This window comes from Solanum stenotomum, chromosome 3, assembly GCF_019186545.1.
Source record: "Solanum stenotomum isolate F172 chromosome 3, ASM1918654v1, whole genome shotgun sequence".
NCBI lineage: Eukaryota > Viridiplantae > Streptophyta > Magnoliopsida > Solanales > Solanaceae > Solanum > Solanum stenotomum.
Genome location: NC_064284.1, coordinates 2,286,909 through 2,355,681, shown reverse-complemented (window position 1 = coordinate 2,355,681; position 68,773 = coordinate 2,286,909). Strand labels below are relative to the sequence as shown.

Genomic DNA, 68,773 nt, shown 5'->3' with positions numbered 1-68,773 from the left:
AACTTTATGAGTTGAGAGTTGGAACTTTTCCAATATCAATACAGAGGAGACAGGTACTCGCAAGTCGCACAACAACTGAAGGTACACTTTTGCTTTTTGACAACGTTTGAAATCAGCTTGCTTCAGCTCTTTAATGACAATTTTTTACTATGCCTTTCATTATTTTTCTCGCACTTGGCCAAACTTGTCCTTCTTTGTTAACAGCTGGTAATACTGTCACGCCAATTTAAATGCTGAAAGTTGAGATGACTACTTTCTCAGCTCGAGTAAGAAATTTTATTAAGTACGAAGGATGGATGCACAAAGATAGTACAAATGATGGAATAAATAATTTCCAAATTAACTAAATCTTTATTCCTTGTATTAATAAATGACCCTTGTGAGAACTCTAGGTAAAAAAAAAGCTAATGAAATTCAATATCTACTTATAAATATTATAAAATTATTAGTTTTAGTCTTATATCAACATTAAAAGAAATTACTTTTTAAAATTTGGATAAACTTCTTGCGTCCTACCTTCACCCTCCTCTCTCTCTCTTCGTTTTCCTCAAAAGTTTTTTTAATTTATTGAGCCTTTTCATTGCTACAACCTACAGACGTAAACTAAGATATAGAAACTCGTGGTACTGAAATTATTGAGTTTATTCTTAATTATCATTTGGCACTTGACCAACCAATAAGCATCTCCTCACATAGAGAAGTAGTCAATTTCAAAGTAATAGTACTCAAATAATTTTGAATATAAATGTAGGGTTGGCTTAGCAATGATTTAGGTATATGTTAGATAAGATGATGGGACATAGTGTAGCAATGAAAAGTCCTTCCTCGTACATTTATGTAACGTCATCACTAATTACTACCATTAACTAAGATTTATTTGTATCTGTAATGTAATGTAATGTAATGTTGCTCATTGGAGAAAAATAAAAATAAAAAATTCAACAGTACATTAGATACACTATTAAATAGAGCAACTTTCACATATAGCAAACACAAAATTCATATTTGTATGTTATAGCAAAGTTTGTATAATTACGCTCCATAACAAATATACATATGTATAATTCGCTATACATATACAAAAAAAATAGTTGTATAATTCGCTATATATATACAAAAGAAAGCAGTTGTATACAAAAGATCAATTGTATAATATGTGTATGTATAAAACGAGAAAGAAAGAAAGACAAAAGAAAACTGGGCAGAGAAATATTTGTATTGTATAATTATAAGTGTATAGGACGAAGATATATATATTTACATGTGTATATATAATTTTCTGTCGCTTTATACAAAACAAAAGCGTAATTTATACATTTTGTTTCTGTTTGTATAAGCGAGAGAGGCGAGGGTGGCGAGCGAAATTTGGGAGAGTGGCGACTGGCGACTGGCGAGTGAGATCTGGGAGAGGAGAACGAAAATATATGTATATATACAATTTCCTCTCACTTTATACAAACACAAACACATTTTATACATTTGTGTTTGTATAAAAGCGAGAGAGGGCGAGCTAGACTGCCACCAAACGAGAGTGACGAGCGAGATTCCACCAGGGAGAGTGGCGAAAATAGCAATAGTTTGCTACAATTAAATCAAAGTATATTTATAACATTTAGTTTAAATTATTACTATTATATACAATTTTCCCTATTAAATAAGATGCTATATATAGAATTTATGAAGTTGAGAATTGGGGCATAGGCCCCTACGGTCCCAGTTGTACGTTTAAGTGGCGATATAAAGTCAACAATTTCTATCAGCTAAATCCAACTCATCATGGCCCATCTTCACTAGTGGAGTATTTAATTTCCATGTGTGAGTTGATATCTTACTGAACTGCTATTTATTAATACTGATGACGATGAATTGTGTGTTTGCAAGACATATGAGTTGAGTCACTATAATACTTAAATTGAATAAAACAAAAAAGACTATGTATCGTAAACGTGTTCCATCATTTTCGTACTTCATTGGACAAACAAGAATTGACACTCTATTACATGACTATGGTAGATTAAATTTAATAATCAGAGTAACCTTAGCTTAAGTTAGTGTTTGTGATTGAAAAGATGCATATGGGTGTTACAATAGTTGAAATTGTGCTATATTTTCAAAATACTGTACTTTTCAACTGATCATTATATTTATACCCTCGCGCAGAAGCAAAATTCATGCACAAGTTGTTCATCTTCCCGTTGGGACCAATTTAAGCATAGATAATACGGTATTCATATTTTAGATCAAAATGAAGTAAATATTCCTGGTACGAATGGCTATGACAACTTTTTTTTTTTTTTTGGATGTTCGTTTGAATATGCTATCGAAGTCTCATTTATATAATGACCAATTTGGTGTGGTGTGATAGTTTTGCCTCATTGTTGGTACTAGTAAACATTAAAAAGGCATCAACATCTAACACCTAAACCAAGCCCAACAAACTGAATCATGGCATCTGCACGACCTTCAACTCCAAATTCAATTTAAAGAAACGAGTTCATTTATTTAATGTCTCAGCTACCACATTTTAGTGGAAATAAATTCGATGTAAAAATCTGCAAATTGAACAGAAAAAAAATGATATTTCTAAATAATTTAGGTGTAAAAATCAAAATATCTTGAAAAAAGAACATACAACTAAAAATATGATTCCATCAGTTAAACTTCAAATAGAAAATGTTTTAGTACATGTCTAATACTAGTACTACAATTATTCAAAGAAATTTACAAGATATGCAGCAAAATTAGAATTATATCTTACGATGATTATATGCTCATACAAAACCTTCAACTAGAGTTGGCTTCTCACTTTCTTCCTCTTCCTTTTTCTTAATTTTCCCCCTTTTGTCTCCTATCTCCAAACCCTGCAGTCCATCCACACAAGATTGACCTCCTTCCGGAAGAGATGATCCACCCACCAAGTCACCGCCCTCTTCCGGATCCTCATTGCCAGCCACCACGTCGCTCGTTACTTCCGGCACTTCACCGCCGCTGCCCTTCTCCGTAATACATCTTCCGGGAATGTTGTCAATACCCTCCGTGATTCCTACAAGAGCATCCTTAGTAGAATCCTCGATTGACGATGGAGTTTTCACACACTGGCCTTCGAATTCGCCTTCGTCGTCCGATACCGAAATCATAGATCGTACGGCGGTGGCAGCTTTGAAGAATGCCTCCTTGATTAATTCCGGTGGTAGAGCACAATCTTCGAGGCCTGCATCTTCGAGAAGCGGTGGCCGAATGTTGTCGAGCAAACTTTCCGATTCCTTTGTTAACTCCATTGTTTCAGCTGGTAATAATAATTCACTAGAGGAAAAAGCCCTAATTTGCTTGAATTGGGAACCCTAAAGAGAGAATCGATTGTGATTTGTGAGGCAAAAGATATATGGACCACTTACTCATTTGAATATAGCGAATCGGTACACTTTCAAACCGACATAATTTTGTCGGTTTAGAGTCCGAGAAAGATCCGAATATCTCGTGAAACCCGCCGCCTGAATAGAAGTAATATTTCGATGAAAAGATATTGGGGACCGAATTTGATTTATCACCATATAATTATTAACTTTCGCATGATTGTCCTTTATTTCGATTGTTTGCTTACTTGTGATTTGCTAAGAAATACGTTAGAGGGTCTAATATTTGTCTAAAATGATTAGTTTTAGGCCTTTGGCAATTCCATTTTTTTAACTTTTGGCAAGGAATAGTTTGTGTCTAGAAAGTTCATGGATAACGTTTTGCAAAATTATTGATTGGGACAACGTTTCAAGACAGGATTATTGATTAAACAAAAAATATGGAAGTCACTTTTTGCACTTCGCATAACAAATCAGTTTTAAATAATACGTATGTGCTTATCATCAATAGTTTCCTGAACAACTTTTTTAGACAAGGTAAATTATGTAAGACTCTTATGAAACAACACATTACACATCCAAAAAGAACTTCAACAAAAAAATACCAGGCTCATCATTTATCAATATAAGCAAAAATTAATATAGTTGGGTAAGCTTCATGACTTTGGAAACTACTAGTGTTCGTTTAAGTAGCCAGGAAGACAACAGGACAATACGTCGGTGTTCAAAAGTTAATTTACAAGCCCATTCATACAGCATACAGTCTGAAATGAGCGAGTCAAAAATGAGTCAGGTGAAAATAGGTCAAACATGTAGTCAAGTGAATGGATCATGAATAGTACATTATCATGTATCATTATAGAGTCTGAAACATCAATAAGTATACCAGGAGGAAAAAAATTAAGGTGCAACATCATAATTACACTTCCGAAGAGAGGAGTCCGGAATCTAAAATCAAATACAGAGAATTGAACCGTCTTGTAGTAAATAAATCATTAGATCAAGGGAACTTGCACTAGCAGTCTATGGAATAATGCAACCAAAGGAAATCTTCAACATTCACATCCTGTTGATCTTGGTTGATTTCCTCCAGCAACATCAATAGTATCGGGAAGGTATCTACAAGGTTAAGATGAAAAGAGCAATTAACTTCAACAAAAATCTTTAAGGGGATCCTAAATGTTTTGACATACACAAATTGGCAATTTCATTGTGCCTCTCAAATGATTTTCAAACTTCTAAGTTAAAAATATAAAGGCAATGTTAAGGTATTTCAAACTTCACACCTAATTTCGTCAAATTACCCTCTAGATGTGAACTAGAACAATCAAATCGGAACAGCAGAAATAATTTTCAAGATCCTTGATTTAACTTATCTTCATCAAAATATACCTATCAAGATCAAGGCTAATCAGTTCTCTGAGATCATCCCTCACCTAGAAGACAGTTTTTTCATAACTACGACATTGACTGACTCCGTCAAAATAGTTCTTCAGACACTTCTACTTCTAAAACAACAAGCTATTTCTCTTTTTCCCAGTCATAAGCACAGGCCTTTAGGAACCAACTAAGGTTCAAAATATAGATACTATCCTGTTTGGAAGAGGTACTCACATTTCTTCTTCAGGTTCATTTTTCAGAGCATTTTTAGCTATACACTGGAAAGCTGCATCCACATTGAATCCCTCTTTTGCGGAGGTCTCAAAGTAAGGTATCCCCTTGGAAGCACACCATGCCTTGGCTTTCTTCTCAGACACCTGCAATCCACAGAAACCAATCTTATGAAACCAATGATCCATCCATTTACATCCATCCAAAGATACCAAATTCAGTAAGAGCATCACTCATGTGAGGAAGAATAATCAAGAGAGATTAATTTACCACTCGACTATTGCCACCATCAACATCTATCTTATTCCCCAATACAACAAATGGAAAGTTCTCAGGATCAGATGGGCTGGCCTGAACATTAAGGAAAAAATTCTCAGAAATCACTTCTACACGTCAAAGCTTGCAAGCAAATTATGAATCTATAACTCTATACTACCTGGATCAGAAATTCTTCTCTCCAGTTGTTAAGGTTCTCGAATGACTTCATGACATTCACATCATACACTAGAACACAACAATCTGCTCCACGGTAGAAAGCCACGCCAAGGCTTTGGAACCTTTCCTGCCCAGCTGTATCCCATATCTAAGGCAAACACAATAAGTCCAGTAGATTAGAAGTAATTAGGTCAGCAACTCTGGAGAAGTATCCAGGATTTCTGGCCATATCCTAAAGCACCATATTTCAATATCTTACAGGCCATTAATTCAAATTAACCTAAAAACCATGAAGTTAGAATGCTAATTCCCATTATACTTGAAGAAATCATTAATTGGAGACAGCTATAATTTCCACTAGACTACAAGAGAAAAAGAAACATTTTTTTGAGAAAGCTAAAAGGAGTACAGGACTGCAAGAAAATTATATCGGCTTTGACGAATATGTGCATTAAACTTGTCTACGATTGCAGCTTCCAGATCAAATACACAGCTAGATTTCAGACTCACCTATGACATTGGATGCGGTAAAAAGACAAATAGGTGCACCAAGAACAGAAGGTTGGTTTTATTTTTGACCTAATGCATCTATCTTGACTCAATGATTTTACAGCAAAGCCTCTGCTACTAGTGTAATATGTGTGTGAAGAGAAAGGTGGGATAAAATAAAAAGAACTCAAGAGTAGTTTACACTGTATATGATGGTGGTGTCAAAGAAAGGATGTTGTAAGAACCCCAGCTATTCATATGCCACTTTACTAGTACATTAACTAGCCAACAGCCTCCAAAATCCTGTTATGACCTTAGTTGCGCGGACTCTTCACTTATGATGTTTCACCCGTCTCGGATTCTCCAAAAATACACTACTTTTGGCGAATCCGACACGCACCCGTTGGCACTTTTGAAGAGTCCGAGCAACATAGGACTTATGACTTATGAGATTAAAAGTTTTGCTCAATTTTGAGAGGCATTTCATTCTGAGTCTAAAACTCCCCAATTCAGGATGAGGATAAGATAGAAGACCCTTTACCATCCCCTGGAAACAGTTAACAAGTCCTGAAATATGAAACTAAGAAAGGCAAAACGTAGAATTTGGACGTAAGAAGCTACGGAAAATGTGGCAAGAACATTCAAGGATATTTTATCAAACTCGTAAAATAAAATTATCGAACATCGTGTATGCAAACAACAATATCCTATAACAATAATAACTACACCCCATTTAGAAGTAAGAAGCTACGGAAAATGTGGCAAGAACATTTAAGGATATCGAATCAAACTCGTCAAATAAAATTAGTGGACATCGCATATGCAAACAACAATATCCTATAACAATAATAACTACCCCCAAACCTCAAAACAAGTTGGGGTCGGCTATATGAATCCTTACTGACCATGTTTCCACGTTTGAGCTCAATTCATGTTATCATCATACCAAATACTTAAAAATGAAAGTGAAGCATAAGTTAAATATATATAAATAATTTAATGATAATATTAAAAGATCAATATATTTTTACTGGCATATAAATCTATGACTAGAAAAGCAATAGGTGCAGACTCCACTTATTAGCAAGACAAACCTATCCCAAACTATCTATATGAATCTTTTACTTCCATTATGCCTTATCTTTAGACTGGAGATTGGTTCCAAGAAATTGTAGGTCTATCGAGATAATTGCCTTTCATACATGCGACTTTAGGTCTACCTCATCCCCTTTCTAATACCTTCATTCACCACAGTTTTACATCTACAGACTGATGCACCTGTAGGTCAATGCATGGCATGATCAAACCGTCTCAAACAACTCTCTCTCATTTCATCCACAATAGCAGTATCCTATGAGCAAATAGACCATGTAATCAATTATTACAGAAAAGTCTAAGGTGGGCTTAAATGGAGCAACATGGTCAATGAGGATTCATATGGCCGACCACAACTTTCTTGGGATTTAAGCATACTTGTTTTCTTGTTCATACACAAAACGGATATCTAACTGGCAAGCAAAAAGATACTCTGTTGCAAACTACTTCTTAGAAGTAAAAAGCTTACTAAGAAGAACCTCCACATTGTTGCTTGATAGTAAAAATAGTAAATTGCAGAAGAAATGGTCAGTCTAGAAGGGAGCTAGAGAAAGTATGTGACTGAACATGTCAAAACCATGCCTATTTTGGAGAAAGCTTTCTGCAATAGACTTAACCCTCAGGGGTTGGCCTGCTGGCAATTGACTTGAGCCTTGGGGTTTGCTCCCTTTCAAGGTCTCAAGTTCGAAACCCACTAGGTGCAAACAATTTCTGAGGGCCATCGGATTGGGTAAAACCTGAATTAACCGTGGTGCACTTGCGGGAAACTCCTTGCCGAGGGCCTGTGCACCCCGGGATTAGTCGGGGCTCAAAGAGACTCGGACACCCGGTGCAAATCAAAAAAGAAAGCTTTCTGCAATAGACCCTACAGAAACTTCTCATAGGCACTACTCTACTGAAATGTCATTACATCTTGACACATGATTGATGTTAGAAATGAAAGTCGTGTTAATTACATTTGTTATCTGAAATTATTGTTAAGGGGCAAGCAACAATGGACAGAGCAATTTCACGGAACAAAAGAGGACTGACAATAACTTTCGCTGTATCTTCTGAGTCTTGAAACTAACCTGTAATGTGTACAACCTATCCTCAAACTGAACTTCTTTTGTCAAGAAATCAGCTCCAATTGTGGCCTTGTATTGGTTGCTAAACTTGCGATTCACATACCTAAAGTAAGTATGGAAGAAGAGTATACAGTAAGAAGGAGCCCAAAATGGAGAAGAAAAATATCTACTTTAAATTTAACAGAGAGGAAATTTGAAAGTACTGGTTCATCAGAGATGTCTTCCCCACCCTACAAACGGATCAAAAGGTGAGTTAGTCACACACATTACGCAATAAAGCGGTGTAAAACAACACATAGACATTTAAAAATGAAGACACAGGATCCATCAGAATCAACTCATGAATTTACAGAACACAAATAATTTATGGCTCCATCAAGAGGTATACTAAGAAAGTTCAAACAGGAATAAAAATTAAAGAAAAAACTTACAAAGGCAAAATGCCATTATATCAAAATTGTTCTTTTTTAATATAAAATTACAACTTAAAACAAACAATTTTCAACCAACCCCCTTTCTATATATGAAACCAAAACGAATCACTATTTCACCATATATTTTCCTTAGATTCACCTTGACGCTCATACTACAGTCAAGTCGTTTCAATTTCTCATCGGTCAAAGAATCAATAGGGAATAGAAAGACTAAAAAAGCAAATTCAGCTGCTATACAACGTTAACAACAATCTGATGCTCTCAGATTTGGGACGAAATTGAATGAAACCGAATCAAACAATATAACTTAGATTACGGAAACCAAAACAACAAAATTGCATGAAACAATCATTACATTGGCAAAGAAACCGATGAGATCGGAATAATTAGATGAGAATTTAGGAAATACTGACCCACTATCGCCGAGGATAATGACCTTGAGAAGCATCCGCCTTCGAGAAGCCATAATTTTTTTTTTTGAAACCAAAAAAGCTTAAAAATTCAAAGAGCAGTGATATTGAATTGGATTTCGTTTTGGTACGATCAACTTTCGAGAAAGAGAGAGGGAGGGGTGGGGTGGGGTTGGGTGGACACAAATTATTTTGCTTGCGTAATTAGTTAAGAAAAAAATGCAAATTTTACCAGTGCTAAAATGCCCAACTTAATAATTAATTTTATATTTTAAAAATTAATTAAGTATAAGTAAGAAACTAGAGAATTGTTTGAAATGGGAATGAGATGCACAAAAATTATTCCATGGATTGTGATTAGCTAGCTATCTTATCGATAATTTATTTATACAAATGGTGGATAAATAATTTTAGAATTAATTAATATTCATAATTATAAGCAGCCTAATATAATGCTATATACCTAATGATTTCTAATAATAAGTTATTTTTTGAGTTTTAAATAAGGATAAGTAATGGAACAATAGATAAATAAAAATGAACGGAGGGATTATAATTCAAAAATTCAATATTCACATCTTTATTACAGCGAAGATTGTGCTTGTAAATAGGATATTCCTCTTTATTCGTATTTTGTACTTACCCAAAACTTCCACCCAAGGCTAATTAGACCCCATTTTTTTTCCTTTTCTTAATCAGACCCATCAAATTTCCTTCCAGGGTCTTTTTGATCCCCTGATGGCTCACTAGTCACTTCTGATTTGGGGTGTGTATATAAAGGAGCAAATGACATAAATGGTCCCTAAACTATCCTAGTAGGTCTAAAATGGTCCTTTAACTATACATTTGACGGATATGGTCCTTTAACTATCCACCCTTTTGTCAAGTTTGGTTTTCATCCACTTTTTAAAAAAACTGTTAGTTAACACCATTAATCTGTTAAGTCAATCTGTATTGACTTTCTTTTTCGTCATTTCTTTTGTCCATTATCTCACTATTTCCTCACTTTTTTTCTCAATTCTTTTCTTTATTGTGTTATTGCAATTAAGTCGTTGGTCTTTATTTCATGCGAGTTAAAGCAAAATGCAAAGTAGCGAACACAATTGAGAAAATATTGTGAGCAAAAATACAATTCTATTTTCATGTTAATAATCGGTCATTACATCAATGAAATTACATAAAATTACAGAAAAATTCAAAATCAGCAACTAAATTGAACTATAGTGCTCTGTTTTCAACAATTGTTGTGCAGAAAATAACTTAAACTACAACAAAAAATAGCAGCTATCAAACTTTGATAGAATTGCAGCACCAGAACACCCAAAAAAAAACAGCTCCTGAAACGTCACCAAACTGCTGCACATACAGCTCCAAAAATGTCACCAAACTGCTGCACAAACAGCAGCACCAACCACCAAAAATCAGCACCAAACTGCACAAAACACAGCTCCAAAAACGTCATTAAACTGCACAAAAACAGCTCCAAATTGAGAGAGAGATTGTACTGAACGACGTTTGTTGACGGTATTCATAAAAAGTGGATGGAAACCAAATTTGACAAAAAAGTGAATAGTTAAAGGACCATATCCGTCAACTGTATAGTTAAGGGACCATTTTAGACCTACTAGGATAGTTTAGGGACCATTTATGTCATTTGCTCGTATATAAAGCATACTTCAGCTATTTTTAGTAAGCTAAATGGTCAAATGATATATATTGTTAATTTCAAAAAAGAATTGGGTGACATCATTGTGTCAACAAGATATCGACAATGATAATAACCATCACGTTATTTGAAATTTGATTACCTGTATTCCACTGTCACTCTAGCCATGAAGTTGAAGTCCAAATATTACTATTCGGACAATAATACATACGACAACCAAGATTTGGTCAAAACAACATGAAACAAAGCTAACTGTTTCATTTTATATTTCACCGTGAAATATTGTAAAAGCTGAGATCGTTGTGCTCTAATTGGCTCAGAGTAAAAATGTATTTACATCAAATCAATAGATGCAAGACATGTATCTTCACACAAACATATTAAACATGACCTGTCCATGCGGTGTGGGTAAGTATTAACCAGTTTCAAGGATAAAAAAAATACAGCCAACTTCATGGCTTTCATACAATGTTTTTGATAATCCTTTCTTTACATGTAACTTTTGAGGAACTAGATATGGGAACACTATAAAATCTGCAACAGCACCTAGATCAATTGATAATTACAAAGATGAGTGGCATATGAAAGGTATGCCAAATTTAACAATTCTCTAAACACACTACCAAATCCAACAATTTCTGAGAAGAGTTCATTACATTGCTCCCTTTCATTTGAAAAAATCACTCTTTTCTGCTTCCTAACTGCCTTCTAGTCTATTCTAATTTCTCGATGACCTTCAATACTAGAGCGTGTACCTTGAGTTGTTCTTAGGCCTTCACTACTTGAACCGGAAGGATGGGGGCCAAATTCGCTGGTAGGCCCGCTGCATTCACTAGAATTATGTGTCTGGCTTTCCAGTGCCATCTTTCTAAATTTCTTAAGGTCTTCTTTGTACTGAACAGCATCGAAATCCGAGCTCCCATAAGATTCATGTATACCACTATGTCCAGGTCTAAGTCCATCATTTAACTCATCCAACGGCAAATTTCCTTCTAAAGCTCTGACAATCTGCATAAGAAAAGTTCCAATACTGAATATTAAGCCAAGACAAGTCTTCTTTGACAGTAATAGAATTCTGGGGAAAAAAATAAAAAGTGGTAAGCATGAAATTTAAAAGGCTAAAGCCATTCAAGAAGAAAAGAGAGATTAGAGAGAGGGAGACAAGTTTCCAACTTGAGATCTCAAAAAACAAAGTAACAAGAAGAATTGGTATATTTCAGATGCTTCCTAAATCCTCAAATATAGTGTAACCATCTAGGGGTTGAGAAAGGTGATTATAGATCCAAGTTATTTCAAATTTTCAATTGTATAGTCCAGCTTCTGCTGAGCTAACGCAAGATGAAGCAGCACTCAACAAGTTGTTCTATTCCATTTGGAAGGACAGTTAAAAGGTGAGTATGCTACTAGAAGGGGGTATTTTGCTTTCTTTCCAAGTAGTTTCACGAGAAATGATACATTGCTTTCTTATTTTAACATCTGAAACTCAAGGAGACATTCTCAGGAAATCTCTTGTAGACTTGCTGTAATTGTTAGTACCCATAAAGAACACAATGTGACACAGTGTTGTCCCGAGAATTTATAAAGAACAAGGTTTGGGGAATTTGAGGAATATTCCTAAAGGACCTAGACTAGGGAAAAAAAGAAGGTAAAACTACAAATATGCGCTATAAACTCCTTGTAATAAGTAATCTACATTTTGAGATGCTAATTGTGCAAGGAAACAAATATTGGCACCTGGAACACGTAGTAGGAAGTAGGAACTGGTGAGTAAACATTTAATAGGACAAAAAATGTTCTTTAGGCGACAGGTATCAGACACCAGTTTAGGTGTCAGAGGGGTACAACTAATAACTATTTCGGGAAGAAAAGAAGCAAAAAGACTCAAATATAAATCATTACAACCTTTTGTCACAAGAGGAATTTAACCTTACTTTCTAAGTTCAGACAGTTCCTTTCCATGTGCAAATCTAAAGGTAATCATGCAGCTACAGTGTATGAATAAAATGGAGCTTTCACAAGTAGAAGGTACCTGACTCATACGAGGCCTGCGACGTGCTAGATGGCGCACACACACAGCAGCACAAGTGACCATTCTGGTCATTTCAGTCAAGTCATAATTCTTGTCCAATCTTGGATCGGCCAGAGTATCAAAGTTGCCATTATCCAGAGCCTGGGTAAGCAAAGGCCTCGCCTAATTTCATGAGAGAAGTGTTAGTTTTTTTGGGGGATATGTTATTTTGCTTTTATATTTAACTGGGGGGGGGGGGGGGGGGGGAGGGGGAGTAGAAGAAGATGGATAGATCATCTCAGAAGCTTAGCAATTACATACAAATAATAGAAGAAAGAATGCATAAACTCACAACTTGGAAACCACATAGTGTATTAACTTCCTGTCCTTATTCATGAGTATTGGGAAAATGATAATAATGCTACGCACATGCACATGAAAATCTGAACCACATCTAGTTGTCCCAGATTATTAAAACTTACCCAATCAACAATGTTATCGTCAAGGTAGTGTTGAGCTTTATCAATTGGTCGTCTACCAGTTATAATCTCCAAAAGCATGACTCCAAAAGAGAACACATCAGACTTTTCAGTCAGCTTCCCAGTAAGAGCATACTCAGGAGCTAAGTACCTGCAAAAGGTAAGAAGTTAGTGAAAGAAAAGATATGGAGAGCTCAAAGATAAACATAAACCGTAAATGTATAGGGATTAAATCTTGATTCAATGTGCTATAGCAACTGCAGAATAATACTGCATGAGGATGGAAATAGAAACGTCTTTAATAGATGATAAAAAGAGTATTACCCAAAAGTTCCCATTACTCGTGTGGAGACGTGAGTATCAGAGTCATAATTCAACCTCGCAAGCCCAAAATCAGCAACCTGGATCACATATAACAAATGCATCTAGCAATCAACTTATATGTAAAAGAAAAAAAAAAGGTGTTCATTCAGTCAGCACTAAACCACAGCAGTACCGAAATTCAGATCATATTTGATGGCCTGGGTTTTTGAAAATCATTACAACTTACTAAAAATAAATTCAGAGAATATAAGTCCAAAGAAAATATTTGAAGGAAAAAAGAGCAAGCACGCTTGTTTCTGTTTCTTACTTTAGATTGAGAAAACAAATCCATAGAAGATAGTCAGATACTTTCCACTTCATATCAGGTCCCACCAACTTTTTGTGTCAAATGCCGTAATTCTTACTTTAATAATGCACCCAATTAAAACGTTGAGGTTTCAAAAAGAGAACCATATGGCTTTCAGTACTACATAAGTACTGGTTTATAATACAAATCGTTATCTTCTCAAAAAAAAAAAGAGAACCATATGCCAGATTTTTGAAGCTGTCAACTCACATATGATGTCCATCAGTCTATCATTAATAATATCATCTTACTGTAATAACAGAGCTTGGTGGCAGTTATTTGACTGTTTTTTTTTAACTTGGTAACTTTGGCAGTTATTGACTTATTTCACTGTTGTCAATCGAAGTTCCAAGGTAAACGAAGGAGAGAAAAAGCTCAGCCTTGATTGCCCCCTGGCAGGATAAAATTGCATTAAGGATTTAAGGGCACAGTTGCCTTGGGCATTCATGCAGTTAGAAAAGGAATAATCGTCACTAAACCTCAAAATTGTATCTTCTATTATTGTAGGGGTGTCTCTTATAAGTAGCCCGGTCATTCTCCACATGAATAAAGCTCTTGCTTTCTAATGTAGATGATGGTGGAAAATGAAAAGGGCATGCTTTACCAGAAATGCTAAAAAAACAACTGCAGATTGATGCACACACTATACACACAGAGATGCAGAATTGTCCATTTCACCTTTGCATCAAAATTGTCATCAAGAAGAATATTGGACGCCTTGATATCGCGATGTATGATCTTGGGATGACCTGCCAAGACAGACAAATTTCAACATATTCAAATGCAAAATCATGAATTCTGCCGACTAAAACAAGAAAGGTGATATTAATTAGTAGAATTCTGCAACTCATGAACATACATTCTTCGTGCAGATATGTCAATCCTCTCGCAGAGCATAAAGTAACTCTCATCCTAGTTTCCCAGCTTAGTGGGGGATGCTCCTTGCCTGCAGTTATAATAACAGGTAAAAGAAGTATCAATATCGGAATATTAAAAAGGTAAAAATAACATATTCAACCATTCGTGATAATGAAAACATTCAACTCTTGGGTGACAGCCATGGCAAGATAGACAACCAAGGGTATAATAATGCATCAAGATTACTAGTTACTTAGAACTAACACTTGAAAAGAACAAGAAAATCGCAGTTTCTCTCCGACTTTTCTAGGGATACCTAAAAAGATCAAATGACAATTAAGTTCAACAATGAGAGATACCTCTCCAGGAACTGTGTCCAAAACATAATAGAGGAAAACAAGGATTTGGGAAGGAAAGAAACAGACTAACTTGGAATATATACTTCACAAGTCTAATTCTAAAAATAACGAAATAGATTTAACAAAAGGCTAAAACTCAAAGGAATTGGTATCACAAAGTTAGACTTGTTTGTTGTAGCTTGGGGACTGGACTGTTAGTAGTGTGAATATGCCAATTTCTTCTTCGACTCACATGTCAATTTGAAGAACATTAAAAAACAACTTTTTTCCATCCTTCTCTTTCTCCTTTAGAAAACATGGTTTGGGTAAAAGGGCAACAAGAAGTGCACCGCACAAAATTTCCCGTAAGGCAAGGAAATCAATTTATCTCCCTGGTAATCTAAAAAAAGGGGCACACAACCTCATTGAAAATGGAGAAAGAGCATGTACCCCTTACCCTTCAACTCCCTCTCTTTGAACAAGACTAAATGATTAGTGCTCTTTTACACACATCAAAATTTGGTCATTAGTAACACCTGAACATCTGCGAGAAAGTTTTGTCCTTTTTGTAAGTTCAATTTTAGATCGTGACAGTACACAACTCTTCTGCTTCAGGAAAAAAGTTTAAAATACTAAATAAAAGCAAGAAAATCTTTGAATACGCGAATAAGACAAGAAAATCAGTGAATATGAACACCCAAGCCCCTTACCCTTTAAATCCCTCTCTTTGAACCACCCTTAATAATTGGTGCTTCTAATTAAGCTTAAATTTAGATCATATGGTGAGGACAACTTCTGCACCATTAAATGATTACAAAGAACCTCTAATAAAAGCAAGTATGGCAATTGACAGCAGTCTATGCTAAATTGCAGAAGACAAACTATCTAGATATTCTGAGAACTTACCATGCAAGTGGAACTCCAAGGTTTTGTTTGGGACAAATTCATAAACTAACAACCGTTGCACCCCTGAAATGCAGTGTCCAACCAATGAAACAAGATGCTTGTGATGAACGTGACTAATAATCTCCACCTCTGCTTGAAATTCACGCTCCCCCTGCCCACTTCCAGCTTTTAGTTGCTTAATTGCAACCTCCTTCCCATCACGGAATACTCCCTTGTATACATATCCAAAACCACCTTGACCAAGGAGGTTGGCGACAGAGAAATTATCGGTAGCAAATGCTAATTCTTGATAGGTGAATGTAGTTCTCGAGAAACTCAAGTTGGAATCAGGATTTGTTTGTTGAAAAGGTTTGTCAGTACTGAAGTTACTGCCAGTGGAAGGTGGCAGTGGAGGAGTACATCCATCTGCTGCAGATACTTGTGAAACTGATGTAATGGATGGTGGAGGGGAGGGATTTATTGGAATCCTCGCCATGTTTTCTGCTGAGGGAGGAGCATTTTGTTGCCAGTGATGATGTTGACCACCAAACAAATTATCTGAGCATGAAACAAGCAGAAACAAACCATATTACGTAAATGATGATCTAATAATAATAATACCAGTAGTAGGTCATCATATCTGTGTGTGTATATATATGTGTATTATATATGTGTGTGTGTGTGTGTGTGTCATGGATTTTTGAACAAAAATTAATGTGGCTCCTCCTCCCCCCAAGGAAAAGGCAATTATACACAAACAATCCCCAAAGGAAGTACATCAGTTTCAACTGCAATTGCTACTGCAAATAAGGGAACAACGCCACCAAGCAATTTAGCACTTTTAGTTTTTTAGCTTCAATTACTTACCTCCACACTGTTACTTCTGGATATACAAATTCATTAAAGAGTACTATTTAACAGCAAAATAATGTGGTATAGCTGAAATGCAATAATTTTAAATCTTAAATGCTTCTTCTGAGGCCATTGGAACACAAAATATCCCCTTCACCACCACTACTACTAATTTTCCCAAAAGAGTCAGAAATTTGATGGACTGACGCTTGAATCTTCATTCTATTCTTAATAGTCATCAACTCAACAAAAAAAACACAAAGCTACTTCACTTAATTGATAGTTCCTTGGATAACAAGGACAGAATTCAAAAGATCTCATTATCACTAACCATAACCAAGGACATGGCTGAAAAATTAAAACACTAACTGTAATAAGTAATAAAACAAGGAGCTCCATTGGGGTCACTGATCCACCAAAGAACATGACAATATCATATCCGTGAGGTCTCCAAGGTGCATAGCAACATAATGAGTTATAAGTATGACTACAAATTCAAAATTTTTAAATCATATGAAACAAAATCTATGTTTTAAAATAGACACTAGGGAACAAATACTCAAAGGTGCCAACAACTAAAGTCCAAATTTATATTCAATTCAGCAAACAAATCATTAAAAAAATACTTGCTTACAATCAGACTAGAATTAAATTATTCAATATGACTTCCTACCCAAATGACCCCAATAAATGATAGGTAGAATTAAGAAACGGTGAGAATGCAAGAATACTTCATTAAATTTGTTTTGAACACCAACTCAACTAATTAAAATTGCAATAAAAGGAAAAAAAATAAACGGAGCCCAAAATGGTCACCAAATCCAATATAAGAAGAAATAGTCACAAAGATTTCACCTTTAGGACCTTGTGAAGATGGATCATGACCAAAACCATTTAACCCAAGACGCCTTTTTCTCCTCTTATACCAAAGGGCAAAAATGCACACGCATATAAGCACAAGTGCTCCTCCAATCCCAATTCCAACTCCAAGTGCTACTAAAGTAGTATTATTCGCCGACCCCTTCGACGGAGCACTCGTTGGAGAGCTTCCATTAATCGATGAGGGCGGCGGATTTACCAAGGTCGCCGGAGACGGCTGACTAGCAACATCTGGAGACGGAGGAGTAGTACTTGGGTTCACCGGAGATGTTGGAGTAGTTGCATTATCCGCCGGAGGAAACGGCAACGGCGGACCCAACGGCACTCCGGGGGGCCCAGTAGACATTACCGGAGATCACTTTTTTCTTTAAGACTAATGTTTTTCAGCTGTTTGAAACCAAGATCTTGAGATTCTCTAGGTCTTTTCGAGTGGCGTGAAGAACTAGAGTGGACAGTTGAAAGAGCACCAAGACAAACAGGTTCAAGACATAACGGAGAAACGTGAAACAGTGAAGAAGATGCAGAAAAGGAAAATGTTGAATGAAACGACGTCGTTTTGATGACCATTAGCCAACTTGCAAACTGTAGAGCAGCACCTGCCTTTTTTTCAAATACGTATTGCGTTGTTTTTAGGCTTCCGCATATTTTGTTTAGACATTTTTTGAGGGCAACATATGACTTGTCTTAATAACAAAATACTTTGAAGCGTGTAGTTCGGAAAATGTTATCGCTGAAACAGAAAATAGAAAAGGTAGAATCATTATACTTGTTTTCCCAAGGTTCAAGCTTTTCCATTTTTGTTTAGTACGGCTTTTACACTACTCCTATGAGATAATTATAAGTTTTAAGATTTTAAAATAAACACATTATACTTGTTTATCTAATTTTTTATAATAATAATAGTTTTATTCTTTTAGTTTTAGTGTTACATCATACATGTTGTCTCCTTATTGTTATTTGTTTTATTTTTCGTTGTTTTTTGTGTTTTTTTTCTTTTTTTTGGAAATTCTAGAAAAATTCATAGGTATTACGCACTTGTTCCTGCATAATACTCACAAACAATACAAAAAATGTAAATTGAACTAGGCAAATCATGTGTGACGAGCTCGATTAGAATGGATCAGGTGGAGGACATCTCTTAACATTTATTTTTATATACTTTATTTTTAATATGTTTTATTTGAATCGAGTGTGTCTTAGAAAAACGATCTCTCTGTTTTTGTTCTGAAGATAAGGATAAGATTGTTTACATACCATTTGTTCTGAATATAAGAATAAGATTATATACATACCACCTCTCTAGATCCTTACTTATTAAGTTATGCTAAACATGCTATAATTTATTGTTATTATAAAATATAATCTTGGTAATAACAAGTTTAAAAAATACAATAGTATACACTAATAAATCTCTTTTTTCCTAACAAATTGAGTTTTTGTTGATAGTAGTAGATTACAGCTGCCCTTTAGAAGGCTTCTTGGCTTCTGTCGAGTTGGTGAACGACCATGAACCTTCGCCAAGAAGATATTTGTAGCCTTGTATTCTCTTCTAATTTTGCAGGGTGCAACTTCTTTTTTGTCATTTTCCATGTATATGTTTCATTTAATAAATATTTTAATTTTAATTATTTAGGTGTTATTTATTAAGTTTATTTTTTTTTATAACTGAATATTTATAATACAAATTTTAATTATCAAGCATCGTTACAGCCATTTATAATGAGTCTAAATAGTTACTATGTAATAAAAACTATTAATACCATTGAGATGTTTATTGTTAAAGATGATAGTTATTAAGTTCATCAATTCACCGGCACTAACATCCATCATTATCAATTAATATATTATCTTTGTAGTTGTTCATCATTATTGTCATCATCATCATTCATAACCATACTCATTATTTTCAGCTATAACTATCATAATTATCAATCACTATATGCAACCAATCATTATTATCAATCACTGGCCATCATTTACAATCATCATCACCAACAATTATAATTACTACAACCGTCAATCACTATGATCACTATCGTCAATCTTTCGATCTTTACTACATATCGATAACCATTGTGGCTTTTGGGTGTTGTGCTAATATTTTGTGGTAGGATCAAAAGATTTAGTGTGTGTCGTGTTGTTATATTATGAAAAGACGGTCACTTATCAATGTCATTGCATATTTGTCAATTCTGATATTCATTATGCTTGTTCAGGGTCAGTTTCATCAAATATATATCATTGGAATTAGACCAATACATGTTATAATTGCTTGATTTTTTAAAATTTATTCATTTAGTTTTCACCTTGTTTCTTTTTTATAATTTTACTTATTAATTCATTTTGTTATCTTGATCGATTTAATTCACACGTCTTTTATATCTTACATGCAAATTCAACTGTATACTTTTGGGGTAAACAATTATTTATTTGTATCTTTTATATATTTTAAATTATTTATTCTTATGGCCTACAATACTTGCATGTTACTTTCTAATTGTGTAAATTATTTTTAAGAAATACTATTGTATGTCGGAATGCACAATTAAAAAAATAAAATTTGACTCTCAAATTTTGAGTTATATCATATAAATTGAGACGAAAAAAATTATATAAGTGCACATTTAGGAAGTGCTTTTGAAGTGTAAACTGATTTTAATTATCTTAAAACCAGTTGCATTCTCTTTAAAGTATGACTTTTGAGAGCTTGAAATTAAAACTAAGTAGGAGTTTTCCCATGCAATATCATATTTGATATCACGATAGAGGTGAACTCATGATTTGAAGACAACAGGTGCATCACCAACGGCCAATGCACGTTACTTAAAGTATGTCACCCAATACCAATTCGTATGATAATTTTATTAAACATAAAAAATATAAAACTAATGTACTAACGTATAAACATGAATTAAATAACCTTGTTAAATAAAGTTTGCTTTCTGGATTGGTGGTTTTAAATTTCACTTTACAATTTACACCATGAGGTCGCAAGTTCAAAACTAGTCATCCACTTATTTTATTTGATATTATTAAGCTTCACAAATAAAAATGAAAAATAAAAACCCAAAAAGTTGTAAATGGGATTTGAATCCAAATCTCTCCCATCAAAGTATCCGGATCAACCAAATAATTTTAGTGTCTTAGAATGTTTAATAAAATATATTTAACTCAAGGTATATATATACACACACATATACACATAACTTTTTGAAGTTAACGGGTGCACATGCATCCTCGAGGGCATAGGAGGGTCCGCCTCCGTATCACAATATGAAATCGTGAGATGGAATCAGCGTTTAAACATACGATTTCACGCTGATTTCATATCATGAGATAAAATGAGATTTGAATCCAAATCTCTCCCATCAAAGTATCCACATAAACCAGCTCAACCAAGTAATTTATGTGTCTTAGAGTGTTTAATAAAATATATATTTAACTCAAGGTATATGTATACACACATATACACATAATTTTTTGAAATTAACGTGCACCCTCGAGGGTACATGTGGGTCTGCCTTCGTATCATAGTATGAAATCGTGAGATGGAATCAACGTTTGAACATGCGGTTTCACGTTGATTTCATATCATGAGATAAAATCTCATATGCTCCAAAAATCATAATTTGGGATTTTTAAATACAAAAATTGACCACAAGTTTATATGTTGTTAAAATAACCCCACATTTATATCTACTAGTCATTTATTTCATAAGTAAATAAAATTTATAATCATATTATTACATTTTAAATTTTATTATTCTCACCAACATAAAATTTATTATTACTTCAAATAAATTTCTACTTTATCATTTATATTCATCAAATTCATTATTTTTTATCAAATTGACAGTGATCATCAAACTTTTAGATTTCCCACAAGAGTGGGTCATTGAAGGTGCAGCCCTCCAAAAAACAATATTAATAACGAGGTTTCAGAAGTTGAATAGTTGAGTGATGGAACTGTTAAAATTAAATTTTCTGATCCTATGGCTATGCTTAATAGAATTGATAATCATAGCATGACCTCTAAGCTATCTAGGTCTACTTCTTCATATATCTCTCATGTTGATTATATTGTACAAGTTCCCTCAAGAGCATCTGCTTCTCAGATTAGAGAAAATTACAGATGTGACAATGTTAAGATTGATAGAGATAATATTGCTACGCCTATGCCCAGGCCCAGTTTTGACTTATATATAACTGAGTCTGAATTAAATTTTTTAGGTGGACTGTCCACATAAAAATTGTTTTATGATGACTGACAAACAAATTGATTTTAGTCCAGGATCACCGGCAAAAGTTTTTTTTAAAAGATTTCTTGAAATCAAGATGGAAACCTTTCAGAAAATGATTCTTTAAGAATTTTAATAAAGAAGAACGAATATGTTTTCAAGAAGAATTTTATAAAGATCTTATTAAATCAAAGCAAAATGTATTGATTGCTTTTGTTCCATGGTTTATGACCAAACATGTTCATAATTATATCTCTATGATAGAAAGAGATTTTACACGAAGTATTTGAGAAATTACTAAATCTGTTTTTCCTCCCTTACAATTCTTTCAAATTGAAAAAGATGACAAAATTGTCTATTTTAATGCTTTAGCAAAATTATTTGAAGATAATACTGCTTTAATTACTGCTCAGCATATTAATATTATAATCAAACAGCAAAATTGTACTAACATTTATATGAGCATCATAGGAGAGCAGATTACTTCTGTTCATGATAGAATTGATAAATTACTTTCTAAGGTCAATTCCAATACTAAAGGAAAAGAGAAGGTAGCTAATACTAGCGTCCAACCTCCTCTAGAAATTGAAGATTTTAAGTTAAAAAACCTTTCGGACCTTGAAAGTCTCTTGGAAAGAAAATTCAAGGTTTAAATATGAAGCCTTTAAGTGTTGATGATTTTTCAGGAGGAGAAGGAGATGATAAAGAGAAGATTTATGATACGATTAATAAAATCTCAGAAAAATATGCTAGAAAATCGATCAAAAGGATGTACTATTATTCTAGACCTACTCCTCAGGATGTGCTCTTAGAAGAACATGAACACATTATAACTAATAGTTATATAAGGAAATCTATGAATGAAACATAGATGGCTATACAGATAGATAGATTTATACGACGGTACATAGAATGCTTAGGTATAGTACTATATGTAAGGCAAATAAGAATAGTGATAAAATTATTGTTGATATGATAACTACAAATAAGAATAGTGATAAAATTATTGTTGATATGATAACTACAAATAAGAATAGTGATAAAATTATTGTTGATATGATAACTGCAGAATTTACTGGTCAACTAAAAGGCTGGTGGGATAATTATTTAAATCTTAAGCAAAAGGATAAGATTCTCCAAGCTGTGAAGCAAGAAGGAGAACATAATATTAAGATTCTCCAAGCTGTGAAGCAAGAAGGAGAACATAATATTACTCAAAATGCTGTGTATACCCTTGTTCTTAATATCATAGAACATTTCTCATGAAGATGGTCTGATAATAGCGAGACCATAAGAACTATGCTCCAAAACTTAGGTGTAAAACTCTCACATCTTTTAGATTTTATAAAGATGTTTTTCTAAGCAGAGTTATGGAGTTACTAGAGTGTAATAGCTCTCATTGGAAATCCAAATTTATAGATGGATTACCGTCCCCTTATAGTTAGGAAGACTCTTAGAGGAGACAGTCATAGCATTAAATATGACAATTATACCTATGGAAAACGCATAAGTGCTTGTGTACAAGAAGGATTATCTTTATACAATGAAATCAAGTTAAATCAACAAGTTAAAGGGCACCGTCTTAATGAAAGACAACAATTAGGAGAATTCTGTGAACAATTCGCTTTAGATATTCCTAAAGCATCTTCCAAATTCATCAACAATTAGATATTACTTTAAATAAATTTCTACTTTATCATTTATATTCATTAAATTCATTATTTTTTATCAAATTTATTTATCAACCAAATTTATTACTACTACTTTAATGCTTAATAAAAAAAAAATCATCTATATTTAGTGAACAAGATTGACCATAATGGCTTTGTAATAATTTATTATGCAATTTTATAAATTTTTGTTAACTTGATAAGATTGAATAAATAATTGAAGCTATTTTAATAGTTTTATAACTTATGTGATTCTTATGTTTATGAATAAATGTACAACACAAAAACACCAAATCACATGTCCAAACAAAATTTTAACTCTATCTCATAATTTCATATTGCATGACTAAACAAGCCTTAACTGAAGCAACTTCCTCCAAAAGGAAAGTGATTATCAATTTTTAGCACTATCATACAAATTAGGATCATAACTACTCTATCAATCAGTAGTATTAATATTAACATACACATGTGATTGCTACTTAGCAATGTATTGTTTTGTTTAGAGGTAAATGGACAAATAAAGATGGTCCTTTCCATTTCAAGTAGTATTTGTGCTACTTAGCTCCATAACAAATAGCACAAAAGGCAACAGTTCACAATATTTTTATAATGAATATGTGCTTATACAAAATTATAAATAAGATAAAAAAAACAATCACATTCAATATAAGGTAAAATAGCACATATCAAAAATAAAATACGAGAAGGTTGTTCGAGATGCTTAGCTCAACCTTCAAAACAAAATTATAGATATTTAATCATTGTGAGCGAAGCGATAAAAGGTATAATATAAATCTAAAATTACATAAAATGAAATTACTTTGAAAAATCTTTTAAAAAAGAAAGTAGTTAATGCAAGAAAGAAGAGTTATATAAATGATATATCAAATTATTTAAAATTATATTCTAGTCTAAGTCGTATGCTTGAATTCATTATATAAAAATAGAATTTATAAAATTTAAATCCAAAACTCGAATGTGCCATAATTGTTGCTCTTCTCTACTATGGCGCATCCAAATTAGAGGGAAAAAGGTCCGGATCGTAAAATTCCAATTAATTTGTCACTAGAAATTTACCATTAGATTACGTGCATCTAAGCGAGGATGAGCATTTCTGTCTGGGACAAATCAGCATGAGTTATTGCCCAACAGAATTCAAGGTGTGAAATGACGAAAATAGACACATGACACGTTTATTGCCCCTTTTCAAGTTTCGAATCAATCAAACCGGACGATCCCGTCACTCCCCCCATTCCCCACGCGGCGTTCCTTCCTCTTCTTCACGCCATCAATCAAAAACTTTGAAGCACTAGTTAAACTTGCACCACTCCCATTCAGTTGAACATTTCGCTTACAGAGAAGTTAGAGCGAGAAAAAGTTTTTTTCTAGAGAGAGAAAACATCACTGGTACCTCCAAAACCTATCAATCTTCGCTTATTCATTTTCATTACATTGGGGATTGTGTTTTGTTGATTCTACAGCGTGATCTTATGCGAATGAGAATGTGGGCCGATTTGTTGCTGTTTCAATTGATGAGAATTGGGAAATTCAGAAGTTGAATTGGTTGAGTTCTGTTTCTGTTTATTGTGAATTGGATTGAAGGTTGTTGTGGTGGTGTGAAGGATTTGATCAGGGGAGGTCCGACATGAGCACCACCCAAGGGCAGGCCGTGACGGTTCGGGACCTCATTGAAGAAGCTAAAAAGCGGATTGTAATCTTGCTCCTATGTGTTATTGGACTTTCGTATATCATGTCTCGTGAGTGTCTACTTTAATTTTTTTTTTCCAGTTTTTGCTGATGATGATTGAATATAATTTTCCTCCTACTTGTTTGGATGAGCTATCAATTAAAGTTATAAATTGACTTGTGAACAGTGTTTTTTTGCTGTGTGTAGTGTCTTTTTATTGCAGCCTTGAAAGAAATTAATACTAGCTAACAACCATTTCTAGTTCAGGAATTTAGGATTTTAAATAGATATGGTTCAGGAATAAATCTTTGCAGGGCACGAGTTGTACCGGAATGGTAATAGATGTGAGTATGTTACTGCTTACTAGAGGTAACTATTTACAAGTTGTATGTGAGTGGATTGATTTGCTGCCTGCATATCACACATATTTACTCATCTAAAATATCATTCATTATTCTATATCTGTAATTGCTGTGCATTGTTGACACACACAATTAGATAACCAAATGTTAGTTGGCAAACACTTGGAACAACTTTAAAGGAAAGTTGTCCGTTCATTACTTATATAAAAATATAAAAAATGAAAAAAAAAAAAAAAAGAATCAGAGATATCTGGTCAGGATTTGACTTGAGAATTTAGATCTCGGTCTCATGAATGAAATAGATAACTGTTTTTTAAAAACTTGCAAATAAGACTTAACAAGGAAGCTGGAAGACTAGCTAATTAAGTTCTCAACGAATTTGAGAAATGTTGTAAGCTTGTTTTTCAAACTTATGTGACGCCCATGACGGAGGGTGGGCCGACAAGGAGGGTCAAGGAAAGGATTGACATGCTTCAAGGGTGGCAAGCTTCTGAAGAAGGATTGCACATGACACATTAGGAAATTACCACATCAGAATGGGAGAGGAAACTGACGAGCATCGTAAGGCATAGTACAAGTTCACATTTTAATGTTTTGGTTCGATTATGATGTAGTCCGAATCCTTGAGGTCTGTTGGACCAAAGTGGACAACATGTACCATGGGCTTGAGTCATGACAAATATGGGATCAGAGCCTGGCACTTCCTTAGTACAATGGTGGGGCAAACCTCAGTGTTCTCGCTGAGTCCATAAGGTGGGTTTTATGTGATACCCATGATAGAGGATAGGTCGATGAGAGTGGGTCAACGTTCACATAGTGTGTGTGTGTTTAGGCTTGATGATATCGTAGCCGAAGAGGCAAATCTGTAAGGTCTGTTGCCAAAGCAGACAATATGTGTCATGGGCTTGGATCGTGACACTTTAAAAGCTCATTAAGTTACTGAAAGCGCTTTTAAATTTTGCCCAATAAATTCCCATTATCCACCGAGTTTAGAAGGCTGTGATTGGTCCAAAGGGCGGGTCACAGACGGATTTCTCGGTTATAAAAAAATAAAATAAAATAAAAATTTTGCCCAATAAAGCTTTAAACTACCAAACTCATGACCTGTATAAGAGTTTAGAAACTTAATGTTGGATTGCTGTATCTTCTCCATGTATAACCAAGATTAGTGAGTTTGAGGGAATATGAAAATGTCCTTGCATTTTTCACATTATTCAATATGCCACTTTACGATGAATTTCTCCAGAAGAGTGCATCCATTGGCTTAAGAGGCCGGAGATATAGAGGGTGAAAGTTCATGACATCGGACTATATTGAAAATACTTTCTAGAGTGCAACATTAGCGGGTGCATGTTCTAGATGAAACTTCCACACAGGTAAACAAAAGAAGTGGAGACAATTACACTATCGGAAAGAAATTCTTAATGACTGAAAATCAATTGCATGACTGGTGTTGTTTTTATTATGATACATACAATTTTTTTCGCCAATTCTTGTATAGTTTATGTGGTTGGTTAACTGTTCAAGACCCTTAAAGATTTATCCAATGGATATGAAATCTTACAATTGAGTAGTTACAAATAGAACCAACAAGAGAAGTAAGATGCTTCGTGAGACTACATAAGAAATTGTCTTTGCGACGTTTTGAAAGACAATTCTTAAAAAGATACAAGTTGACAATCATGAACATGGAACTAAAAGAGATTAAAGGAAACTACATTTTTTCTTCTTGATTTGCGAGTTACTCAAAATTATGTGATTAGGGATGTGGATAACTCTTTCTACACCATGTTATGGCATGTTTGTGTCACACATGTATTTTTTTCTCTCATTAAACATGTCCTCAATATGAATATGGAAGCAATCTATTTGAATGGGAGTTGATCAAAGGCTATTATTGGATGTCCACAAGTGGAATATCCTTTAAATGTATCCAGAGAAACCATAATCTTTTAAATGTTGCTCAAGCATTTCCCTTGTTACAATCGACATGCGGGAGGGGATAGGAGATCTTGGCGATGTGATCTTCTACTTCTTTGGTGTTGTAGAATAGTTATTAATACAACTTCCAAAAGTATATGACGTGCACCTAAGTCGTAGTTGTCGATAAAATTGTAGTGGAGATCTTGAGTTATTAGGGTTTGGATCCACTACTACTCAACAATATTAATAACTACGCTTTCGTTCCATACAAGTTGATTGGTGATTAATATTGGTCTTTAATTAATTTCCTTCCATCTATCTAAGTCTTGTTGGGAAAAGTTATCATACCTATGTTGGTGAGAAAATGCAAATACTCGGTAGAACAATTGAAATGCACGGAAGTTGTCCAAAGACCCCTGTTATATATAAAAATAACACAATCTTGTAATATTGTTACATCTAATTCTAGTCGAGCTAATGCAAGACTAAGATTCCCTACGAAACATAAAAGTTCACATACATAGCAAAGTCAACAACAACATACCCTGTGTAATCCCACTAGGTAGTGTGTGAGGAGGGTAGGGTATACGTAGACCTTACTACTACCTCATGAAGACTTAGAGAGGTTGTTTCCAAATGACCCTCGGCTCAAGTAACTCATAACAAAGCAATGTTAATAATAACACACAGTCACAAAGCAGACATAACAAATACTAACAAAATTATTACATGGCATTAGTAACAATATCAAAATAATGTGATAACCGAAACAAAGAACAATAGGTATTAAACAGAAATCGAAGGGCAGAAATTACGAGATTAGTACTAATCTACTGGAATGCACGGAGATAACACTCGACTACCTACTAACCTTCTGCCCTAATCCTCGACCTCCAAAATGCCCTATCTAAGGTCATGTCCTCGATAAGCTTAAGGTGCACCATGTAAAATAGAAATGTCCCATTATTAAATTTCTTGATTCTTAGTTATGGCAATATTTGCTTCCTTAGAAGCTTTCAGCTCTATGTAGGTGTCAAGTCGTACAGTCTGTCCTTTGCATGACTATCATAGCAAAGCCTTTTGGTTTGCACAAATCTATTGCAATGAGTCCCTGATAAAAAAAAAATCTTTTTGTCCTTCTTCTGCTATATGTGGATGAGTAATGATGTAGGTTCAATAAATGAGCTTAAGAGAAGATGAAGAACCTAGTTTTATATGAAAGATTTAGGAGACCTCACATGGGAGGCCCCACACGAAGTGATTCTTCCCCGAAAAGACTCTGCATGTGATGTTCCGTAAACATAATCAGGTGGTTATTGTTGTTATTAATCTTGCATGTATCTCGACAGAGATACTCTATTCAGAATTTATTGTTATAAGAGCATTCAGCTTGACTGGGAGCCTGGGTTTTTGCAGTATCTGTTGATTGTCATTTTTTCATTAATTGCACACTTCAACTTTATTGTTTTTGACATTCCTTTTGGATCTTAACGTATATCTTGGGTGAATGTCGATATGCCTTTTCTGTTTCTATTCTCTCCTTTGACATTTTTCCTGTACTTTTCACTTGCAGTAACGAGCTCTTCAGTTTTTATCAACTTGCCTGCTGCTGCTCTCCTAATTGTTGTGCTTCGCTATCTATCTCTGGACTTTGATGCACGAATAAAAGCTGCTACATATAAAAGCAAGTCATCCTCATTAAATAGTACTATTCAGAAGAAACAGTTAGATGGTCCAAGAACAGTTAATGAGAAGTCTGATTGGAGGAAAAAAGTAGATTCACCTGTTGTGGAAGATGCAATTGACCACTTCACCAGACACATAGTCTCTGAGTGGGTGACAGATCTCTGGTACTGCCGTATTACTTCTGATAGACAGGGTCCAGAGGAACTTGTGCAGATCATGAATGGTGTGCTAGGGGAAATTTCATGTCGGATGAGATCCATCAATCTTATAGATCTTTTAACAAGGTTTCAAAATTGTTGTTACAGGATGCTACTGACATATTTCCTCTTTAGCTTTGTTATATTATATCCTTAAGGAAGTCATTCATTGGGATCATGCAGGGATATTGTCAGTCTAATATGCACTCATTTGGAACTGTTCCGTACATGCAAATTGAGGATTGAGAAAAAGAATTCAAGATCCTTGACTATAGAAGAGCGAGATCTGGAACTTAAACTGACGCTGGCTGCAGATGACAAGTTACATCCGGCTTTGTTTTCTCCAGAAGCTGAACACAAGGTAATCTCATTCTTTTATCTTAACAAAATCAATAATCAATTGTTCTATAGTACTTTTTAATTTAAGATTGTCTCATCTCATTTACACCATTTTCTTCTCTATCTGCAGGTTCTCCAGCATCTTATGGATGGTCTCATTTCGTTCACGTTCAGACCAGAGGACTTGCAGTGCTCTTTATTTCGATACATTGTGAGGGAGCTTCTTGCTTGCGTTGTGATACGACCAGTACTGAATTTAGTTAACCCTAGGTAACTTTGCATCTTGCTACCTGTAGCATCATAACCCTTGTTTCTGTACTTTATTTTATCACCAAAATATTGTCAGGTTCATTAACGAGAGGCTTGAATCTCTAGCTATTTCCTTAAAGAAGGCTGATAAAGGACCTACTGCAGCTCAAACAGAACAGGAATCAAGTCCAAGTGTATCTGAAAAGGTATCAGCAGATCATTTTTCTGGGGTGTTGGATTCTTCTGCGAAGGGTCTCGAACTTGTTCAGTTTAGAAGGGACCAAACTAATGATACTATGGAGAATAATACGATGAACAATGGGAATGGATCAGATTTGTCAAAGGATCCTTTGCTTTCGATTGATACACGGTCTACTCGTTCTTGGAGTTCTTTGCCGTCACAAACCAACACAGATGATGGGAGAGGTCTCCAGAAACACCGCTCTGGAGGAGAGTGGGGTGAAATGCTAGATTTGGTGTCACGTCGAAAGACTGAAACCCTGGCTCCAGAGAACTTAGACAACATGTGGACAAAAGGAAGAAACTATAAAAGGAAAGAAGAGGGCAATCTAGCATCAGATTCACTCCAACAGAATTCTTTGCTAGGGGCACCTAAATCACAGGAGCACTTGAAGGGAATGCTAAGACCGAAAGAGAGTGAGAGGGAAAATAAGGTTAACGTGAACCATTATTTGAATGCTAATACCCAACCTTTTCAATATCAAGAGGAAGATGAGCACAACTCAGATGAGGTCGAATCAGAGAGCACTAGTTCTTACACTACTGATGATGAGGAACCTATTAGTGTGACAGGTCTTGATTCTCCTGGTAATAAAGTGTGGGATGCAAAAAATAGAAGGAATACCAATCACATTCATCATCCACTTGAAAGTAATGCTGGTCATAAGACAAGAAAGGGAAAAGCTAGCAAAGGTCATATTCGCTCTAAGCACTTAAATAAAGTACCATCTGCGAGGAAAAAATCCAGAGCAAGTAGCCAAACAGAGCATGTATGGCAAGAGATTCAAAGATCGAGCTTCTTATTAGGGGATGGACATGATATATTAAACTCTAAAGATAATGAGAAACCAGATGTTCTGAGCGATCACTCTGATTCAGAAATGCCTGGTAGAATTTCAAGTGGCACCAATGCATCATCATCTTCTTTGTCAAGCAGCGTTCTCACTAATCAGAAAATGGATGCTAATTCTGTTAAAAGTTCTATAATTGCTGATTCCTTTTTGAAGTTAACATGTGAGGTACAGAAGTGATTGCCATCCTTTTTACATAAACTTGACTTTGTGTGTTTGGTAGGGAGGAAAACATTTTTCAGAATTTCTTTTCCCCAATTTTTCCATGTTTGGTTGGTAAATGCTTCAGAAATATATTTCCCAAGATCACATTTTCCTCAAAAAACTGAAAATAACTTCCCTGGCATACCTAGGGAAGTCATTTTTCATGTTCAAACCACCAGCATTACACAACCGGATTTTCTGGCGGTACACTCCCGATTTCTTTCCCCTCCTCCACCCCAATTTCTCTGATGGAAAAAATCCAGAGAAGGTTGCAAAGTCGATGGTAACAGGTCTTGTTTCCATTTTATCATACAGCTATTTGATGCTTTTGATTATATTGTCTTGGTACACAGTAACTCATCTTCCTTATTGTTTTCCAATTATTTTTTTATTTTTAGCTGTTTGAATTCGAGTCCATATTTGAAAATAAAGTTCCATAGTTTCTTATAAAAACGAAATTGAGGTTTATAATTATTAGTGCTCCTCCATTATAATTTTATTAATTTACTTTATATAAACAGTTTTAATAGATTACTAATAATCTCTCTTTAATTTTTTATATAGACATTTTTAAATAAAAACAAAATAGGAACTCTTTTACTCCTTACAACCAAAAGAGTGGAAAGTATCTTCCTCTTCAATGGTCAATCAAACATTTGAAATATCTTCTGGAAAATGATTTCCATTTACCAACCGAACACGTGAAAATAAATTAGAGAACCACTTATTTTCCTGAAAAACATTTTCTGTGGGAAAGATTTTCTTTCGTACCAAACATACCCTTTATGAATTACTTTCGCAGCTTTGGACATCCACAGATGTTTCCCTTCCTGTGTTGCAGGTCTTGAATGCCAATATTGTAAAGAGTGGCTCAAAAACTTTTGCCGTTTATTCCTTATCTGTTACAGACGTGAACAATCATAGCTGGTCCATCAAAAGAAGGTCTCGTTATGTAACCTTTTATTTTTATCATTATTGTGAATGTCAAAACACCTTCTTATCCTGAATATTATCTCAACATGTCCTACTATCCCGTGTGTAATTTACTTCTGCTGTTGTTTGTGACAGGTTTCGTCATTTTGAGGAGCTACACAGACGTCTTAAGGAGTATCCTGAGTACAATCTTCATTTGCCACCCAAACATTTTCTCTCTACAGGTCTGGATGTTCAAGTCATTCGAGAACGATGCAAATTTCTTAAAGAATATATGAAGGTGATGCTCTAACAGATGTCATCTAGAAATATTTTTCGACTATTTCTTTCTGATCTATAACAGAGTCCTGTTATTTATTAGAGTTCTCTTTGATATCACAGTATTGTACTTATGTTCTTACCTCATACTGCTTCTCTTCTCATTGTTGTATATTTATCTTGGTCTTAATTCTTTGATTGTATTTAACTTCCATGTTCCCTGAAAATAATTTCTTCTCTTCCTGAAGTTGATGAAATATAACTAGTTACGGTGATATATGATGTCATGGGAAGCTTCAAAAAGCAAGAATATCGTGAAATTGGACCTTTATTATTCTCTCTTAACTATTGTGTTCACTTTTTCTCCTTGCAGTTAAATTTATTTCCTTTTATCCCCTAGGTGTTATCTTTAATTTTCATTTGATTCGGTTTTTCTGGTTTTGTCACAGAAACTGCTGCAGCTCCCAAGTGTTTCCAACTCCATTGAGGTTTGGGACTTCCTCAGTGTTGATTCGCAGGTTAAAAGATTATTGATTTTCTATTCTTTTAGCTTTGGATACATTCTTTGAACACAGAGCATTGATCTTGTAAATTGTCGTGCAGACATATAGCTTTTCGAATTCCCTTTCCATAATCGATACATTACCAGGTAAGTAAGTTAGTTGGCATGGCTAGGGGCCAGAAAGTTGCATTTCAATTTTTATGTTAATTGTAAATGGTTCTTGTTATTGGCTTTCAGTTAACCTGGATGATACAGTACACAAAGTAAATAAAGAACCTCTGCCCAAGATTGGCCCAAGAACTGATATCATATTCTCCACGGCAGAGCATGATGCTGAAAGGAAGGAGCGAGTCTTGATGCATCATCCTGTGGTGGATGAATCAAGATATGGCAAAAAATATGTCACACTGTCCCCTCCAAAAAGACCCACCAAAGGAGCTTTTGAGGATTCAAGTAGTGGTTCCGACAATGTACAAACAAATAAAGTTCCAATCCCAGCCACAGGAACGACGCTAAAATCAGTTGAAACTAATTCACATGCCTCACATAGATCATCCGATTCCTTTGTTGATGCTCCTGTTGATTCCTCCCTTCCCGTAGAGGTAGCTGCTACTGACTTGAGTTAGTGAGATTGAAAGATATGCAAGTTACCTTTTTTTTATGATGCCTTTTCCTTTGGTTTCTCTAGTAAGAATTACATGTAGTTTACCATTTTTTTTTAAAAAAGAATCACATGTAGTTTTTGCCTTTGAGATGTTTTTGAACCTCTTTTTTTGTTTTACTGTAGTGGGTGCCTCCACAGGTAAGTGCACCAGTTCTAGACCTGGTTGACGTCATTTTTCAGCTCCAAGATGGTGGATGGATCAGGTATTATTCTTGTCAAACTATTATGCACTTGGACCTCATTGATTACTCATTTCTGTTATAACTTCTTGGGGTGTCTACCAGGAGAAAGGCATTCTGGGTGGCGAAACAGGTTTTACAATTGGGAATGGGTGATGCATTTGATGACTGGCTGATTGGGAAAATCCAGCGTCTGCGCAGGGGTTCAGCAGTTGCTGCAGGCATTAGACGTATTGAGCAGGCAAGTGTCACAATTTTGTAGCTTTTCCTTCTCAAGCTGATAAGAACAAATCAACTTGAATTCCTAGTTGTTGTGATTTAATCAGTTAATACCATCCCAAATAATAGTTTTTAATTTTCCAGGATTTGCTAAATCAAACAATTTGCTGTTTTCCTATTGATATCTTTTGGTTCTTATGTTATGTTCTCCGTTTGTTTTGGGTGGGGTGGGGGTGGGGGTGGGAGGCTTATTTTGTAAGCTTGCTTTATGAGAAAAAGCTATAGTAGTAAGCATGATGTGTTCATAAAATATGTGCATTTTATAGATGACAGAGGTGGTGGTGTATGCTTTTTCTTAGAAGCCTGTAAAAGTAGTTTCGGATAACTCATGATACCCAAGATTCTGTGATTAACATTTTATTGATACTGTATTGGTTGTTCTTATGGATACTGTGTTGAGTGTTCTCATTCTTTGTGCTCCATGTAGATTCTATGGCCTGATGGAATATTCATAACAAAGCATCCAAGTCGACAACGTCCTACACCATCTGCCAGTCAATCTGTTGGTGGTTCTCCATCAAACCAACCTCCTACTCCATCTGCCAGTCCAATCGTTGGTTCTCCACAAAACCGACCTACTCCATCATCATCACCAACGGTAGAGGATATCCAGAAACTGGATGAGATGCAACAGAAGGAAGCTGAACAGCGTGCTAACCTTGTATATGAGCTGATGATTGGTAGGTCACCCAAAAAACATGTCCCATTGGCTATTGACCATTTCAACATTCATCATCCATAATAGTTTGCCATTATTTACTCTGAGCCTTTTACAGAAAAAGCGCCTGCTGCTATTGTCGGACTAGTTGGTCACAAGGAATATGAACAATGTGCAAAGGATCTTTATTACTTCATCCAGGTAATATAGTCAGTGCCGTTAGAATCTGCTTTAAATATAACAACCTTTCAAATCTCCATCTTGTTCTACTAATTGAGCCACTGTTTCTTTTACAGTCATCTGTGTGTCTAAAGCTGTTAGTCCTTGATCTTGTTGAGCTGCTACTGCTGTCTGCTTTCCCAGAGCTGGATGGCGTATTCAACACATTGCATCAAGAGAAGAGGAAGTTTGGAGAGCTCAAAATAGATTAGTGTGTGCGAATATCGAGACAGTTGGTCCATCTTTTAGAGAAAATTATATCAAAAAAAAAAAAAACCAAAAAGTTTTTTCTTTTGTATTTTCTTTCGCCGTGTCCCTCCTGGGAACTGATTTCTGCATACAAATTTCTTTCCCTTTGGCACTCCCCGGGAATCGATTTTTTGCATACATGTCTTGTACGCTAGTTGTTAACCGGCATGGAAATTTTTTCTTTAGAAACACAAACTGTTAAAGTTGAGTTGGAATCATTTTCCTTGAGGGCATGTAAATTAGATATTTTTTTGGGAAGATTGTAAACTATATTTTGACCAATACCCTTGTAAATATCAGTATAGCATACATACATTCTTCAGCAACTTTGTATTTTTCTGATTATATGTTCTGCCATACAATCAGAGTATCATAGTTTATTGCGAAGTTCCGTTGATAGAAGATCAAAGGTACGCGCAGCTTAAGCTAACCAATGGTATGATATTAAGATATGAAGGTATGAAAGTCGTAAATTAGGATAGAAGATAAATAGGTAACCTCCCCAAACTCTACTACCATGTGAGATTTCACTGGTATGTTGTAGAAAATGAAAGGTTTTCATGTATGCAGTATTTATAACGTCTTGGCCATTAACACATACAAGTTCATTCATACTGGAAGATTATCAAACAGGGTAGACTCACAGTAACCTAACAATTGAAAAACATTGTGAATGACTGGAATGAAGGCCAAAACGTATAAATTTAGTAAGCCTTTGGGCAACATTTGGATTGCAATTGAAAAACAAGAATATCCATAATTTAAGTTGGAAAAGAGTATTTGAAAGTCATATGTATTTGTGCATAAAGTTTATTTCATGATTGAAGATTTGTGCGGAAAACCACTACCGTTTCATTTGAAATACTTATATCATTGTTGAAAACCTAACTTTTTTAATACCAAACAGATCTCAGTTAACTAAGTCGAAAACAATACCCTTAACTCTTAAGCACTACCTCAGATAGCAAGGCATGGTAACAGTCAGCTATGTGCACAGTTTTGGTTGGAAACAAGTTATACCATGATTAATTATACTAGAATTAGCTATCCCACCATGTATATAGAATAACTTATTCCATCCCTGATGGGATAAGTTTTGACAACCAAGACACCAAAGTTTAGGGTTTAGGGTTTAGGATTTGGTTGGAAACAAGTTATACCATGATTTAATTATACTAGAATTAGCTATCCCACCATGTTATATAGAATAACTTATTCCATCCCTGATGGGATAAGTTTTGACAACCAAGACACCAAATTTTATCCCTAGACTATTTCTTTTTATCCCTCACACCAAACAACCCCATGGTTACCTTTCAACTTATGTAAATTCATATAGCTAATTTAATTAATTAAAGAAGAAGATAAAAAAAAAAATTCCAACTAAAATATGAATATGTAACGACCAAACAACAGTCATGTACCAAATTAACTTGAGAAATGTTAAGGTCGGAGTTCACAAAATCCAAAGGGAGATCGTGCTAAAAGTGCACGTAGCTACAAAAGGTGAGAATGAAACTGAAAGAGAAGTCACAGAAATTCGGCCTACCAGGGCTAATACCAACTCTCCTTTCCAAAACATAGGCAGACCGCAGATGGAAGAAATCACCAGGGTTATTATCTCCACACATACATTCCCCAGTAAGCATTACGATTCATGGCTTCACAAGCGCTCATCAAAAAAATGGTATTAACATGCTGAATGAAAAAGAACATATCAAATGCAATCTTCAAACAATAGGATGGATAATCCATCATAAAGCTGTTCTAAGGACAAAGGCGGGTGATCAGCTAGAATAGATGCAAGAAGAAAAACATCAACGCATTCGGTAAGTTGCAACGAGCAATAAAAAAAACAGATACGGGTGGGTACGAACTCAAAAACTCAGATTCAGCAACAAAAATAGAAAGCAGCTTATAAATTAAATCAAAACTCTGTATCAGAATGTCAATTTCAACAACACATTTCAAAAATTTAAGTACTTCTAATTTAGACTGGACATCAACAACAAAAATAAGCCTTCCCAAATTTCTTTGCCCTCTAATACTTGAAAATACTTTCAAAATGAAGCAACCATTAAAAAAGTACACTCCTCAATTACTCTCTCTTCAAGCAGAAGCTGTTGTTCCCTTCTTCCTTGGAGCTGCTTCAGTCCCTGAACATATTGCAATTCGAAGTTCATTAACATAGACAATTCAGAGCTCCTTGACTACACAAACTACTAAGACACAGATATGGAAAATCAACAAATCCGATACACGAACATTCGGAGAACACATTTTCCATAGCTCAAATTAACAAAGACTACACGAACTTAATTCTAAAACTCAATTACAAAAATAGATGCAGAGAACATACTTCTTGCTCAATAAGCAAAGACTACACAGAACTTCTTTTTTTTACTTCAATTACAAAAGTAACTCAACTAGCGTAGTGGATTTGACAATGTGGATCACTGTTTAATCAGAAACTAAAGATCACAAATAACAGCAAGCCATAATACGACGTGTACCTTCTCTGAAATTGGTCTTGAATCTGCGAGGGACGTTGCGGAGGTACCTCATGCGGCCTGTACCAGTTGTCTTCCTGCGGATTGCCTTCACACTCCAGTTGTCTGAAATCCATTTCATTCAACATAACAGTAAATTATATATCGGACTAAGAAGAAAGTTTTCATAGCGTCATATACAAAACAAATTATACGGTAAGAGAAAGAAAGTTACATGATCTCTTCCTAGCAGCAGGATAAGCACAAGCAGAACATCGGCTCTTCTGGAGATGGAAACTGCGGCGACCGCACCTCACACACAGTGTGTGGGTCTTGTTCCTCCTCTTACCAAAGCTTCCTGTTCCCTTACCCTATAATAATAACAATACAAAATCCACATTGGTTGGCACATCAACACCTCTTGCAGGCATAAAAGGTGGGGAAGTAAGAGTAATGGAGTAACACTTACCATTGCTGTGCAGTTGCAGAAACCCTAGCGTCTTCCTCAGATAGATTAGATTCGGCGATAATAAGAGAGTTTATACGTCGTAGTTGGAAAGGGCTTTAGGGTTCTTAAAGTGGGCCAAAAGTGTTTTGGGCCTAGTATCTTACCGAGCCCATTTATTCTATTACTTGGCCCGGAAAACGTATATACGTAAGAATAATGAGATCCATTATTTAATTTATTTTTTTTTATAGAAGTAATGGATAATGACAAATACGTTTAACTAATAATTAAAAAAATTGTGAATTAAAAATTGCACTAATTTGGAGATTCTTAAAATCTTAGTATCTCAGTCATTTCGATTCCTACCTTGTAGTTTTCAGACAGAAAAAAGAAAGAAAACGATATATTTTGATACTCACATGCTATTGAGTGTTAAAAACACCTCCCATGTGGGCGCAAAATATTGTATTAATGGCACTTCAAAAAGAGATAGTAGGACCACTACAAAGTACCAACTCAAAACATGGAACTGGAAAAAGAAAAAGATGATTAATTGAGATGGTTCCATATAGAGTTTCAGAATTTATTCTTGAAAAAATAGTCTAAAATCCCTCTAATCTATACCCGAAATCTCAACTACACACTCCAATTTCACGGGTGTCCTATCACCACCTGAATTAATTAAAAATGAAATAAATAACCCCTTAAAATGCTATAACCACTCATGTGTCTTGTGGTGAAACACACGCACCTGACACGTGTTTTTCACCAATTAATCTTCGTTAATTATTTTTTCTCCTTCTTCTTTATCCTTTCTTCCTCAATTATTTTTCAACCTTAATTCTTTGTGAAAGTTTCGATTTAAAATAATATTGAGGGATTTGAATCCAATTTGGGAGATTTTTTTTTTGTTGAAGATTTAATTACCTTGTGTAGTTGTAGAGAAATGTAGACTTGCCGCCTCCTCCATCCTTTTCTTCAATTCGCGGCGGCGAATTTTGAATAGAAATTTAATCCTTGGTTTTCGCCTTAATCACTTCCATCTCTTCACCCCTAACTCTTTTACTTTCTTCACCTGCTCAAAGTTTTAACCCAAAAAATATTTGTTGTCTTGTCCATCAAAGTGAATACAAAGTTTAGTCTTCTATAACAAATAAATTTTATTTAAACCCTCTTTAGTATATAAAGTAGTTGAATTTATATTCAACGGTGAAAAAGAAGTATCTTTCTTCAAAAAGTCAAGAACATTGTTATGTAAAGACACAAAACCTTATCAAGAGAAGAAAAAGTTTGATGGTTTGGTTTAGATTACAAATTAATTATTTACAAAGATTAAGAATTAATTAGGAGATGAATTCCAAAAAGGTTGTTGGAAAATCTTCAAACTCCGACCATGGCAAAATTTAGATCAGGAAAATAGTTTAGCTAATAAGAAAGAGAAAGAAAACAATCAAAAAAAGAAAGAGAAAAAACGATCAAAAAGAAAAAAAAAAAATAGTCAGCTCACTCTCTCAAAGAGAGTGAATGCACTCTCTGTGCCAACTCAGCATTTCAGGAGTTATTTATTTCATTTTTAAATAGTCCAGGGGGGAGTGTGTAGTTGGGATTTCGGGTATAGGTCGGAGGGATTTTGAACCATTTTCTCTTTATTCTTTATTATTATTATTATCATTTTTTAAAATATCTATAAATGTTGATTCCAACCAGGATATAGCAAAAATACATACCATCAACACTGCAATTCAACTTGTTAGGTGTAGTACAGAGAAAAATGTGATTAAGCAAATCTATTTCATCATTTCTTAGAGTTTGCATTAGCTAGGCTTTTGGTAACACCTATTATTTATCTGATCTAATACTGCATATTGAGAGCTGACTGTTCAGTACTGTATATATATAAATATAAAGTATTAAGAGCAACAACATCCGGGTGTATTCCCGCCACAAAGCGACTTCTGGAGAGTATAAAGTGTATGTAGAACTTACCTCTACCTCAAAGCGTATAAACTATAAGAGCATTGGGGGGAAATGTATCAAGAGCGAGCAGATTATAGGAATTTATTGTTGAGGTGGACACTGCCTATTGTAGCATGTTGAAGAATTCAAGTGTTAAAACCGTAGGAAAGAGACTGATGTAATGAGCCCTCATCTCCTCAACCATTTCAATCATCTCTTCTGTTTATGCCCCTTATCTTCTTCAACCACAATTTACCAATCTTTAATGATTTGGGGTCCAAAACCAGCTCTTAGATTAGTGGCTAATTAAAGCATTTCTCATTATTACTTAAGGTCCCATTGACATAAAATTAGGTGTTCTTTAGTTGTATGTACTAATCACATCAAATATCAACCCAACTCACTCTTCAACATTCTCTTAACAATGATCATTGTTGAAATTCCATTCCCTAATTACGTACGTTTAATTATTCATAAGAATGCTATTCCCTCCATTTCAGTTTACTTGGATTCATTACATATTAACTATATAAAGTAATAGTAACAAAATTTAGAATTTCAAAACATCATTAATAAAGTTAGTTTAGGAAAATACGTCTCTAGTCAAAGTTTATTCGAGGTGTGTCAAGTCAACTAGGACAAAGTAATACGAAACGGAGTGAGAACTCAACTTCAGCCTAAGCTTTAAATATCCTCCTTCTGCTAGGTGGTGGATAGAACCATCAACTCTGAGCCCTCAGAACCTTTTGATCATTGATTCCCTCAAAAACTACAATTAGCTTTTTACTTTTCTATTGTTTATACCCTCCTTACTTGAAAATTTTCTGCACAGAGGGTAGGGTCAGAATAATGAATATAATGGAAAGGGAAAAATATATCTGGAGGAACAACTAATGCAAGGAAGTGTCCCTTGTATTTCATTCCCTTTTTGCTTTTTGTCTTCAACTAAAAAGGAGCAAATCAGCTCTGTCTGTCCCTATATTAAACTTCTTGAAATTATAACTTCAAAGGAGCCAAGGCTAATAGCAGTATCTTTTGCTGCACAGATAGAAAAATCAGATGGAGGAGTCGTACAACAAGATAGAGCCACAAATGCTGCTTAAGAAAACCATCCAAAAGACTAAGAATTTCCTCTACAAAACTCCTCATAATCTCAAGTCATTTCTATTTGGAGGTCACCACAAGCTACCTAAAACTGCTCGTCACTTCAATCCCTTTTTATCAGTCAGCAAACGATTCTCAAGCAGCAAAAGAATCCCAAAGACTACTGTTAAGGAGTTGGATGACTTGTACAGGGACTACTATCAACAATGGCATCACCCTGATCACAATGAGATTCAGGAGAGAAAGATCACTAGCAAAAATGCAAGGAAATATCAAGGGATGGCTGATGGCGATTATAGCGAAAGCCAGAGGAAACTTGCAGTGCGGTTTGGTATGGAAGACATAGAAAGTGAAAGGAGAAAGGAAGATGAGAAGAAAGGGCAAGAAGTCTTAACACGAAGCACAAGTAAAGGGAGTCTCACTTTACTGAAGAAGATGGAGGAATTGGAAATGGTGGAAGGAGAAGATATGGATCATGTGCTAGATATAGAAGAAGTACTTCAATGCTACACTCTGCTAAACAGCCCAGTTTATGTTGACATTGTTGACAGATTCTTCATGGACATGTACACTGAGTTCTCGATTCGAAAGCCATCAGTTAGTGTCAACAGTTCAATGCGAAGACTTGGTCCTCTCAAGCTCTAGAAACAAACAAGTATGGTTTGTGTGCGCCTCTAAGATTGTGAGTAGTGGTGCAATTCCCATCTCTTTTACTTCTGTTCATGTTTGCTCATTGTTTTTCAGTTAATATCAATTAAAAAGATCAAGGATTGTGTGTATTTCTTTGCTATTTTGGTTGTGTAATTCAGAGTATAATCTACTCAGTAGATATATATTTTGGCTGGATTGTGATTACTTTAAGAGTCAACCTGACCAACTGTTTAAAAGTGTCATAAGAGATATAATTCTAATAGATTTATGTCTTTTAAGCCTATTTCTTACAAACAAATCCAGAACACTTGTACTACCAAGCACAATGATATCACAGAATTTCAAGAAATGAGAAAGTGGAGCTAAGGTACCAAAATAGTAATAGGCTAAGCAAGTGACCAAACCATTGAGCTTTTATCAGGAAACTTTCCGGCAATCTTTGCGGATCTGTCCCATTGGTGCAGTCAGGACTCCCAAGTTGGAAAGCTTCATCATTGTCGTACCAAAATCCTTGTGAAACAATGACACATCTGAAGCATAAGCTTGGACCCAGGTTTTAGTTTCTTCCCCTGCCGTCAGCTGCTGATCGACGTACAGTATTCCCCTGCCTTGTAGAAGACTGCGGTAATACAGTGTACCAAAACTTTCTCCTTGTCCCTCAAAGTCCATCGGTATTGCTGGCTCCTCCACCAGGGAAGATGACAATTTATGGATAATAGATGATGGTGAAAGTGATGTTGAAATGAGTTGGGAAGGGGATAGTGATTTTGATATTGGTGACATCAAAGATGCCTGATTGGTGTTGCATTTTGACCTCAAGAAACTCAAAAATTCTGAGTCCATAGTAGGGTCGGAGCTGTTAGTCCCGCTGAAGTTGAAGAGCCTGTTGACGAAGAATTTGCAATGGATCACCCCAGTGCTGTGAGCCCCTGTTGGAAGCAATTCCAATCAAAACAAACCAGATTTCATTTGTGTGAAAGACATCAAAACAAAGAATCCTATGGTAAAAACAATACCTAAGAGGCTCACAGTCTCCCTTTCATCGAAACCTTTTGATGAGAATGACTCAATGATCTTGGAAAGATCATCCTGAGGACTAGGAAGCTCAAAAGTTGCATCTTCTGCGAAAGAAGACAGACTGTCTCTCCTTCCCGTTTTCAGTGGGTAGAAAGGGCCACCAGACTGAAATAAATGGAGGATTCTTTCAGTTGCTTGTGTGTGAGAGATAGTGAGGGGAGGAAGGGGAGAAGGGGGTTACCAAAATAATGCTTTCTCTAGCAGCCAAAACAACAGCATCAGCACAGGAAACAACTCCAGGACAAGCTTCTTCGAGCTCTAATTTAACGATATCTATTACGTCAAAGCCCTTCAATGATTCGTTGGGAGGAGATTCTTTCTCGCTATGCATTCCTTCAACAGAGTCCAGTAAAACTGAGGCATCGCACCCCTGTTATTTAGCAATGATCCATTCAAAAGCAACGAGTCATCAACTAGTATTCATTAACGAGAACTTCACAAGACAACACACTTTAAAAATTCATGATTTCTCCCTTGAGCCATTCACTAGACTATTTGAGTTGGGAAGAAGAGAAACAAATTGATTTCTCACGATACAGAGATCATATATGAGCACAACCAGTAACAAATATACACGAGAAAAGAAAGTTCACGCTGAGAATTTACGAACTAGCTAACCAGAATTGGTAATCACGTAAACCAAAAACCAAAAAATGGAGTTATATCGCAAAACAGAAAGTAGAAACACCAGGTTATATCAAACGGACTCATTAGGCCTCTGTTTTATCAACGACAAGAGAATTACCAAAGTTCAATTTAATAAACTTCCTTGATAACAATCAAACAATATAACGAAGACTGATCAATATACTTAAAACTCAGGCTTCATCATTGATAATCCTAACTTCATGTATATATAACCAAAAACGAAAAAATGCGTTGATGTATAAGAACACGAGCAGATACAATTAGGTGTTTAGGAAAATGACCTCAACAAAGCAGTCGTGGAAAGCAAGCCTCAACAATGCAGGAGCAATCTGTGGTTGTTTTCTGAAAAGACTCCGAACACTTGATCGGATTATTCGCTCAGCTTGAGGGCAAGTTTGTTGGTAGTAATCGTATATGAGAAAACCAACAGACGCAGTTTGTTGTTGGAGCTTCCTCCCCTCTACAGAAGTGGTAGCGAACATTGGAAGTGGCGGAAACGAGTGATCATCGAAGATTGAGTACTGAGAATCACGAGAGCAATATTTGTCAGTGCGTGAAGAGAATTCCAACTTCACATTGATATCATCAACGTCTTGGTTCTGCAAGGAGATGAGAATGCATAACAAAAACACTAGAAAACTCAATTTCCGTGTAAAATCCATGGGAATCTGAAACTTGGAGAGGAATTTTTGAGAGGAAGAAGGCGGTAATGGAATGATATCGATTATGGAAGTGTACGTTCGTTACTTGTCAGTGAAGCTGGCTAGCTTGCTGTGCACCGTAACCAACTCTTACCCGGTTGTGTTAACAAGTATACCCTCTATCTTTCCCCAATTTTCATTTCTGCCATTGCTTCATTAGCGAAAGAAACCAAACGAGTAACTAATACTTTCAGTCTCCAAAAGGAGAACATTCATATTATATAAGGTGCTCAATCAACTTCTTATACCATTTAAAAATATTTTAGCAACAAAATTGTGATTTTGTATAGTCAAGTTTGTAAATATATCAAAAAATTCCATACTAAATGCCTAAGCTACACTGGAGCATCTCAATGTCTAGTACTCTATTGGAACTCAGCCTGGCAATGTTGATAAATATCCTCTTCGAGTATTCATGCATAGGCGTTTTGAGAAAGGCTTATATCAAACATTCCCGTCAAGAAATTTCATTAACATTTCTCAATTTGTGCATGTCATCCTTGCACAAGGGTCATGCTAATCTTCTCTTCTCTATATCGTTCCAATTTTATCAAATGTCCCCAAAGGAACAAAAAATTCATAATACAGTTGCAAGAATGACTTGAAAAATTTCTGTTACATTAGGAGGATCAAGAAAATAGGCACAATTTGACGGTTGGCTTAAGTTTGGAAGTTCCACACAAAATAGCAACATACAAAAAGTCACAATAGCAGATTGTCTCTAGTAATTGAGTAGATTCCAAGAGCTCATTTCGTAGCAATATGTTGATGCATGTGGCTCATGGCACACAGCTACAATGAAAATATAGCAATTGTACAATCAATTACACCAGACTTGGCCAGAGCCTCCACCAGTCATCTATGATAGACTTTGTAGGCAGGACCAGATTAAACAAATTCGAGCCCCCAAAACATAGCAAATGCCTCTTCCACTCGGCAGATCAATCAACAAATAATAATCTTAGCAACAGAAAGCCTTAAAGCCATGCCAAAGCATCTATCGTATTTTTTTCTTTTCAAATGAGAAAATGAATAAACAATGACAAGATTCTTGTGTAACTTAACAGAAGGCTTCAAAAACTCTTCTGAAGAAACCAGCATGTGAATGTTGCCACTCCAACTTTTGCAAGCCACATGTTTTCTACACCAACACCTATGGGTCCATTAGTGGATCTACAACAACACCTCGCCCCAAAGCAAATGTGCACAACATCTGAATTTTGTATGCATACTGAATTAGAGCTTCAGTTGCCAGAAGATACAAGAACATTGTGCTCCTTTAGACGTCTTTGAAAATGAGCTAACTGGTTCTGCAACTCTAGGATGCCAGCAGCCTTTTGTGAAAGGATTGCATTTAATCGAGAAATATAATTGTCCAGCTGGTTCCCTGGTTGATCTGCCTCAACTAATAGATTCATCTCCTGAAATTGTGAAGCAGGATTCTCAATTCCCATGAATATCCAGCTAGCCAAGCAAAATTAGCTTGTCTACAACGTGACAAGCAAATACACAACCACGGAAAAAAGTACTTGCCAACATCCTTACGGGATTACAAGACTGACATAAAGTAATTATAGAAAGACTTTTCCAACTACAAACACCAGGTATAATCAGTAACATCACCATTTTTTGAGAATATATATCTACTCCAACTCCCTATGCTGAATGCGTAAAGCATTGTTCCACAAAATTCATGTTTGTTACATACCTCTCGAACAATGTCCATTGTTTCCTCCACTTGTTTCCGATGCGCATTCACAAGATCTTCCTCATCCTGAAATATTAAACATAAAGCATTCAGAGGCACACTCAGGCTAAGTGAAATTCCTCAATTTTCCACAAAATAGATTCACCTTTAAGAGAGCATTCAAATCATCATCCGAGTTTGAATACTTTGCCTCTGTTCTAGGTGGCTCCTTCCACTTTGTCTGAGCATTTGCTCTCTTCATTTTATCTTCTGAAGTGGAGATAGTGTAACCATCAAGCTTCTCATTCTTCTTCCACATTGGCTTCTCTTGTTCATAGAAATCTTCATCATATTCATCTTTGTCAGTTTGTTCAGGCCATGAATCACCAGTATCATCTTCAAATGTTGATGTAGAAGGTACAACTGCAGAAAAAGATAATGTTGTCGACTCCTTCAGATTCAATGTTGAGGATGAGACATCCTTCTTTGAGTTGTTCCCTTTTGAAAGACTCTTCACCCTGAAATTTACAGCAAAGTGCAAAGCTAAGACTATGAACACAGAAAATAGCAGCCGTGGAAACAACATCTTATTCAACAAATGATTACCTGTCAGCATATCGTAATGTATTTAAAGTATGCTCACAAGATCCTGCATTTGGGGAAATGCAAGATATCATAACAGTACGACTATTTCCAACAAAAGAGTCCCTCAGCACTTCAGTTAATTTACTGCCTCTAAAAGGAATATGGTTTTGATCATTGTCAAGGGCTCTAATGCATTCCTTTAGTGCCAGCAAACTTTTATTAATCTCTGCTCCTTCAATTCTGCATAACAGAAGACAAGGTAAATATGGTAGTAAGAAAAGAATTTAGCGATACAATATTATTAAAAGACGAAGAAAAGCAGTAACTTAGTAGATAAACACCTGGTTTGCTTATCATTATCAGTTGTGTCTGCACCACGTTCACTTCCTGCAAGGTCTATGAAGGAGAGCTTCCCAATAACACGGGGAGGTTTAGATTCGCTACCGTCAGCGGACCTCTTAACAGAAAGCTGGAGAATAGCATGTGACCTAGATGATTCCTCATTGGCACCAGTGGTGCCAGTACTTCTAGTTGCATTTCCTCTGTCAATGAGCTCCTTAATCATCTCCACATCAGAGACCCTGTATTCTTGCAATCCAACTATACATACTTGTTGTTTACCATCCTCTCTCATGCAAAGTTTCCTGCAAAGAATTAGTTTCAGTTATCCTCAGAAAGCTACAACACTTTAATGTTGCAAAATACAGAAGCACTTACTTCCGATCATTAAGCAAGTCATAGAGCTTTCCACCATATATCTCAAAAAAACTGAAAAACAATTGAAAGCCCTGGTTCCGGTATGTATGATGAATGAGCCTCAAAAGATCCCTAGATGCCCTTAGAGGTAGTGGTTTCATGGTATACGTTTTGCCACTTCCTGATAAGCCAAAGATGAAAAGAATTTTAGAGGAAGTTATAGAAAAAGTACGAAAACCAAGACTCTTTGCACGATCATCACAGATAACTACCAGATTGATTATGAAAACAAACTTGGAAGCACAGTCAAAGACCTCTCAAGGAAGCTGTAAAATTGGCATATGACAGAATAAATTGACTGGGCATCGGTTGTTTCATATGCCTTGCATTTGAAACAGTGGACTGAAATTACTGCATATGAAACAACTGGAAGACAAATTTTGAAGATTATGCAAGAAGAAACTTTGAAAACTTTAGGCTATTTTTATCAGCAATTGCATCATCAGCTGATTAATATTTTTGTAATGGTTCCTAAAATAGTTGAATTTGTATGAATGAAACACACTAGAACTTGCCATGACCTAGATCACTGGAGAATGAGCATTTACCATTGAATGTAGAATGATCTTTTCTCATTTCTAAGTTAATGTTTGCACATTCTGCAGGGCTGTGAGATTAAAAGTCTCTGATTGTGTTATATTTATAAAGACCTGGGACTTCAGGAATTGTTGCAATAAGAGAATTTGAGTACAAAAGCTTCATAGTACACCAAATCCCACTACTCCCTGAATGGGCAGCACTAGACGGTGTTTGATGTTTTAAATCTTGATGTTCAACCAATTGATAAAGGAGTTTGAACATAGCAATAACAAAGAAAAACCACAAATGATTACAGGTGTAGAATATATCCCTTAGCATCAATAAGCAGAGGGTCTAAAAGCAATATTAACAAAAGTGTTTTGTAAAAACTCACCCCACATGATAAGTGCATTACTAGATATTGGAGAAGTGTAAGTGCATTCAGACCACTATTCTTCACAGTTCGAACAAGCAAAAGGATAAGTAAGTGGATGAAGTCAAAACAACTTGTGCCAAGAGAAATAATGGTGACATTGATTAAAAAAAATACTGATTAAGCTAGGTAGCATACCTGTTTGCCCATACGCAAAGCAAGTAGCTTTTGTGCGTTGGAAAATTATTGGGACAATGGGCTCCACTGTTTCATGGTATACCTAAGGAGACATGTGGGCAGACCAAAGTTAACAATGATCTGAATGCAGTTAGGAGTTTTGGGGTCTGATGTAGAATCATGTATTTTATAATCACCTCATCATTCGAAACCTCCTCATTTAGCACAGCATCAAAGACAAACTCATGCTTCTCAACATATTGAGTCAGATCAACCTGTATTATAGTCGTATATAAGAACTTCAAACTCAAAGAAAAAGGTTTTAGGGCAAACTTGGGCAAAACTAAGCAGCAAGACATAGGAGGGAGATTTACAAAACACAAAGAGATCAATGGTCATGTCAAATAATCATATTTCCACATTCGTGCAATCTTATTGCAGAAGTTTTTGGCATTCAAGAAGAGATATCTTTGTTAGCAAAATGATTTCCGTCAGGCAAATAATGGGTAAATGTTTGATAACAGTGATTTTCAGGTTGTCAATTACTAGAATATTCATTCTAGTCACGAGATTGAAATTGAAGGGATAGACATGCATATTCAACTGCCAATACAGGGTAAAAACAACTGCATTTCCACAAACCTTTAGTTTTGTTTCATGGACTACTAGAGAGTTGAAACGTGTTTCAACGATGTCTTCTTCATTCTTCGTTAATTCCTTTTTGTTTAGTGGTCGCTTACGCACCTGGAAGTAGATAACCATTAGAAACAACTTGAACAAGTAATAACAACTTCGTTCACATGCAAATACACATGAAAAAAGGTAGACAACTCTTGTGCAAGAGAAAAAATAAAGAAATCGCATAACAGGGATTGCATGCTGGATATCGTTAAGAAAATGAGAATGATTCTGCGCTATACAAACTGAGAAGTAGAATACTTAGACTCCAGAACTAGAAGCAATGAAGTTGAGTAAAACATACCACCACTTTGATCTTTGCGACATTGCTGGCCTTGTCTTTATCAACAGCAAAACTCTTAGAGACGTTACTCTCTGGCAAGCCCCGAACTCGACCAGTTTGCTTGTTGTTTGTAAGGAATTGCTCCGAGTCATCAAAGCTTTTTGCTCGAGCAAAATGATGCATGGAAGGAGCATCATACAAACCAGCAACAGGCATCTATATATAGAAACTCCACATAAGAGAACTTGAAAACTAAACTATAGGAATTATAAAGGTAGAACTACAAAATTTCAGTCAAACTAGTATGATATTATATGAATTATCATGGCAGAGACGAGGGCCAAATTGAGGTATATCAAATTGTTGATATCCAAATATATGTTGTAGTGTCTGACCAAATGATGCTATAATAAAATGTCGCTCAAAGAGCTAAAGTGTGTCAACCTGGAGATTCTAACATCTAACTGCCACTGTCCATCATCTAAGAGAAGAAATAGAGAATGCAGGAGTAGGCACAGCAGGCAAAGAAATAGAGAAGAAATAAACAAATGGTTCAATCGCAAAGCGGGTTTGCACTATAGTAACAGAAAAATCAACAGGCAAAATGGTAAGAGCTTTGGTGGCATTGGAAAAGTAAGAAGCTCTAATCATTTGAAACTTATTAAAAGTGGACAACAATTCCATGGCACTGTAAAATGAGAAGCTCTAATCCAATGAATATCATATAAAAACTTACTAAAGCAGCAAAACTTTAGGAAGTAATTGCACATCTTGCACTGACATAACAAGGGTGATGTCCAATCGCATAACTAAAATAATTAGATTATCCAATCCCCTTAAAAATACGAACGCAGAATTTGTCCAGATGAGAAACCAAACCTCTGGTAAAAGCTCAGTATCCAATGAGTGTAGATCTAAGAGTCCAGGACTGAACTCATTGGGATAGACTTCTTCGTCACCATTCCTTCTCTGGCTTGACTGTCGATGATTTCCCGGCGGCGTCAAAGGCTCCGCAAAGAGATCGCTTCCTCCACTATATGTCCTCTGTGCACCTCTAAGCATTCTCGACCCTTGAGCTCCACCATAGTATCCATATTCCTGTCCCTTCACCGACATCAAAATCAAATAAACACAATGAACAAAACCACTGTACAATCAGATCTATGAGCTAGGGTAACAGTAAGCTCAGAAAAACAAAAAAAAAAGTAGAGAAAATCCAAAACCTGTGGAGCCTGAGGAACATTATTATTTGAAGTTTGAAGATGTTGAAGACCAGCTGATTGAAGCCATCTTCCATTAGATGAAGTCTCCAGGAAGTTATCAGAGTATTGCCTCTGGTGATGCGCCGTCGATGTTCCAGATCTTTGCCTTCCAACTGCATTCATGTTTTTTCACTACTTCAATCTCCGATTAAATCCAATCTCCTCTTCTTCCACAAACAACAAATTTCCACACCTCCAAAGCACAATCAATCAGCTGATACCTTTCTCTCTCTCTGTCTCTATAAATCAACGATTCGATGAACAGATTAGTTTCACAGTGCCCAGTGGGTATCAGAAAGAGAGAAATAGAAGATGAAGATGAAATGGAAGACTCGGTGGGCTTTCAAAAGCATCTATAAAGTTTAACGGTTCTGATTCATTTCACCGTCACAAACAGTAAAAAGTAAATCTGAAGGTATTTTCAGTGCGATAAAAGGAGAGAACGAAGACGAAGGCGGATGAGATACAGAAAAATATTTATTTATTTTTAACCAACCAGAACGGACACGAATAATTAGAAATGTTCAAAATACCATTTTTGAATTTGGCACGTGTGAGGGGTTTTGGTGGGCCCCACTAATTTTTGAATTTGAAGATTGCAAAACAGGCTCACATGGTGGGGCTACGTCGTTTTATGCATTCATTGGCCAAACATTGTTTATTTATTAATATATGTGATTAAATTTAATTAATTATGGGTTAAATTTTGACTAATTCTGAACCCGCCTTTGACTTGTATTCAAATTTTCGTACATGTTTGGAGTGGTGATTAGATGGTGACACGTGTATAAGATCAACGGTGGATTTTGAATAATTGAACGTGCGAATATCGTGGTTGGAAGTAATTAAAATCAAAATGGCCAGTGAGTGTGTCCAACTTTTGGATGGACCCGTTTAGATGCACTTTTAATAGATGGATTTAGTATATAGTGGAATGTTCCATGCCACAAAATTTAATTAGATATCCCTTTTTCTAGGTCACCGTTTATGTCCTGTTTCATTTTTTTCAAAAAAATATATACACTATTTCCATTTCAATTTATTTGTCTAATTTTGACTTGATGTATATGTAAGTTTTAAAAGTGAAGAACTTATGAATCTGGTAGTCATAAGTTAAAAATATGTGGAATGCATCAAAATGTTCTTTTTTGGGTATTGAAAACACAACAATAACAACATACACGATATAATCCTACAAGTAGATTTGAGAAGAATAAGGTGTGTGCAGACCATATCTCTACCTTGTGAAGACACTTTATGTTGTCCTATATAAATTTTGCTTGCATTGCATTATTTGATTTACATATTAAAATGATAACATTCGAGATAATCGGCTATAGGATAGACAATAACAACAAAACCTCCTAGAGTACGTTCATTTCACACTAACTAAAGTGGAATTTAACCACCAAGGTAGAGTTGTATAAAAATGGCGACTAGGGTTGTTGTTTCCATTTTTATTTTATTTATATAATTTCATGTCTCCGATAGATCTACATAGGATCATTCATTTACAATGGAATGGAATACAAAATCAACATATCTCAATGAATCATATCATATATATATATAAAAGAGAACCTTAGTTTCGTCTATGTGGCACCACCACAAACTAGAATTCATTTTTAATTTATTTATTTCTAAAACTAGCCTTCCTCTTTCATGAAAAATTGTGAAATTTATGAAAAGTTGCGACTTTTATGAAAAGTTGTGATTTTAATGAAGAGTTGCGACTTTAATAAAGAATTGCGACTTTTATAAAAAGTTGTGACTTTTATGAAAGGTTATGACCTTTTTGAAGGGTTGCAACTTTTCTAAATAGTTGTAACATTTCCAATAAGACACAATAAACATTTGTTCACACTACACGTTGTTGTCTATAAATAGAGGGATTTCCTCTCATTTTAAAACAACGAAAATTTTGAACCTCTTCTTCTTCTTCTCAATTAAATATTTGTGTACTTTGCTCCTGTTGAGTGGCTCACTGACACCTTTGCTTATGTTACATATCCTGGTATGTATTTTTACAGTCATTGATTTATGTTTATGTTATTAAGAATAAATGATAAGATGTAATAATTTTCATTTTCCTTTACATTATTAATGTTTGTTATTATGTAATCTTGTATGTAAGATAATATAGTGTTTTACTTTTAATAACTGATCGATAGGTTTTAAGTATTATTTTATAAATTTCATGATATTAAATTCCCGCGCAAAGCGCGAATAATTTTACTAGTACAATAGAATTATGGCTACACAAACTGTTGAGAACAGCTCTGAGAGCGACGGTTTCCAAAAGTATCTCAATTCAAATACATTGGTACTAAAACACAATTTCTCTATATATCCATTTTCTTTCTTTTTTCTAACTTGTATTCATAATAATCTCGTCAAGATGCTTTTCTCTTTTAATTTTGAGATACCAAAACGAACTTTAGCATAGTGTTTTTGTTGATTGTAAAAAGATTAGGGTTTGATTCCTTGCGATCATAATTTTCTTAACATTGAGGTTCACAAAATTAGGTCTATACATGATACATCCCCTTGCCGTTATTCAACAAACGATGTGTTTGACTAGTTTTGAATTAAAAAAATTGCACAATATATAGTTTGTTTGTTTTTTCAAACTTATTGTATTTAGTACTCCGAATATTTTTTTTCAATCCTACTTGGCTTAAGGTGACTTCGTCACGGCCTATATGGTCAAAAGTTTGTCCTGAAGGTATCACACAAATTCAATAAACTTTTAATTAAGGTCTAAAAATTAAACTTACCTACAAATAAATTTAGAGGGCAATAACCAAAGAAAAAGGCTATTTGAAAAATCAGGCGTGTTCATGGTAAATTAGAAGAGGACCATTATGTTTAGACTTTAGAGGGGAAGTCACTGACAGGTTGATCGTGATTTAGCCTTCTTCTCCTCTGAACTTTAATTTAAAATCATAAAATTCAATAGTCAAATAAGATAAACAAATTAAAATGGAGGGAGTAATTAATCAGAGAAACTTTGAGTAGTAGAAAAGGTGGAAACGATGAAAAATACGAGCTTTGTTATCTCCAAATCTTTTACTTTAAGAGGAAGGACAAACAAGTGATTTTGCATTGTGTCAGCATTAACTAATTGATGAAGTCACAATTTAATTTGCACAAATCTACTCTCCATATGAAATAAATTCACTCTGAAGATGTCAGTTCTAGTATAAAGGTAATATGGAAATTCCATGAGAGAAATTTTGAGTAGTAGAAAGGGTGGAAAAAAAATGAAAATTATGAGCTTTGTTGTTTGCCGCCCTTTTAACTTAAGAGGAAAGACAAAAAAGTAACTAGCATTGTGTCAGCATTAACTAAAGGATGAGGTCACAATTTAATTTGCACAAATCCACTCTCCATATGAAATAAAATCCTTTAGAAGATGTTAACTCTATTATAAAGTTAATATGCGAATTCTATTAGAGAAACTTTGAGTAGTAGAAAAGGTGGAAAAGATTAAAAATATGAGTTATGTTGTTCCCATCTCTTTTAACTTAAGAGGAATGACAAAAAAGTAACTAGCATCGTGTCAACATTAACTAAAAGATGAGTTCACAATTTAATTTGCACAAATCTACTCTCCATATGAAATAAAACCATTTAGAAGATATTAGATCTATTATAAAGTTAATATGTGAATTCTATTAGAGAAACTTTGAGTAGTAGAAAAGGTGGAAAAGATTAAAAATATGAGTTATGTTGTTCCCAACACTTTTAAATTAAGAGGAAGGAAAAAAAGTAACTAGTATTGTGTCAACATTAACTAAAAGATGAGGTCACAATTTAATTTGCACAAATCTACTCTCCATATGAAATAAAACCATTCAGAAGATATTAGCTCTATTATAAAGTTAATATGTGAATTTTATAAGAGAAACTTTGAGTAGTAGAGAATGTGAAACAGATGAAAATATGAGTTTTGTTGTTCCCAACTCTTTTAACGTAAGAGGAAGGACAAAAAGTAAGCATTGTGTCAACATTAATTAAAAGATTCGGTCACAATTTAATTTGTGCAAATTAACTTTCCATACAAAATAAAATAATTCAGAAGATGTTGGCTCTATCATAACGTTAATATGCGAATTCCATAATATCAGTCACAATCGAGTATCATAATGTTTTTGAAATACAAATCTAAAAGGCGCGGAATTTGGTCTTATACCGACAAGGCGTCTCTATCTCTATATCCAGTCTTTTCAACTAACTTGAAAAGAAATTCAAAATTACACCAAACTGATTTTTATTTTTCGTCACCAATACCTACTGTTACAAATAGCAAACTTATTATACAGATTGACATTCTCTGAAGGGTGATTAAGCAGTCATATCTACAGTAAATTGCATTCATTTTCTCTAATTTGTGTAAAAGGAAAATAATGACATCTACACATTGCTCTGAATTATATCAATTTCCAAACAAGATTATTCTCTCATTTGTAACATTGTAAACTCAGTTTCCTTTCGTGTTCTCTCCCCTCTCGCTATACATTTTTTTACTACAGTTCAGAGAGGATCCAGGAGAAGAAAGAAATAAAAACGTTACAAAGGGTTGAGAGGAAAAATGTGCACCTCCACATAGAACTGACAGAAATTGTGGAGATATGACTATTGTCGGCCTGGAGTTTCACAGCCAGACTATTCAGAAGTACACAGCAAGTAATTCACTCTTCATTTCTCTTTCGTCTGTTCTGTCTTTTCCTCTGATTTAGTTCCAGCATCAACATTTTTGCCAAAGCCAAGTTCTGACATGTCTTGCTTTGCCATCAAATTCCTGCAATTGCGCTAATGAAACAATCATTTGCTTGCTGTCTAAATTCCTATACTATGACGAACAATTGTTGTTTATTAACATAGAGATAGATTACATAACAGAAAAGACCTAAACACAGCACATATTAGTCAAACCATCTCACTAAAAACCATCAATGTGTGTTTAAATGTTGTAGCAAGGCCTCGTGTTGTTTCAAAGGAAAAAGAGAAGGTATTTCAGACTTTGGCGTGTTCAGAATATCAAGGTTTGTACTTCCTGAGATCTTCTCTTCAACTATATGGGGAATTATCCTAGAACTCTTTCTATATTCCTATAGTTTAAGGAGGAATTCTTCCCTTCAAATTGCGCATCTACTGCTGGAATACATTGAAAACAATATTCAGAATACTGCTACTTATGTAAAGTGAAAAAGGTCCAAATTAAACTCTCACATACAGCAGATGACTTGCAACAAATTCAAAATCAACGAGCACCAATATTGCATTGTTCATCTCTTATGAAGATATGCATCGCATAACTGATAAAAAAAACACCAAATGGAAGATTTTTTCCTGGTAAAGTCTGATAGAAAAAAATTGAAGTTGCACTATGAAGTATATAAGAGAGAAACAAGAGCCTGATTCCAACTAATGCTGTCATCATCCTCTGCTAGGAGCATAACCATATCAATTCACTGTTGAGACATAACCACCTCATATAATTGATCATGTTTTACGTTAGGAAACTTTTCACCTTTTCCTCCAGTGGACAAAATTTAGGGGAAGCACTCTTTCAGATACATTACGAGGCATAATTTGCACATATTTGTGAATATAGAAAATGAATTTATAAACTTGCTATATAGAATTTATACAAACTGGAACATTTTGTAGTGCAGCGACCAAAGCAAGTAAAGACCTTTGATGACTACATTAAGCTGTGTGCTAAAGTATACTTTTAAGACTTAAGTAGTGTAGCAAGTTTTCCGAACCAATCAAATGAACTTACTTCTCCATTCGGCACTCCAGGTACTTTCTAGAGAGATGTCTACACTCCTCGGATTTATGCCCAGCGGATTTAAGACAATTGAGGTATTCCTTCTTCTCCTAAAATGAACCAAAGAGAAAACAAATAAGACAAGAAAACGTACCACGGAAAATCTATGCTCTATCACAAAAATAAAATCACTTTTTCTTAATTAAAATAGGAAGTGACACACAGAAGGCATCACAAAAGAAATTAACCATGAGAATTTTGAAAGGACTCTACCAGGTCACATAAATGCATGTGATCCAATGGGAAAACTCCTTTCTCTGGTGGAACCGGTCTCAGTCCTCTATTTCCACCAAATGCTCCCCCTTCAAAGAATTGAAATAAATATTTGAAACACAAGAGTAAAGAATAAGGAAACACATACAAATAGGACTACAAAGACTCTCCCTCTGGTTTAGGTTGCTGCACATCAACTGTGGCTTTGAAATATGCGCAATCCCTTGTGCTTCTAAAAGAAACGAAAAAAAAATGCTTTTATACTACCACTTGATTAGTTTGAATGGCTTATTTAAGTTTGTCCTTCCAGAATGTCTTGAAAAATCAAAAATGGCTTTGCATTGTGTCTTTCATCATGATAAGGCATTGAAATACCTTTTGCTTTCCAAAAAAGGAAAAAAAAAATCTGTTGTGTCAATTTCAATTTCCTATGAAAATTTCATCCTCTTGGCAAACTTTCCTTAATTAATAATTGAAAACTCGGAAGTTTCACAGTGAGGACAAAGGATCAATTACCAGAGTGATTTTAAAAATAAAAGCTCCATGGTATTGACTCTATAAAGATGGCGTTTGGACCATTTTGCACACACCGTGACTAATCCACTAGGTAACTTACCTCCCACCACACACATTCCAGGCAACTCTCTACTGGCTTCCACAAATGGAGAGAAAGTACCTAATTTTTTGTTTCTACTCGGATGAACCCTAGTCTTCCATGATCAATTCCAACTTCATTAACCGCTAGGCCACAATATTGCAAATGACAATGGAAGAAAAAAGGAAAAGAGAAATTATTCAATGTATGCCATATTATATATTTTTGTTTGTAAGAAACTGAATATCATATAAACTTCAGAGATCAACTTATGCAACTTTTCTTTAGAATTGGTTCCAAAACGGTTCATAGTCATATCAAGACCACATTGAGGTAACATGCACCATCCAACCAAAGGGATAACATGCTTTTTCACCTGAAAATAATAAAATATGATGCTGAAACTCATAGCAATTTACTTTCAGAAAAATATTTTTTGCTCTTTCCTTGACTAATTGGCAATCTAATAGATATTCATACTGAGTAATTGATTACCTTTGATAAATTGTTTGTACTGTTCAAAGGTTGATGTTTCAGTATATAACTAACTCAAAATGTTAACAGAAAATACATAAAGTCCCCCTAAACTCAACATTTTACCGATAAGTTATATAAATCAAATTTACCCATAATATTAGCGAATAAAAAGGACATATGAAGAACACAAGCAAAATTGAAACAGAATACAACTAAACTTCCTACTGACTCAGTTAAAGCTAAATTTGTGCTTACTTAAGATATATTTTCACTGAGAACTACATAATCGTGAGAAATTCGCATATAACTGGTGGGAATCAAGAGGGTAAATTTACCTGCACTCATTCCGGAGATGTTGATTTGTTGTATCTTACAGTAGTCGTCGTGATTTCGCCCGGAAGTCTGATAACGACGAGCAGAGAAGCATTACAGGCTGGACTTCTAAAACCAACGAGGCAAAGAAGCAGTTCTTAATTGGGCTTCGATCGGAGGCCCAACCCTTCGGTAAAACAAGATGTGCTCGTTTTTATAGGGGTTTTTCCTCGGACTCAGAAACTAATTCATATACGTCAAAATAAAAAAATAAATAGGGTCAAAATTATATTTAATTTATTCTAGATACATGTATTTTATGTGATTCATAGGTATCTAAGATACATATATAAATTTCATTTGCCTTTCTTCTATTTTCGCTCGTCTCTTTCCCTATTTCAGTGTATATGATAGCTAAACACATGTATCTAGATGTATATGGCTTATAATGTGGTACGAAATTATTAATTAGTGAGATAAAATGTACTTGTTACAAACTATAGAAAAAAATAATAAATATAATAGAAATATTTGTGTAATTAGATAGTTTCTCCTTTTTTTTCATTTTACATTGTTTAATGGTAATTAAGTCTTATAAGTAACTTACAGTCCTTCAAAGATTCTTGGGATCTTTTGGTAGCGGGATTGGATAAATAAAAATATCAGATAAAATTAATTATCTCACCTTCTCTATGAAATAACTAATTCCGCGATTTCCCCATCTAGCACGAAAATTTTTATTATGTATGAGGCACAACTAGTACTAATTGTAGGCTATTATTTTATTAATATTATATTTTGACCTGTGCGGGACCCAACTTTATTTTCCATTTTGGCATTGTTTCTCTTTCTTACTTTTCACTTTCCTTCTTTTTCTCATTTTTTGTTCATTCCAAAATATAAATTAAAGTAATTTTTTTAATTATTTATTTTAATAGAAAATATCTTTTAAAATTGTTATTTTTATCATTAAATAACTACATAAATATTAATAATTAAATATTTCAAAAATATTATTAATAAAACTAGAGTTATGTGTATATATCAAACACTTGTTACTAAATTACACATTAAATATTGAAAGCATGGTTATGATTATTATTAGGTGTTTGACTATGTAATTCATATATTTTTTAACTGTATTGAAATATATGCCTTAGAGTTGAAAATAGAGTTATGTTTTATTTTATTTTTGCAAAAAAATATTCAAAATAATGTTCATATTATATATAAATAAAATTTCAAAAGTGAAAGTGAGTTGAAATGAGAGAAAAAGAAATAAAAATAATTTTAGTGGTCGATTTTTACGACATAAGTGACCATTCAAATAAGGCTTAAGTCATCTGTGGCCCCTTAAATTTGTCCGCATAATTCACTTAGACACTTCAACTAAGACTTGTACCTATTGAACACCTCTACCATTTTGAATTTGAACCATTTGAATTTTTTTTTGAGAATAAGCTAAAAGTAGAAAATGTGTGAAATATACTCGCGCTGACATGTCAATTTGACTAATTATATACTGACATGTGTAATTTTTTAATCCAAAAAATTATTTAAACATTACATTATAAAGTAAAGAAAAAGGATATTATTTTAAAGTAAAAAAAAATGAAAAAAACTTAAACTTAAACCACCCCACTTCCCCTGCTATCCACTGAAGCCCAAAACTCACATTTCCCTCTACAATACCACCCCGTTAATGGCGACCCTCCCTCTCCTTGAACAGTGCCATTTCCAACACGACAAATCTTCCTTTTCATCAGCCTATTTTTCAATTATAACTTTCTTTTTCGTCTTGTTTTAGGTAGAGAAAGATGGGGGGAAAAATCTCGCCGGAAAATTAATAAGTTTCAATTGCTATTGTCGAAAAAATGGAGTTATTTCAATTTTTTTTGTGTTTCATAACCGATTAACTTTTTGGATGAAGGACATCCTTACATTCTGCCAATATACATCAATTTAAAGTCAAAACAACACATTCAGGACAAATCAAAAAACTTCAATAAAAATTTGAGCAATGCAAATAATACATAGAAAAATTCTCCAATAAATTTAAACAACTGGACATCAATTTAACACCAAATAACTAAATTAGCAGCAAAGAGACAAACTCCAAACTTAAAGCCCTTTACAAATTAAACATGATGAAAATGACGGTGATAATGGTGGAATGGTGGTGCAGCCAATCCTAATATGGATGACAACGAGGCCAAAAATATAACAACAATGGAGATAAAAGAACTTAAGTATCAGGAGAAAATAAGAGGAAGAAAAAGGGTGTGTAGCGGCGGTGGCGGTAGTGGCAAACTGGCGGTGTGATTGAGGAAGGGATGCCAAAGAAGATGAAGAAGAAATAATATATATATTTTTTTTTAAAAAACGCCTAATTTAAAACCTTTCACGCACCTAAAGGGTGTGAATTACAAATAATGTGCCACCTAGGCAAAAAATGTTCAAATGGATCAAATTCAAAATGGCAGAGGTGTTCAATAGGTACAAGTCTTAGTTGAAGTGTCTTAAGTGAATTATGCAGATAACTTTAACGGACTCAAATGACTTAAGCCTTCAAATAATTAACTTGAATTTTTTTATGTTCATAGCCTTCAAGTATAGGGACCTTAATTATAGGGAAAATTGTATATAATGGCAAACTAATAATTCAAATTAAATGGTATAACCACACTTTGATTTAATTGTGTCCTGTAGCAAACTGTTTGCCAGCATCTCTCTCCCTCAAACTCTCGCTCGCCACTCTCCTCTCTCGCTCACTCCGTCTGTGTTCTCCTCTCTCGCTTTATACACAAAAGTGTATAAATTGCGTTTCTGTTTGTATAAAGCGAGAGAAAATTGTATATACACATGCAAATACATATATATTCGTCCTATACACTTATAATTATACAATAAAAATATTCTCCTGCCCAGTTCTCTTGTGCCTTTCTCTCTTTCTCGTTTTATACAACAGAAGTGTATAAATTGCGTTTCTGTTTGTATAAAGCGAGAGAAAATTGTATATACACATGCAAATACATATATATTCGTCCTATACACTTATAGTTATACAATAAAAATATTCCGCTGCCCAGTTTTATGTTTGTATAATGAAATTATACAATTCTGAAGAGGAGCCAACGAATTATACAATTGCTCTTTTTGTATATATGTATAGCGAAATAGATAGTTTTTAATTGTATATGTATAGCGAATTATACATATATATATTTGCTATGGAGCGCAATTATGCAAACTTTGCTATAGCATACAAATATGATTTTTTTGTTTGCTATATGTGAAAGTTACTCTTAATTATATAATACTGAAAATTATAATTTGGAAAATATATTCTATAAAACAAATAAGTATAAGAATAATAATTATTTTCATTCGTATAAACTGAAGGAGAAGTTGAAGTGATTTTAAAATTAAATTAAATTAAAAATAAAAAAACATAAAACGAGAGAAATGAAGAAAGAGAAGAAGAGTAAAAAAGAGAAACAAAAGGGCAGGAAGGAAAATAAAGTATGGACCATGAATCAGAATATAATGTTAATATAATAATCCCTCATACAACTAGTATTAGTCGTACCTCATCCATAATAAAAATTTTCCATCCAGCACCCTCATAAAAAGAAAGAAATAAAGGAACACCAGGTGTCATTTTGTTTGTTTGAATTTTTTTTACAAAATAAGTACTCCTTAACTTTTATCTTAAAGAAAAGAAATTTCAAACCCAGTTTTTCAAATCTTCCAAAGACATTAAACGTGTTCTTGCAGTAAGATGTTTCCAACGTCCACTGCAGAATCATTGGGAATACATCCTCGTGGAATATTCAGTATATGAATCAGACAATTTTTTTAATTTTTTTTGTTCATAGAAACTACAATATCAGTAGTGAAAATAAGGAACTATTAAGCTGCAAACTAGAGGAACACCGTCACTGTGTATTTGCAGCAAAGTGAGTTTTGTACCATTGAAATATGGACACCTGAAGCAGACAATATCGAGGGAACAATATACAGTTTACAGCCGAAACCTCTGAGGTTTCCTCAGTAGAGATGTGTACAAAGATTTACAGAAAATACTGGTTATACTCCTCTTTTCCTATAAGTAGATGGATGCTTGATCTGCAGGATGTCCTGAACCTGGCTTCTGTTATGATTGGTAACAAATGAATAATATACATCTGCAGCAAAAGTAACTAAGCTACAGTCTGAGAATGAGTGTCAGGTGGTGTCAATCTACACACATGGGGGTGTTGAACTACCACTAAAACTGAATTCTTTAAAGTTCCTTTCTTGGGTGAAGTTGGCTGCAAGATTAGAATTCAATTTCAGTTCAGATACCAAATATCATCCGTTGAACAAAAATTAATAGTGAACAATATGAAGATTATAAACCATTCTGCCAAGAAACATGTGTAGGAAACAAATTGGCTAGTCGAAATTGTAGAAACTTGAATCAAGTTCTAATTGGCAGTTAGTTAATACAATAACACCAAGAAGAAGTTATGAAAATGATGAGAGATGGGGGAAACTCGAGAACAAATCTCATGAATGAATACTCACCACGCCTATATGCCATCCATGAGTACTGAAGTCTTTAAAAGTAGCTGCATCCATTTCCTGCGGTATCACAACTGAAGATTAGAGGTAGGTTTGGGAATTCATTCAAGCAGTATATGTACAAGTAGATACTATGAGTTATACTCCTGAATCCAGCTCCAATACAAACCATATGCCTACCTTAAAGTTTCTTTAATTCATGATGCTACTAATTAAAATCAAAATAGTCAATTACGTGGGGAGAAGGCGCGAGAAATTGAAAGAGAAAGGACAACATTTAAAAGTTTCTTCTTTATCATATCTGACTATTTAGAAATCATTATGTACGGATCAAGTTTCTCTTTTATCTCCCTTGCTCTTGTCAAACAAGGAGATGATGATCATCTCATTCCACTTCCATTTTTTTTTTGCTAATATCAAACCTTAGACAAAAGATAGACAATATTCACCAAGATCAGTCAACTCTAAGCAAGGCAATTAGAATTATGGTATCAAAGGACACTTACAATGCTATAAATAGGAGGTACCATTCTCTCCCCGAGAGACTTTATTACAGGCATAACAGAGAAGCGTGGTGCTAAGTCTTTTGACCTGAAGGTCCACCTGAGGTAAATAAAATATTAATGATATTCTCAGATTACAACTTGATAAGGAATCCTTTCTACTAAAATAAACCCGAAAACTGGCTGAAATTTTCACTTACCCAATGTAAGAGAGTATACAAAACTGTGCCCATTCTCGAACCAACAATCGGAGCCAGTAGTTACCTATTGAATTGTCGACGTTTATAAGAATCTGAAAATTAAAATACCTGATTATCACAAGATTTTACAGTAAAACTGACTACTAAGAACAAATAAAGGTGGGTGTCAATACCGCCAGTTCTGCCACAGCCATCATATGCATTGCATTTTGAAATTTTCTGGACAATCACATAGATAAAGAGTTAAAATCCAATAATTCACGAGACACTGAGTCCAGAAGTATAGGATACCATATTAAAATTAGTGAATATTGCATACTTGAGCATTGTATACTTTGTGTAGATTGCTTCATGCATTGCAGGGATTTCCTCATCCTCTATAAAGGTCAACTGTTCTTGCAGAACTATTAAGTTCTGCGATATGTGCTTAAATATTACATAAAATGAAATGACATAGCCAACTGTGAGGAGTACCTGTATTACATACGTAACAGAAAATAAATATCATGTGTGAAAACAATAAAGAAGTTGGCAATGCTACACAACTAATTTGTATTGTTAAAAAGAAATTAAATGAAAAAAACAGTGCAGTAGGCAGTACTGCACAACTAGTTCACAGTCTGACAAAGAAATTAAAACAAAACAATAATACAGTAGGCAATGCTGCACAACTAATTCATAGTGTGAAAAAGAAATATAACGATAATGCAGAACTCAATGCAGCACTCTTTCAAAGTCAGAAGAACCTAGTAGACTCACAGAGAAATAAGGCACAGAAGCTCTGTAGCCGACATGAGTCAAGTAGAAAATACATCCAAGAGCAGCTGTGATGCGGCGCTCTTGTATTGAAAGACGCTCACACGTGATGCAATATCCATTAGAAATGAGCAAGAACGAAACAAAAGTTACTGTTTGGAACAGAATTCCAGTAACATAGACACCAAATGATATCCACAGTGAGCATACATGATGATAAAAGCATGAATACCTGCAAGGCAACATCAAATAGAAGAACAATAAGTAAAAAACAAAACCTCCAATGAGCAAGTTTAACTTCACAGCGACTTTATACACGGTAGTTGTTTCGTTCGAGAAATAGAGCACAGAACTATTGAGCAGGCGGTTAAGGTAATCAAATTGAAGTGGAAATCGAATTTTCATAAATTTGCATCAAACAGTCAAATTTGGAGGAAAGCTTTACTTTATACCTAAAATAATAAAAATGACAAAAGGCCTTACCAAAAGAGGAAAGATAGGGTAAGTTGCAGAGTTTTGATCAGTGGAACAGTAGCCAGCGTCCATTGCAATCTGTTCGTCTGTTCTAGTGCACATAAACAACCAAAATTAAACAAATTACTTTAACAGTTCGACAGTAAAGGATAAATCGGAAATACTATACAGAATTTTAAAAACTGCTAAATTATTTGCACAAAGAAGACTTCCAAGCGCATAACTCAGATAAATTGATTAACGACGTTACATAAAACCTCGATAAACCGTATAGGCAGCGAATCAATTCAAGTAGCTTATTCATGTATGAATAGCGAAGGAATTATAACACAAAAATTTCATAATAACACAGCGAAAAATTAAGCTAAAAACTATTGATCAGTAAATGTGTTTTCAGCAATCAGATGCATCAAATTACTCGTTCTCCATAAAAGCGATACTAAAAAGAGGGGGGGAAAGGAGCAGAAAGAGAAAATGAAATAGACCTGAAAATGGCGATTTTTGCAAGTATTGAAAGTCCAGGAACAGACGGAGATGAACCAAATTAGCGTCAAAATGAAATAGAGAGGAGGAAGCGACCGATACTCTTCCTCTATTCTACTGGAATCAGAAGAAATTTCCATTGTGTTCTCTCAGCTAATTTTCATTCTCAACGCCAGGCAATGGCTTTTCTATTTATACGCAAGCAGCACGCACGTTCTCCATTTTAATTTTCTACTTCTTTATGTTTTTCTCTTTTTTAAAAAAATTAAAAAATCAACTACCATTCTGGTGGTAAAATAGCAATAATTTCCTCAATTTTTGAACGGATTATTGACCTGCTCATCTATTAGTTAGTCAATCCACCTCAACTTATTTCATTCATGAATATTTGGACTGATATGTAATTCAAATTGCTCAATTAAAAATTCTGTCAAAATAATTACACTGGAAAAGAACATAAAAAATCACTTAATATTTACTTAATTAAATATGATGTATAATTCATAATTTCCGCTTATTCATTTGGTTCAAAGATTAATTACATATGTAAAACGAATCAAATAAGGTAAAAAATCCCCCCATGGCCCTAAAAACGACTCAAGCTAAAGTTAATTATTGTTCTTATACAATTCATATGGATTATTGCTCTAGTATTAAGCACTGGAGATTGATTTATTCAATTCAAAGTCTAGTAACTTGTCCAACATTTTTATATAACTTATACTACTTTGCAATAGAATATAGATAGTGAGAGCCTTCTCTAATTTCATATTATTTGTCATTTTATATTTTTACAGGCCTTTTGAAAAAAAAGTGAAACGTCTTTATTAATTGTCTAAATATTTCTTTTACCTCTCTTAAAATGCTACACTTAATTAACTTCACAACTTGAAAACAAAATAAATAAGGCGAACGGGTTAGTAACGCGTAAAAACATGTTCTTAAAACGAAAACAACAATTGAAAACGACTGCTAATACCCTATAGTCTGAGGAGCAAAAAGGAGAAATCCGTCCATTTCTTATTTTTCTAAAATGTCAAATATTTGAAAAACAAATATCTTAACAAAACAACTACTATTTGAGACACTTTTTTTTAATGTTGGTCAAACTATACAAAACTCATGAGATAGCTACATTAGTAAAGTTTCAAATTAATGGGTGGAATAAAGTAGTTGAAAGTGCATGATGATGTTGTGATGCAACGAAACCATTTTTCTCCTTATAAAACAGACGTGCTAAGCTGCTAAAACTTCGTGCTATATTATCTAACCGAAACATTCAAACAGAATAAATGTATGTGACACGCATTCCAAAGAAAAAAACAGAAAATATTGATCAACCACTATAACAATGTTTATTCTAATTAATTAAAGCTTATATTCCTCATGAAATATATTTTTAGTTCTTTTATTATAAAATGCCTTTTATCATATGATAATTTATTAATGGATTTTTAATAAATTATGGTTAGAGAATTTAATTAGGGGTATGTGGATAGGGAGGAGGATATCAATTGATCAACAACTTGCATACTTTTGGAGAAATTAAGGGGCGACTAAGCAACTCCTTCAAAATTTAATTAAAGGTTTTAACTTACGTAGTTATGCAGCAAAATGATCTCAACTATATTAGTTGAACAAACTCACTTTAGTCCATCCCACTCCATTACCATATGTTGCTGAGGTTAACAAAAATAAAAAATGAAGGGAAATAAAACTTTCAAATGTTTTTAATTAAGGAGTTAAATGGATGGGGATTACGTTAATATATAAGCGATAATTGACCCCTTCAAAAGTTACTTGAGTTGAAATGACTTGGATTGAAATGGGCTAAAGCTGGGTCATAATCCAACCCATCTAATTCAAACTAAATTAATTTTTTTTGTTTGAGTACTTAATAATATTATCTCTGATAATAATTTATTCAAGTTCCCATAGTTTTTCCTTGAGGACTTCCGGATATACATATTTAACTTGGATATTGCTAATATGTTCAAATTGACAGTATATTGAATTCTAGATGTCAGATTATATTTATTTTTTATAACAAATAACATGCCTTATTTTTAAGAATACAAATCTCATTTTTTACGAAAGATTACATGTAAATATCTTTTGAATATCAAATATTCTCTCAAATTAAATTGGCTATTCAAAAACAAATAATGTGCTCCTATGACAAAACTTTACACGTGAAACGATGAACGACCTTAAGGAAATTAAGTCACAAAATCCTGCGATGAAGAAAATTGAGAACATAATAAATTGATGAAAGATTCCATCAAGTTCTTTTACGTGCAAATTAAACTATGCGCAAAAAAGGCAAGCAAAAAGAAGGTGACTATTATAAAACAAACTTCAATATCTAAAATTATAATGTTATCAATCGTGAAACACTTTTAATCAGCTAATCGAAAATGGGCTCATAACCTTGTGTAGGGAAGCAATCCGATTTGTCAAAAAACAATCAATACTGATCCAAATCATTCAAGACACTTGTTTAATAAATAAATGCACGTCTTTGTGAAGCTTGAAACATGAAAATAACCATAGAATTATTACCATTCCTTTTAAATTCATCGAGCGTCTTTACACATCGCAAGTGATAACTATTGAAATCATGACTATCAATTTTGCACTTGTTAAGCATAATTTGTTTGGTAAATTTGTTGTAAATAGCAAAATCGTAGCCCAAATCCATCAATTCGTCGATAATATTCTTCAATGTAGCAACTCAAGATCGAGTGAAATTGAACTGTGATATGCCTCTTTTTTCATCTATTGGGACCATTAGAAGCTTAGCATATTCTTTCACGTGCTTCATATTTGATTGAATAATTACAAAAAAAAAAAAAAGAGATTATTAATTAGAGTAAATTTTAGGTTTAGCAAACATTAAAATCATATTTGTATGCTATAATTATAGTTTGTATAATTGCGCTCCATAACAAACTTTATGTTTGCTATGGCTATTAATTTGTATATTTCGGTATACATATACATAAAAATCTGTATTTGTATATTTTGGTATACAAACTAAAACATAGTAATTGTATATAAACAAAATTATTACATATATACAACACATATGTATACCAAATGGATCTATTTATATATTTCGGTATACAAATGGGTCCTGCAATTAATTTTTGTACAATACATATGTGTACCAAATGGATCTATTTGTATATTTCGGTATACAGATGGGTCCTGCGATTAATTTTTATACAACACATATGTATACCGAATGGGTCTATTTGTATATTTCGGTATACAAATGGGATGACAAAAAAAATGAAATGTTTGCTGCGAATTACAAATAAAAGAAAATATGGCTATAACATTTAATTTGAATTAATAGTTTGTTATTTCATACAATTTTCCCTATTAATTATGTAACTGTAAAAGGAGATATATATGGATTAGTAAACCTAAGGCCTTGGAAAATTATGTATTTTATAGGCCTATTTGCCTCGGCCCAATTCTAATCAGCCTCTAACAAGGAAACAAGCAAAAGTGTCTTGTGGCCGTGTATTGTCTAGTAAACATTTTTTTTGTACGTATAATCGACTTTATCTACTTATAACTTCTAATTCTACTTACTCTTAAATTGTTAGTATAACTTATGTTGGATTGGGAAGATTAGATATATTTTTTTTTGTTCACATAAAATTCAACGATGAAATTAATTTTCAATTTTACCAAATTTTGAAACCTCTTATTCATTTCTTTGGTGCCTAAAACTCGCAATCTTAGAATCGATCCACCTGTTCCAATCTTTTTTAACTTTTACATTATTCGGAGTATGGACAGGACAGGTGACTGTAGCCATATGGGTTTAA

At 34.4% G+C, this 68,773-nt stretch overlaps 11 protein-coding genes and 1 non-coding gene across 16 annotated transcripts in view; 2 read left to right on the top strand and 10 right to left on the bottom strand.

Moving 5' to 3' along the window:
* LOC125860413 (sulfite exporter TauE/SafE family protein 3-like) overlaps positions 1–218 on the bottom strand; it is a 3,977-nt gene extending 3,759 nt beyond the window's left edge. Inside the window, exon 1 of one of the 2 annotated variants that reach the window (XM_049540369.1) lies at positions 58–218. The gene's annotated coding sequence lies outside the window, so the exon portion shown is untranslated. The remainder of the gene's footprint in view (positions 1–57) is intronic. The other variant, XM_049540370.1, reaches the window with a different exon arrangement.
* Positions 219–2,654: 2,436 nt separating this feature from the next.
* Positions 2,655–3,534, bottom strand: LOC125860417 (uncharacterized). Its single transcript, XM_049540375.1, has one exon. It carries the CDS (start codon positions 3,276–3,278, stop codon positions 2,772–2,774), a length of 507 nt encoding a protein of 168 aa, XP_049396332.1. The 5' UTR covers positions 3,279–3,534; the 3' UTR covers positions 2,655–2,771.
* A 608-nt stretch (positions 3,535–4,142) lies between these two features.
* On the bottom strand, positions 4,143–9,073 carry LOC125860416 (ras-related protein Rab7). 2 transcript variants are annotated; one of them, XM_049540374.1, is made up of 8 exons: positions 8,898–9,073; positions 8,254–8,280; positions 8,054–8,153; positions 5,401–5,547; positions 5,235–5,315; positions 4,968–5,110; positions 4,403–4,472; positions 4,143–4,356 (listed from the first exon to the last, which is right to left on the bottom strand). In XM_049540374.1, the coding sequence occupies exons 1-7, from the start codon at positions 8,948–8,950 to the stop codon at positions 4,406–4,408; spliced, it is 618 nt and encodes a 205-aa protein (XP_049396331.1). In that variant the 5' UTR covers positions 8,951–9,073; the 3' UTR covers positions 4,143–4,356; positions 4,403–4,405. The 2 variants fall into 2 exon arrangements, with proteins under 2 accessions (XP_049396331.1, XP_049396330.1); XM_049540373.1 differs by having other exon boundaries at positions 4,143–4,472.
* A 1,947-nt stretch (positions 9,074–11,020) lies between these two features.
* On the bottom strand, positions 11,021–18,092 carry LOC125860411 (proline-rich receptor-like protein kinase PERK15). Its single transcript, XM_049540367.1, has 8 exons — positions 17,506–18,092; positions 15,820–16,356; positions 14,577–14,663; positions 14,396–14,466; positions 13,372–13,448; positions 13,051–13,198; positions 12,590–12,751; positions 11,021–11,568 (listed from the first exon to the last, which is right to left on the bottom strand). The coding sequence occupies exons 1-8, from the start codon at positions 17,873–17,875 to the stop codon at positions 11,269–11,271; spliced, it is 1,752 nt and encodes a 583-aa protein (XP_049396324.1). The 5' UTR covers positions 17,876–18,092; the 3' UTR covers positions 11,021–11,268.
* A 6,478-nt stretch (positions 18,093–24,570) lies between these two features.
* Positions 24,571–35,454, top strand: LOC125860410 (uncharacterized). Of its 2 annotated transcripts, XM_049540366.1 has the most exons (16): positions 24,583–24,847; positions 25,063–25,197; positions 28,986–29,382; positions 29,479–29,656; positions 29,765–29,904; positions 29,981–31,142; positions 32,020–32,120; positions 32,247–32,391; positions 32,819–32,887; positions 32,973–33,018; positions 33,109–33,473; positions 33,659–33,738; positions 33,820–33,955; positions 34,421–34,673; positions 34,770–34,852; positions 34,948–35,454. In XM_049540366.1, exons 2-16 carry the CDS (start codon positions 25,086–25,088, stop codon positions 35,080–35,082), a joined length of 3,402 nt encoding a protein of 1,133 aa, XP_049396323.1. In that variant the 5' UTR covers positions 24,583–24,847; positions 25,063–25,085; the 3' UTR covers positions 35,083–35,454. The 2 variants fall into 2 exon arrangements, with proteins under 2 accessions (XP_049396322.1, XP_049396323.1); XM_049540365.1 differs by having other exon boundaries at positions 24,571–25,197.
* Positions 35,455–37,018: 1,564 nt separating this feature from the next.
* Positions 37,019–38,229, bottom strand: LOC125860418 (60S ribosomal protein L37-3-like). The gene is made up of 4 exons (XM_049540376.1): positions 38,078–38,229; positions 37,844–37,979; positions 37,633–37,734; positions 37,019–37,275 (listed from the first exon to the last, which is right to left on the bottom strand). The coding sequence occupies exons 1-4, from the start codon at positions 38,078–38,080 to the stop codon at positions 37,229–37,231; spliced, it is 288 nt and encodes a 95-aa protein (XP_049396333.1). The 5' UTR covers positions 38,081–38,229; the 3' UTR covers positions 37,019–37,228.
* Positions 38,230–40,741: 2,512 nt separating this feature from the next.
* Positions 40,742–41,902, top strand: LOC125860415 (uncharacterized). Its single transcript, XM_049540372.1, has one exon. It carries the CDS (start codon positions 41,072–41,074, stop codon positions 41,759–41,761), a length of 690 nt encoding a protein of 229 aa, XP_049396329.1. The 5' UTR covers positions 40,742–41,071; the 3' UTR covers positions 41,762–41,902.
* Positions 41,903–41,911: 9 nt separating this feature from the next.
* On the bottom strand, positions 41,912–44,280 carry LOC125860414 (putative Peroxidase 48). Its single transcript, XM_049540371.1, has 4 exons — positions 43,774–44,280; positions 43,026–43,214; positions 42,784–42,949; positions 41,912–42,696 (listed from the first exon to the last, which is right to left on the bottom strand). The coding sequence occupies exons 1-4, from the start codon at positions 44,152–44,154 to the stop codon at positions 42,185–42,187; spliced, it is 1,248 nt and encodes a 415-aa protein (XP_049396328.1). The 5' UTR covers positions 44,155–44,280; the 3' UTR covers positions 41,912–42,184.
* A 375-nt stretch (positions 44,281–44,655) lies between these two features.
* Positions 44,656–44,763, bottom strand: LOC125861086 (U6 spliceosomal RNA). Its single transcript, XR_007445950.1, has one exon. It is a non-coding gene; the product is annotated as a U6 spliceosomal RNA (small nuclear RNA).
* Positions 44,764–44,933: 170 nt separating this feature from the next.
* On the bottom strand, positions 44,934–50,978 carry LOC125858162 (kinesin-like protein KIN-13B). 2 transcript variants are annotated; one of them, XM_049537850.1, is made up of 12 exons: positions 50,475–50,978; positions 50,131–50,349; positions 49,273–49,467; positions 48,933–49,034; positions 48,488–48,565; positions 48,312–48,393; positions 47,183–47,342; positions 46,807–47,109; positions 46,487–46,705; positions 46,047–46,398; positions 45,902–45,967; positions 44,934–45,614 (listed from the first exon to the last, which is right to left on the bottom strand). In XM_049537850.1, exons 1-12 carry the CDS (start codon positions 50,634–50,636, stop codon positions 45,438–45,440), a joined length of 2,115 nt encoding a protein of 704 aa, XP_049393807.1. In that variant the 5' UTR covers positions 50,637–50,978; the 3' UTR covers positions 44,934–45,437. The 2 variants fall into 2 exon arrangements, with proteins under 2 accessions (XP_049393807.1, XP_049393806.1); XM_049537849.1 differs by having other exon boundaries at positions 50,131–50,355; positions 50,475–50,977.
* Positions 50,979–54,909: 3,931 nt separating this feature from the next.
* Positions 54,910–58,124, bottom strand: LOC125859333 (uncharacterized). Its single transcript, XM_049539057.1, has 4 exons — positions 57,973–58,124; positions 56,566–56,654; positions 56,305–56,402; positions 54,910–55,317 (listed from the first exon to the last, which is right to left on the bottom strand). The coding sequence occupies exons 1-4, from the start codon at positions 57,980–57,982 to the stop codon at positions 55,215–55,217; spliced, it is 300 nt and encodes a 99-aa protein (XP_049395014.1). The 5' UTR covers positions 57,983–58,124; the 3' UTR covers positions 54,910–55,214.
* Positions 58,125–61,897: 3,773 nt separating this feature from the next.
* On the bottom strand, positions 61,898–65,132 carry LOC125859335 (uncharacterized). Its single transcript, XM_049539059.1, has 9 exons — positions 64,934–65,132; positions 64,458–64,534; positions 63,978–64,206; positions 63,538–63,692; positions 63,392–63,437; positions 63,219–63,310; positions 63,022–63,118; positions 62,519–62,575; positions 61,898–62,262 (listed from the first exon to the last, which is right to left on the bottom strand). The coding sequence occupies exons 1-9, from the start codon at positions 65,069–65,071 to the stop codon at positions 62,152–62,154; spliced, it is 1,002 nt and encodes a 333-aa protein (XP_049395016.1). The 5' UTR covers positions 65,072–65,132; the 3' UTR covers positions 61,898–62,151.
* Positions 65,133–68,773: the final 3,641 nt, after the last annotated feature.

Coding starts and splice junctions, on each gene's coding strand:
- LOC125860417 (XM_049540375.1), bottom strand. CDS start 3,278: ATGGAGTTAACAAAGGAATCGGAAAGTTTGCTCGACAACATTCGGCCA.
- LOC125860416 (XM_049540373.1), bottom strand. CDS start 8,950: ATGGCTTCTCGAAGGCGGATGCTTCTCAAGGTCATTATCCTCGGCGAT. Junction 8,281..8,897: donor ATTATCCTCGGCGATAGTGG/GTCAGTATTTCC, acceptor ATCCGTTTGTAG/GGTGGGGAAGACATCTCTGA. Junction 5,316..5,400: donor GAGAAGAATTTCTGATCCAG/GTAGTATAGAGT, acceptor CTTAATGTTCAG/GCCAGCCCATCTGATCCTGA.
- LOC125860411 (XM_049540367.1), bottom strand. CDS start 17,875: ATGTCTACTGGGCCCCCCGGAGTGCCGTTGGGTCCGCCGTTGCCGTTT. Junction 16,357..17,505: donor ATCTTCACAAGGTCCTAAAG/GTGAAATCTTTG, acceptor TTTCATGCTCAG/ATAATTTGTTTGGTGGTCAA. Junction 14,664..15,819: donor CTTGGAGTTCCACTTGCATG/GTAAGTTCTCAG, acceptor TTATAACTGCAG/GCAAGGAGCATCCCCCACTA.
- LOC125860410 (XM_049540365.1), top strand. CDS start 25,086: ATGAGCACCACCCAAGGGCAGGCCGTGACGGTTCGGGACCTCATTGAA. Junction 31,143..32,019: donor TTTTGAAGTTAACATGTGAG/GTACAGAAGTGA, acceptor CCTGTGTTGCAG/GTCTTGAATGCCAATATTGT. Junction 32,888..32,972: donor TCCTCAGTGTTGATTCGCAG/GTTAAAAGATTA, acceptor ATTGTCGTGCAG/ACATATAGCTTTTCGAATTC.
- LOC125860418 (XM_049540376.1), bottom strand. Junction 37,735..37,843: donor TGCTGCTAGGAAGAGATCAT/GTAACTTTCTTT, acceptor AATGGATTTCAG/ACAACTGGAGTGTGAAGGCA. Junction 37,276..37,632: donor CAAGACCAATTTCAGAGAAG/GTACACGTCGTA, acceptor CAATATGTTCAG/GGACTGAAGCAGCTCCAAGG.
- LOC125860415 (XM_049540372.1), top strand. CDS start 41,072: ATGGAGGAGTCGTACAACAAGATAGAGCCACAAATGCTGCTTAAGAAA.
- LOC125860414 (XM_049540371.1), bottom strand. CDS start 44,154: ATGGATTTTACACGGAAATTGAGTTTTCTAGTGTTTTTGTTATGCATT. Junction 43,215..43,773: donor TCCACGACTGCTTTGTTGAG/GTCATTTTCCTA, acceptor GCTAAATAACAG/GGGTGCGATGCCTCAGTTTT. Junction 42,697..42,783: donor GGAGACTGTGAGCCTCTTAG/GTATTGTTTTTA, acceptor TGCTTCCAACAG/GGGCTCACAGCACTGGGGTG.
- LOC125858162 (XM_049537849.1), bottom strand. CDS start 50,636: ATGAATGCAGTTGGAAGGCAAAGATCTGGAACATCGACGGCGCATCAC. Junction 47,110..47,182: donor GACTTGCTTAATGATCGGAA/GTAAGTGCTTCT, acceptor AATTCTTTGCAG/GAAACTTTGCATGAGAGAGG. Junction 46,399..46,486: donor ACATTACGATATGCTGACAG/GTAATCATTTGT, acceptor TGTAAATTTCAG/GGTGAAGAGTCTTTCAAAAG.
- LOC125859333 (XM_049539057.1), bottom strand. Junction 56,403..56,565: donor ACATGCATTTATGTGACCTG/GTAGAGTCCTTT, acceptor GGTTCATTTTAG/GAGAAGAAGGAATACCTCAA. Junction 55,318..56,304: donor CTGGAGTGCCGAATGGAGAA/GTAAGTTCATTT, acceptor GCGCAATTGCAG/GAATTTGATGGCAAAGCAAG.
- LOC125859335 (XM_049539059.1), bottom strand. CDS start 65,071: ATGGAAATTTCTTCTGATTCCAGTAGAATAGAGGAAGAGTATCGGTCG. Junction 62,576..63,021: donor TACCTCCTATTTATAGCATT/GTAAGTGTCCTT, acceptor GTGATACCGCAG/GAAATGGATGCAGCTACTTT. Junction 62,263..62,518: donor ATGGATGGCATATAGGCGTG/GTGAGTATTCAT, acceptor CTAATCTTGCAG/CCAACTTCACCCAAGAAAGG.